This window comes from Eleutherodactylus coqui, chromosome 8 (assembly GCF_035609145.1).
Source record: "Eleutherodactylus coqui strain aEleCoq1 chromosome 8, aEleCoq1.hap1, whole genome shotgun sequence".
Classification (NCBI taxonomy): Eukaryota; Metazoa; Chordata; class Amphibia; order Anura; family Eleutherodactylidae; genus Eleutherodactylus; species Eleutherodactylus coqui.
In genome coordinates, this window is record NC_089844.1 from 121,847,016 (window position 1) to 121,919,104 (window position 72,089).

Genomic DNA, 72,089 nt, shown 5'->3' on the forward strand with positions numbered 1-72,089 from the left:
CTAAGAAATAACTGAAAATAGCTCAATATATATATATTTGATAGAATAAGCCAAGTCAAGGGCTTTGACGTAATACTTGAATGAATGTCGCAATTTCTTTTAAGGGCTCTTGTCTGACTGCAAAGGCAATGACTAAAACTATGACTATTATAGGTTATCATTGTGACTAATTTGTGCATTAGAACTTTTATTCTACATCACCCACTATTTTCACAGCCACGTAGATAGATGCCGTCTGTATATTCCACTCCCCCATTACCACATCCTTCTGAGTGACATTTGGCATACAGTGTAAATGTTCAGCTGCGTAAGGCTTCAACTTCTCATCCTTCTGTCTATAGATAAAGTCACAGACTATGAACCCCCTAGAGGATTCATCATCGTAGCAGACATAATGGGCATCTAAATCAAGGTAATTCCTTATCTTGTGATGATTGTCCCACCTCCTCAGGCTCCAAATGTTAATGGTGGCATTATTAATTTTCATACAACCTATTAAGAATGAATTACTTGTGTTTTACAATATTTTCTTTATGATTTGGAGAGTTTTGTACAATTTTAAATTGCTTTTTGTGACCCATCAACATATATGTTGGAGTTCAAGTATAAAAAATATTGGTGATGGAAAATACTTCAGTATATAAAAAGGCATAGAAGCATTTTGGGACATAAAAAAAAAATTGTTGGATATTGTGTGAAATCTTTGGAAACGTGTCAGATATGCAATTGCAAATAATTTTCCTAAATGTTCTCATGTTCCTTGTACTTCGTGAGGCAATTGTATAAGTTGTCGACATTTTGGAATAGTTTTCTGAGGGTAAAATGATGCCTAGAAGACATTTTTGAAGTATTCTACCATTTATAAGGGGTAAGTGACCATATGGGCACTGATCAATTCCAAGTGTTGGTTTACAGGGGCAAGCAGTATTATATGAAACATGTATGGGAACCAATATGTAAAAGAAGAAAAAAAAACGTTTTTTTTACAGTTTTAGTATATAGATGATCTATGTTATTGACTTTGTACTTCAGAGCCATATTTATTTGGTGCCTCCACACAGCACTTTATTGGGCGAGATTTTCCCCTGTGGCTCGTTACCTCTTCGGGGTTGTATTGGGCCATAGTATGACCATGTACTACAGGATTTATTTGTACTTTTGCTATTCCACAGTACATTTGTAACAAGCAGTTGTAGAATACAGGCATCCTTTATAGCCACCTGCACTCTGTGAAATGACCTCTCTCTGCACCAATTTGCTGATTTGCAAGAGACCTTAAGAATTTCCCAACCACGACTCTGCTCTATAATGGGAATGGCACCTCTTGTAAGAAGAGGGATTCTTGTTGTAGGATTCCATTAGTGAAGTTCTAATAGTGAAGTTCTAATTAGTGAAGTGCTATAATAAAATGCTTCTAAACTGGAACTTTACTGAAAGTTGGAGGAAACAGAATGGAAAATAAGAAAAACGGAACAGAAGCGAATAAAATTAAGATTTTATTGATTTGCTTTAGAATTATAGGCTTTTGATCACATTATTGCTAGGTCTATGAGTTCAGCTTGATGAGCGCAATATGTTGGATAATATATAGAGACCTTAGCGTCTTGGATATTACACAATGAGCAGATATAAAAGGGTTGAACAGTTTTGGCTATGAACATAAAAATAAACTCTAGTGGTCCAGGACCAGTATCAACTGAAGGCCATTAGGAGTTAACAGTAGATTTTATACCACTACAAGCACAGAATTAATTCCATGGAGAAGTGGCCGTACATGCACTGAGATCTGCAGATGCCTAGGTTCTGTCCAGGAGAGCAGTGGACATCCCCTTCTGAGCACATAACAGGAGGGGTTGAAGTGGTACTAGTTGCACCTTCACCCTGGTGCCTGGGTGGGTGGGGGTTAAGGACTCTTCTGGCACCTAAAAAATCAGTAGCAGTCCAATTGGCATATTGTAGGTAAGGGAGAGGGACCAGCTACAGATTTTCCATTGGGATTCAGGAGCTCCAGGAACTGCGCTTCTAGGCCCTTGCAATAATGACCCTTTAAAATATCCTATTAACAAAAATACTGAGAATCTGTCCCAGCAATCAGCAGCACTCATGGTCCTAAATTAAAAACCTGACCAGGGAAACAGCTCCATTAATGTTCTCCTTGTGGGGGGTTTTGTCAGATTTTCCCACAATCGAAAAACATACTAACAGATTAATTGACTATTTATACAGTTGGCTCTATGATAGGGAAAGGATGTAAACGCTATTGGGTACTGAGACCACAAGACAAAATAGTGGATGAACAATAATATATCTAATCACATCAGTCCATGTCCCAATGGATCTTACATTATAGTTTATTATAGTTTACGAACACGTAGCTCGATTTTTAGGAAAGTCTATTTATCTACCAGTATTGTATAGAAGCTGCAATTATAACCCCCATATTCTTTTGACAAATCTTAACTAATATGAAGTTTGTATTCTGGTTTGATTGAGTCGGAGATCATTCACCTGTTGCATGAGTTTCATACAGGTTCCTCTTCTCTTCTGTCAATGACTAATAATGTAAAGTCTCTAGAGATATGCAAATAGTCTTGTTTATAAATGACTGTAAAGTTCAGAAATTTCTATACTTTTACTTTATCATTGAGTTTCTTGATACAAATGTACAACATGCTGTCCGAAATGACATACTATATACCAATTAGCCATAACATTAAAACTGCTTCCATAATATTGTTTAGACCCCCCTTGTGCTGCTAAAACACCTCTGACCTGTTGAGGTATGGACTCCACAAGACCCCTGAAGGTGTCCTATGGTATCTGGTTCCAAGACATAAGCTGCAGATCTAAGTTCTGTAAGTTGGGAGGTGTAGCCTCCATGGATCAGATTTATTTTTCCAGTACATCCTACAGATGATCAATGGGATTGAGATTTGGGAACTTTGGAGGAAAAGTCATCCCCTTAAACTCTTTGTAGTGTTCCTAAAAAGCATTCCCGAACAGTGTTTTCAGCATAGCAGAGTGCATGATCTTGTTGAAAGAGGGCCCTGCCATTAGTGAATTCTGGGCTATGAAGGGGCATACTTGGTCTTTCCAATATTTAAGTAGGTGGTATGGGTTAAAGTAATATCCACATGAAGGCCAGGACTCAATATTTCCCAGCAGAAAATTGCCCAGAGCATCACACTGCCTCTGCCAAATTGCTTTCTCCCATACTGCATGTTGGTGCCCAGGGGCAGATTGGGAACCCAAAGTGGCCCTGGAAAGAAATTATAAAGTGGACCCATATTGCAGACAGAGGTCAGAATGCCCTCTGCAGCTATGTTGACTATCGAAAGGGTGCATAAAATCACACGGAAAAGATGGCGCATACAGTGTGCATTCTGGCCAGCCGCTTTTACACTTGGCTGGAAAAGATAGGACTTGTCCTATCTTTTGCTGGAATATGTAGCTGGTTTCCATAGACTCCTATGAGAGCCATCAGAAAAGGGGAGGGAGTTTAGCAGCAGGTTGCATGGCTAAACTCTATCCTGCTCCCCTTACTAGCAGCTGCCATACACTGGGGAGAGAGTAGAGGGAAATTGGCCTCTATTGCCGTGATCAGTTTGGCAAACGGTGCTAAAGTCTCTCCCCCCGGCTCATGGAATTCTGGGCTGTGGTGTATATATTCAGACAAGCCGTCTGAATGGGCGAGAAAACGGGAGATTTAGCCGCGACTTGGTTGTGGCTGTCTCTCGTTCATATGATTTTCGTCCGTGATGCAGAAAGAGCCCTAATAGCCTGTGTGAAAGAACACTAACAGCCCAGATCAGAGAAAACTCTGATCCTGGTCATTTAACTCCCTATAAGCCACAGCCAGTAGTGACCACAGCATCTAGGTAGTTAGAGGGAGGAAGCTCTTTCTCTCCCGATCATACCCCGCAAATGCAATTGCAGGATACCAGTAGGTAACCATAGCAATCAACAGAGTATCAAGGATAGGTGGAGGGAATACTCAGAGGAACTATATGCCTGCCACCATATACATAGACCATTGCATGAGGTGGAGCCTGTGGACTTGGTGCCCTCCGTTATGGAGTCAGAAGTGGTTATGGATAACATGCTAGCAGAGCTATTGCTACCAGTGAAAACCATCATGGCGCTGTGCCAGGCAGTGTGGGCATCCACACAATGGCCACAGGACTGGAAAAGATCTGTCTTCATCCTTCTACCAAAGAAAGGCTCCAACTACCAAACAATTGCCCTCATTCAACATGCAAGCAAGATCCTTCTCAAAATTATACAGGAAAGACTAAAGCCCCATTTACACACACAGATGATCACTCAAAATTTGTCAGCGATCATTTTGCATTAGCGACTAATGGGCTAATCAGCCCATTAGTAACTAACTAGCTTCATTTGCATGTATTTAAAGAACAGTGTGTGGTCTGTTCTCTAAATACACAGCTATTCTTCTCCACCGGGACAGCAGCTGAAAGAATGTTATCAGCGCTGCCCACAGAGAACTCAGTGTGCGGTCCCTTTTATCAGGCAGGGCAGATTTTAAGCTGAGCTGAACTAAGCGATAAACGAAAAGTGCACGGTCAGTGCATGATGGGCACACATTTACAAGCAACTATTATCGCTCATAAGATGGCTTTTGAGTGAATTTTGAGTGATAATCGTTGTGTGTAAAAGGACCTTTAGATCAGTAGTTGAAGCGGCACTCCCTGATGCACAGGCAGGATTCCGGCGAGGACACGGCACCCGCGACCATATTGCAAACCTGCAATGGACCATGGAAAAAGTTTGAGAATACAAAAAGAATATCTACATGTGCTTCATCGACTACATCAAGGCCTTTGACTGCGTCGACCATGACAAGCTATAGCGGTCCTACAAGAGCTGGGTGTATAGGCACATCTAGTCAAGCTAATAAAATCACTTTATATCAATCAAGAAGCCACTGTGAGAACACAGTATGGGGACACAGATTGGTTTGGGATCAGCAAAGGCATCCGACAGGATTGCATCCTCTCACTCTTCTTGTTTAACCTATATGCGGAAGTGATCATGCGTAAAATGGACCTAGACGAATTGGAAATCGGGTTGAAAATAGGTGAAAGAAACATCAACAATTTCCGTAATGCAGATGACACAACTCTGCTTGCAGAAACAGAAGCCGGTCTGAAGCAGCTGATATGGGAGATTAAAACTGAAAGTGAAAAATTAGCCTCTACCTGAGTTTAAAGAAGAAGAAAATTATGACAACTGCAAAAAATGGCCAAATTCAAATCAAAATCGACAATGGGGCCATAAAATACGTGCGAGACTTCATCTTCCTTGGCTCAAAAATTGACCAGGCTGGAGAATCTATGCCAGAGATAAAACGTAGAATAGCATTGGGGCGAAGCGCGATGCTAAACATGGACAAAATCTGGAAAAGTAGGGATATCGGCATAGCAACTGAATGCAGGATAGTGAAAACCACAGTGAGGTTTTCCCCATAGCCATATATGGATGTGACATGGGCTGCGAAAAAAGCTGAAAGGAGGAGGATTGATGCGTTTGAGTTGTGGTGCTGGCGAAAGCTGCTGCCCATGCCCTGGACGGCGAGAGTAACAAACAGGGAAGTCCTGAATCGTATGAGACCCAATATATCACTGGAGGCCAAGATGGCCGGACTCAGACTCACGGATTTTGGCCGTGTAATGCGAGCAGAGTCGCTAGCAAAATCTATAATGCTTGGACTGATCAGTGGCAAAAGAAGACCTGGCCGCCAAAAACATTGTGTGCATAGATATATATAAATACTTCAAATGGGTGATAACTATCACTCACACTGATTGTTTACTATGTCCAACTTTTGAGACAATTTGGGCTGACCTTTACTCTTGTATATGTGGTTCTTAGTTAATTCCACATATATTGTGTGCTACTTAGGTCAGAGGATCGTATATAAATCATTATACTTGATCCTTGTATCTCTATCCACATATCAATAAGTAATATGAATAAAAGTGGATTTTGTTGAATTGTTGACAAACTGGGAAAAGAAAGGAATATTTGGGATTAATTCCCAGTAATGTTTGCATTGCCAACAATTTGAGTAATGTCGAATATAGCTTCTAATACTGACTAAAATCCATATATACAAGAGTAAAGGTCAGCCCAAATTGTCTCAAAAATTGGACATAGCTAGTAAACAATCAGTGTGAGACATCACCCATTTGAAGTATTTATATATATATCTATGCACACAATGTTTTTTTAATCGTTTTATAATAAAAGTTATGTTTAGATTTAGTGGTTTCCTTCGGTGACACCAATTACTTCAAAATAAGGGAACTTTTCTGCTACGGTGACTAATTCTATAGAATTGTTCAGTCTTAACCTTGTGACTACTACATGAAGGGGGCGGACATAAAACTGTCCATATACTAGTAGAGTTTTTGGCAAAGTTTTGCCTTTACCATTTATTTACTTACAGAGGTATAATTCTACTTTGATGTGGTGGCCATTTTTGCAGAAGTGAGAATAGGAAGTTCATTCATATAGTTTGCAACCTTTAAATTAGCGTCTTTATCAGTTGTTACTTTGTTACAGTGGGAAAATGGTGACGGGTCATTGTCGCACACTTATAGTCGTTGTAGTAATAATAATATAAATGTGTTTCTTAAAACAGCCTATGCAAAAATATATATATTCATATTTCCACCTTCATAGAAAATAGGTAGCAGTTAAATGGTTAACAAGCTCAATATTATAGGTTGGTATGTACAAGTAGAAGTTGAAGCTCCCACGTACGGTTCCCATAGCTTGCTAGCAAGGGGAGGAACTTCTTATTTCTGACTGCATACTTTCGGTCCAGATTGGAATGTTAATAAAGTCTATGCTATTTGGGTATATAGCAATTACGTGTTCACATAGCGACATACACCGGGGTGTAAACATATGTTAATCATCAGTGTCATTACATATTAGGCCAATCATGAGTTGTTATGATGTTGGGAGGGGTATGCATGTAATTGGTGCATCATATTCAGTATATCTGTATTGTACTTTCTTTGAATAAACCAGATGAGTATTGGGGGCTGACGGAGAGCATCCGTGAGTTCAAATACATATATTCATGCATGAAGCTTCTCATTATAACCAACCTGGAGCAAACCAGTGAAATCTTCTGGTATATGATTTATTCCTATAACATAGTGCTCAGTTAAAAGGTTTTTAAAGGTTCCTAATATATATAGGGTGCAAATTTCTAACACTGTACCTTTACTGCATATCGCAGCTTTAAGCTCCTGGGCTCTAGTGCAAAATCTGTAATAGTGCTCACAGCCTAGCATGTACCATTTCATGTGCTATTTTGGCAGAGGGATCTTTGGGCCCCTTCCAAGTGCCAGGTTGCGATTTCTACCTGTGAACCCCCTATATCAACAGCCCATACTCTGATTTTGTCATACTAATCTCCACGCTAGCAAATTTTAGCCTGGAAGAAAAACACACAACAATGGTGTCACCAATCAAGTCTGGACGTAAAAAGTGCAGCATAGAAACTGACCACGATGACGTCCGACAAACTCACATGGAGAATCGAGATGCACTAAAAAGGCACACAGCGTCTAGTGGTCACCTCCTGTAATCATCCTAGCAGTCTCTGACTACTCCTGTACCTAGACAGGCCAGTCGCCCTGAAAAGAGCAGGTCCATACTGGAATCATGGAGTCCCTGGTATTCCGTGAACATAAGGATCCACCAATAATATGTGTAGTCAGACAAGCCAAGTCAGCAGCTGGAGAGGTAATTCAGTACCTGAGAGAAACCGCAAGCCCGAGTCCAAAAACCATGTTGTTTCTGGGTCAAGGTAGCAAAGGGAAAAAAGAAAGAATAATCCAAGGCCAAGTCAAAGTTTGAAGTCCATAACAAACACCAAGCAAACATCTCCCTACAAAGGCATGAGCACCAGAGAAAAAGCCAAAAGGATTAGCAAATGAAGTGCAAGTTTAAATACCACTCCATGATAAGGTATCCTGGATGATAGACAACCCAGAAGACCCAATAAAAAGTTGGATACCTGCAGATCAGAGGCAAATCCAGTAGAATGAGCACCTGTGGTAAGTGCATGCAGAATAAAACCCCTACAAACCATGCTGCGTACGATCACTAAGCACAGTGTCGCACTGAGCTTCAAACTGGATGCCGCAGCATCCTAACAACTGGCCCATGAGTAGCGGTCCGCCTCATTCACATGGCTGTATGTGGATTTCATCCGGTAAATACACTGCATATTTGTGGACTGAAACCTGTAGTATTCATAGCGTATTCCACTTCAAATAGTGCTTTTTTGGGCAAAAAACACTGTGTAGTTTCACTCCAATTTTTTTTGCTTCAAGCATGAATACACAGCTGTCCTCCATATTTACTGCATATTTACCCAAGTCCATCAATTTCAATGGACTATTTTGTTGCGTAATAGGCACCAAAATAAGACATGCTGTGTTTTTTTCACGCTACTGAAAGGTGCATGAAACACATTGCATATCTTTTTCTCTCTCTTTATATACATGTGTCCATATATATATATATATATATATATATATATATATATATATATATATATATATACCGTGAATCTCTGAAAATAAGATCCTGTCTTATATTAATTTTTGCCTCAAAAGAGGAGCTAGGTCTTATTTTCAGGGGATGTCTTATTATACTTACCTAGCAGACTTGGTCCAGATCCCTCCTGCTGGTCTCTGGAGCTCCGACACGCTTCTTGCAGTCCTCAGCCGCCCACAGAAGATCACTTCCTGTTTATGGAATTCATAAATCCCGCCTCCAGGAAGCTATGGCTCTGATTGGTGCATCGAGCGCGGCATTGATTGGCTGAGCAGTACTCGAGAACCAATGTAATGGCTGTGATTGGTTAATCAAGCGCTGCATTGATTGGCTGAGCAGCGGTCGAAGAACCAATCACAGCCATCGTGTTGTGGAGGCGGGATTTATGAATTGTCTGAGCTGCGACATTGATTGGCCAAATCATAAATCCTGCCTCCACAGCACGATGGCTGTGATTGGTTCTTCTATCGCTTCTCAGCCAATCAATGCAGAGCTCGATGAACCAATCACAGCCATTGCTTCTTGGAGGACCAATCAGAGCACATGGCGTCAGACAGCAACCCTTTGAGTGTAATGAAGTAAGATAAGTTCTACAACCCACTAAAATTACAGGGCCACAGAGTGGGCTGGCAAGTGGGTCATTAGCACACTGTACAATCCTAAATATTTACCATGGGCCTTACCTGGGGGCTTTATGCCTCACTGCCCCCACAGACCAGCATACCCCTTATAATCACAGTGCAAAGTTATGCTATAGAATAGCCGCTTCTGAATTTAGGAGAGCCCTATTACATCTCACAACTGAGAATTCGCTACATTTGTATCTAGTATAAGAAATCATCTATGCACTAAACAACCTGGACTCCAGGTTGATATAACTGCACTGATTCACTGTAGCAAACTATGAATTAGTGTATTTAGTGTGCTGAATGTGATCTAAACTGGACACAATTGTGGCAAACTCTCTACTGTGTTAGGCCTTAGTCAGACGGGCGTTTTTTCGCGCGATTTGCGGATCACATGACGGATGCGCATCCGCAAATCGCGTGACCGGTGCGCGCAAGTCACCCGCAAATCGCCCGAAAATCTGCTCCTAGCCGCGTTTCATTAGAAACGGACCGGAGCTGTCCAGCGCATTGCATTCAATGGAGACGGCAATAGAGCCGCCTCCATTTAAAGCAATGCGCTGCGGGCGAGCCCGGGATGAATTGTCGGTAAGGGCTTAAATATATAAGCCCTTCCCTGCAATTCATCCTAAAATGTGTTAAAATAAAAAAAAAATTGTATACTCACCTTCTCCCGGCAGCCGGAGCTCCGCGTGGCCGTCCTGCAGTGGGTGTGAAGGGGGTGTGAGTCAGACCTGCCCCCTGATTGGCTCAGCGCTGAGCCAATCAGAGGCATGCCTCACTCACACCCATTCATGAATTCATGAATGGATGTGAGTCAGACCTGCCCCTGATTGGCTCAGCGCTGAGAGGCAGCAGTCACTCACCCATTCATGAATTCATGAATGGGTGTGTGAGTGTTTTCAGCCTCTGATTGGTCAGGGCTGTGACCAATCAGAGGCAGATCATTCAGCAGGCGGGGATTTTAAAGCCCTGCCGGCTGAATAGTGCCGAGAAGCAGTTCAGGAGAACTGACAGCGGCCGCGGCTGGACTCCGGCTGCAGCGGAAAGGTGAGTATACAATTTTTTTTTATTTTAACACATTTTAGGATGAATTGCAGGGAAGGGCTTATATATTTAACCCCTTCCCGACAATTCACCCCGCGCACGCCGGCAGCCCATTGCTTTCAATGGAGCGGCTGTATTGCTGCTCCATTGAATTCAATGGGCAAACATCGTTCTTCTCTGCCACAGCTGTTACAGCTGTGGCAGAGAAGAAGGATTTGTCTTCTATATGTTCTCAATGGGGTTGGCGCTGCTGCCGCCGGCCCCATTGAGCGCATATACAGAAGAGAACAGGAATCGCAGATCGCAGATAGGTGCGATCTGCGATTTTTTGTTCTATAATTTATCGGACGAGCGCATAAAAAGCGCTCATGTGTCCAATACCATTGCAAAGCAATGGTTTTATAAAATCGCCGGACGCATGCGCATGCGCAAATCGCGGCTAAAAACGCCCGTCTGACTAAGGCCTTAAGGGAAATGTGTCACCATAAAATTATCTGCAGTTTAAATCAAGCCTTCATGTTTAACATAATTTCTTAAGAATTTTAGTTTATTTATTTTTAAATAAATTATGATGTCATGATCTATATTTAAAAATCTTGAAATCTTGTAGTTTTCACTCTGACCACTGATCCTTATAATAGTCTGACACTTCCTGTTTTACAGCTAGCACTTCTCAGTAGTCATCTCATTATAATGCCAGATATCACCTATACATCTGATGGGTGGTTCATTCCTCGATAGTGGGCCTGGACTCTCTGCAGTAAGAGAACTTCAACCACTCCTCTAGACTCTTGATTGAGTATGACTCTAGCAGCCAGTCACAGCCAGAGGGAGGAGTTGACAATCGCTAACTAGCGAAAGTCCAGGACCAGTATCCAGCAATCAACCACCCATTGGACTGTGCTTGTGTCATTTACTGTACATATGGCCCACAGTGGTTTCAAAGGTTGATTTCGGGGGGCCTGAGGTTGCTGAATAGAGAGCAGGGTATGTATATCCTGTTTCTAATGTCAGCGTCCTTGCCAGAGGCGTAACTTGAAGCAGCTGGGTTCCAGTGCAAAATCTGGACTGGGCCCCCAACTACAAAGCTTCATTGATAGAAAGAAATTTTCCTCACATCCCTCATTCAGGCGCAACTACACTCCATAGCCATGAGCGTAGTTGCGCCCACAGTAGTGGGTTGTCGCCCTACAGAGTTTCTCGGACCTATATAGCACTTGGCCATGTGAATGCACCTAATGAGGGTTTTTGTGTAGTTTGATCCTGCAGCCATACTCCCTTTCATCTCTCCCTTACTTCTTGCTAACATTATATAATATATGTTTTTGGATTGTTTATAGGCATGGAGACACATAGCTCTGCATAGGTGCTGTAGACACACAACGGTATGAGATTTTTAATAAAGACTATAAGCGGATTTTATCATGCTGAATCTGCCGTAAAAAAGTCACAACTTTTGGTGCAAACCTCACTTGCAAAAAAAATCACAACTTTTTAAATTTACGCAAGCTTACCACACTTAACAAAGGAGAAACAGTGGATGTGGCTTTTTGTATAATTTACATGAGAAACTAGTGTAAAAACATTTCTGAAATTGATGCCAGCTCATGGCAGACAGCCTGACACCCGCCTAATGTATGAAGAGGCGTGTGCCGCAACATGCGTCAATGGGGATCATATTGGGACCAGTGATTGAAATGGCGGTCTTAATAAATTCCCTCCTACATGTAATGTTTCACTGTTTATATTGCAGGCACAGAAGCAATAAAGTTTGCAAAAAGTTACAAAATTATACAAACCCTTTTAAGTGGCTTTATAATTAAAGTACACATAGTATTAGATTGGTGACCACAGTTCTTTCTTTACTAGTCACAGTAATATCTTTAACCACAGAATATTCCGTCTTGTTATAATATAAAATAATTTTTTTTTTATTACAGGGGAGAACATAGGGTGTTAAGAAGATGAAGAACAAAAGCTGCCAACCAATAGCAATGCTGATTCTACTGGCACTAGGTGTCATTACACCAGTATGTAAGTACCGAAGCGGCGTCTGCTGTTTGTTCCATCACTTACCACACCCCCTATATATTACTCTTTTCCCCTCCTAGCCACATCAATACTAAACCTCTTCACAAACATCTGCTGACTCAGATACTGACAGACTGAAATAACATTTGAAAGAAATGACTCATAATATGATATTGTTACTTTATAACAAGACTCTCAACATTGTACAGTTGAAAGAAAAAGTAAGTGAACCCTTTGACATTACCTGGATTTTCATACTGATTACTAAAAAAATGTGTTCTGATTGTTATCTAAGTCTCAAATATAGACAAACACAATCTAAGACCCCATTTGCACTGACAGATGATTGCTCAAAAGTCGCTCAAACGATCTATCGTTTGAGCGATCATCTTTGCGTAGTCTATAGTAGCTAAGTAGCTACTAAAGAGCTATGCAGGCAGAGCGGGACACCGCCGCTATAGCTCGGCGAACAATACAGCTGTTTTGCATATTCAAACAGCTGCACTGTTCTCTGTGCTTACAGCCCATGTCCCCCTGTGAACTATCGGCGCTGCTGACTGCTGATAAGAGTTCATCGCTCAATTCTAGAATTGAATGATGAATGACTCGTGTATGAAAACTGTGCAATGTCCGTGCATTTAGACCCAATGGTTATCGCTCAAAAGACTGTTTTTTAGCGCGTTTTAAGCAAGAATCGTTGTGTCTAAATGGGCCTTTACTATTAACAGTTAAACTGTTCATGTCTTTTATTGAGCCTAGAGGGTAACATCTAGAGTACAAGGAGAAAAAGTAAGTGAACCATTGAATTTAATAAACAGTAGACTTCCCTTCAGCAGTAATCACCTCGACCAATCATTTCCTGTTGCTGCAAATAAGATTTGCACAATGTTGGAAAGGAATCTTGGACCATTCCTCTCTGCTAATAAGTTTCAGTTCATTAATATTTCTGGGATGCCTTGCATCCACAATCCTCTTCAGGTCATGCCACAGCATCTCAATAAGGTTAAGATCAGGACTCTTACTTGGCCACTCTAAAGCACAAATCTTTTTTTGATGATTCTTTAATTGATTTACTTGTGTGCTTTTGGTCAATGTCTTGTTACATGACACAACATCTCCTCAGCTTGAGGTCATAGACTGCTACCCTTACATTCTCCTGTAAAATGTTTTGATACCGTAGAATTCATTGTTCTCTAATTGATCACAAGGTGTCCAGGCTGTGAGACAGCAAAGCAGCCAAGTCATGATGCTCCTTCCACCATGCTTCACAGTTGGAATGAGAGTTTCATGTTGGTGTACAGTGTTCTTTTTTCTCCAAACGTATCACTGTACCTTTGTACTAAAAAGTTCCATTTTTGTTTTATCTGTCCATAGAACATTTTCCCAGAATACTTGTGGAACATTCAGGTTGTCTTAGGCAAACTTGAGATGAGCCGCAATGTTTTTCTTAGACCGGAGCTGCTTCCTTTGTGGTGTTCTTCCGTGATCACCATTCTTGCTCAGTCTTTTTCTAATAGTGGACACATAAACAGAGGCTGTTGCGGTCTGTAGAGTCCTCTTTAGGTCTTTTGCTGTTGTCCTTGGGTTTTTTGTCATCTTTTTTTGCCCGTTGGGCTCTTGGAGTAATCTTAAAGGAAACCTAAATTATGCTGCCAGTAGCCCTAACAGCACTACAAGTTAGTTTATGAGTCACATTCAGGCAGGTGACAGGATCCCTTTAACAGGTCACTCACTCCTAGAGTAGCAACAGTGCTGAATTTTCTCCATTTGTAGTTAATTTGTCTAACTGTAGATTGGTGTACAGCAGCTCTTTAACAATGCTTTTGTAACTTTCTTCAGCGTCATGCCTCTTTCTTACACTATTCACATTTGTTCCGTTGTTACTGACTACAATTGCTTCTTTCCAGTTCTGTCCAGGGGTTCCATAATTTCATTGGAAAAAATAGTGCATCATGATGCACTATTTTTTCCAGCATTTGACAGAACCTCTAGATGGATCTAGTTGACAGAAATCTAAATAGAGCCTAACACATCTCCTGAGGTCTTCTGAAAGTTGTTTACATGGAGACATGGTTCACACTAACCAATCTTTCTTGAGAAGTACAGATTTGTCAGTAACCAGGCTTTGTGACCTTTATTTAATGGACAATAAACCTGTAAAACCCACATTTCCCATCTCATCTCTTTCATTGATACACCTTTAGCAAATTGGCAAGAAGTCATCTCAAAGGTTCATTTACTTTTTCTCTCTGCACGGTTGATGATTACTAAATGTGCACAATAAAAGACATGAAAGATACAACCGTTTGCATGCTATTTGTTACATTGTGTTTGCTTATAATTGTGACTTAGATAACAATCAGATCACATTTTATTAGTAATCAATGCAGAAATTCAAGTAATTCCAAAGGGTTCATTCACTTATCTTGCAACTGTATATATAGTAAAGGTTAAAGCTATTGATATGATGTCTTAGTTAAAAGTCAGAATATAAATCATCATTATTATTTCAAATTCTAGCATTGCTGCGCTTCTGTTTATGGACTGTGTCTAGTATTGCAATTCAGTGCTGTAATTCCAGACATCGGGCAATAGACTGTCTAAGGCCTCCTGCACACGGGCGGGTCGGACGCCACATGCGGGATTCCCTCAGCGGAGTTCGACCCGGTACCATAACTTAACTCTCCGCTGTCTTCCTCCTCTGTTGCGTATGTGCCGGCCAGAGTGCCAGCGCACATTTACTGTACAGAGGACGCTGCACCGTCGCTAAGGTGATGACGTGGCTCCTGCGACCATTGCAGAGTGGCCGCAGGATGGACGGCTTCCATTGATTTCATGGAATTCCATGGAATTCTCCCTCACAAGTGGAAAATCACAGTCAATTTCCGCTCGTGGGCAGGAAATCGCGTATTCTCATAGCATGCTATAGGCTAGATTTGCTGCAGAATACGGAGACGCAATCCCGCTCCGGATTTCACAATGCAAATCTGGCTGTGTGCAGGGGGCCTAAGGCTGGTTTCATATAATGGAAGAAAAAGTGCTGCATGCATCACCTTTTCTTCCATCAAAAACCTGGATTATAGTCAATGGGTTCCGTCCAGACATGGAGCCATTCAGCCACGGTGATTCCCCTTTCCTGCTCCCCAAATAGAGCAGGAAAGCAGAACCCCGAGCGCAGATGTGAAACCACTCTAAGCATGCTTGATTTTATAGTTCCACAACAGCTGAAGGACCATGGGTTGGAGACCACTGTCTTAAGGATATGTTATGAATCTTTAAAAAGGATGGGAGCCCTTTAAAAAAATGTCAGGACTGCATATTTTCTTCTAATACCCATAGTAAACAATTAGGTCTCCCTTGGACAAGTTTTATTAAAGTACAGATGTGTCCTTTCTTACCTTTTTGTTGACATTTATGAAGATGTGTGCTGCAAAATGACCAGTTTAGAATAAAAAAAGTGATTTTGTGATACTCTGTCAGGAGATGTTTATCCTATATGTGTCTATTATGACCACCTAGTGGTTGTGATTTGAATTGCAGTCTGTCTTATGTATTCAAAAACTGAAGACCTTAAAGGGGTTGTCCCGCGCCGAAACGGGGTTTTTTTTTCCAACCCCCCCCCCCTCCCCCCCCCGTTCGGCGCGAGACAACCCCGATGCAGGGGTTAAAAAAGAACACCGCACAGCGCTTACCTGAATCCCCGCGCTCTGGTGACTTCTTACTTACCTGCTGAAGATGGCTGCCGGGATCTTCTCCCTCGGTGGACCGCAGGGCTTCTGTGCGGGCCATTGCCGATTCCAGCCTCCTGATTGGCTGGAATCGGCACGTGACGGGGCGGAGCTACCAGGAGCCGGTCTTCGGCACGAGCGGCCCCATTCAGAAAACAAGACGACCGGACTGCGCAAGCGCGTCTAATCCGGTGATTAGACGCTGAAAATTAGACGGCTCCATGGAAACGAGGACGCCAGCAACGGAACAGGTAAGTGAATAACTTCTGTATGGCTCATAAGTAATGCACAATGTACATTACAAAGTGCATTAATATGGCCATACAGAAGTGTATAGACCCACTTGCTTTCGCGGGACAACCCCTTTAACTAAATTCATTAAAAGTTAATAGTGGGCACATGTGTGCATCCTTTTCCATATGTACCTGTATAGGAGATGTTTAATAACTCTATATTATGCAGCTTGTATATGACAAGACTTCATATGGGTATCTTTCCTGATGTTTTAGCTAAGTGCTGCCAGGATCTTCTGTGTTATGTAGACTTCATAGACACGCTGACATGTGAATATCGCAAGGACAAAGACCTGAACACCACTGTTTCCCATATACTGACGGCTAATTGGTAAGAATGTAAGCCTCCATTCCGGTAACATCACATGTGATAGAAGATTTGTGTTTTCCCATAAATGACGTCATTTTCTTAGAATAAAATATGTCAGCTGCAGGCCAATAATATACAGTTCTAGTGCGATCAGCTCCAGTCATGGCTGCCATCTGTACTGGTGTAGCTCCAGCTGCAAGTCAATTTCCATTCTGTACGCTTGGTACCTGCTACTTCTCTAAAAAACCACAGAAGTTCTGAGCATTTCCCCTACAGTAGAAAAAAAATCCCCAGTGATTATCACCGCTTTTCGTTTCTCAGATTGTTAAAATGTCTATTTCTTGGTTATACCTCTTCTTTGGTAAGCTTGCTAGCAACCAATATCAACTCATGTGTATGAAAGTAGCGATGTACCTATAAGGGGTGCAGAGAAAGCGGACGTACCTAGGACCTAGTGCTTTATAGGCCCAAAGGCCCCTTTGACATATAAAAAGACCCCACTATTATAAATGGCACATGTTGGGCAGTACTAAAGATTTTGTATTAGGCACCTGGGAATTTCTAGCTATGCCTCTATATGGAAGTATTAGATGAACACTGTATGTGAGTATTATTTAGGCACTATATGGTGGAATTAATTGGACAATATGATGGTATTGGTATTATTAGACAGAATGGTATTATTACTGAATGACAGCATTGTGTTGACAATATATAGCAGTGTATTATAGGCATACTTTACGGCATTATGTGGCAGCATTACTTTATAGATGATTTCAAAACTATGAGAAAACCTGTCTAAAAAGAGACAAGGAGGAGGTGGAACTTTGCTTGTTGCATGCCATGTTTCTAGCCAGTGCCAACATAGGGAAGGATGCACTAAGTGGTTATTACCTGGGTCAGGGAAAGAACACCCATGATATGGAACAGTTTCTTATAGGAACTTCTTCCTTCAAATTCTTGCTGTCTTGCACATACCTCAGTTGCTCACCGGCCCGCTACACCACTGTAATACCCTACTACCATGGGCAATTATTATTATTTAACATTATAATGGATTATAGCCCAAGATTACAAGATTAAAAAACATGGCTGCTTTTTCTAAAAATAGTGCCCCATCTGTCCACAGGTTGTAGGTGGTATTACAATTCAGCCCAATTCACTTCAAAAGAGCATAGCTACAATACCTGACATAACCCATGGACAGGTGTGATACTGTTTTTGGAAGAAAGCAGCCATACAACCCAATCTAGCTGTGGATTTCCGGGAGATGATCCCCATGCGCAATTATTCAGCAGGATGATCTTGAAGAATATATAGCTTATTAACTAAAATATTTTTCTTTCATCAAAGGACTTCTGAAGAATCAAATGATATGTGTGTTGTAGTTGAGTGCGAGAATAAACATGGTTACGTTTGCACCATGGACATGGAAGACGCCAGTGTGGATGACATCTGCACAGTTACTATAACCACTAATATCAAGGAACGATACTATTCAAATGAGATCTGCAAACCTTTCAGGATAGGTGACTATTGTAAGTTATGCCACTGCTTCTAATTATGGTTAAAGGTCGTTGGTAAAGATTAGCAAAATGGTGTATGCTTCATTTCCAGAAATAGTGCTTCCCTTGTCCATTGTAACAAAGTCAACTGGAGATGTAGAACACTATTGGATTTGGCTTAGGGCTAAACCAAGGAACAAGCAAAGGGATTGTGCATTCTTCACCCTTAACTCTCTCAAGGAGGTACACACTTTCCCACAGGGAATACCCAAATTCCTATCACCCGAGTAGTGTCTGTTAGATATGGCTGAAGCCACCAAGTCAAGGTACCAAGGCAGCGAGCAAGAATCATTGTCAGTTGGAGTATGAGTTGAGATAGGTGTTTAGGTAAAGGTCAGGACAGGCAACAAATAGACGAGTTCAAGAACACAAGCCGGTTCAATAACAAATAGAAGACGAACAAACCCACCTTTGCGGACTCAAGAAGCAAAACGGTCTTATCGCTCAGGTACAGATTGATGTGGAAGGTTCCTTAAGAGGCCACTTCTGCAAATACACATTCTTCCATCCGTGCCCCCTCACCTGATTGCCTGTCACACTCTGAACATCTCCTATGTATACTGCATGGACCTCTATGCAGTACAGCCTCCTGTTTGATGCTTATCAGACACCATCTTGATGCTGAGATTTCTCCCTGCTCACTTTTTTTTAGTTTGCTAACACTCCCATGATCAATCAGCACAGTAAAACATGACCAGCTAGAGCCAGTGACATCTCTACCTGCTGGGAAAACAGTGCCATCACCTTCTGTATTGCATATTCACCTAAATAAACTGCAGACCATAATTATACAGTTAGGAGGATGAACTGTGATCTCCTTCATCATAACTGTGTGACAGGAGTCTCTAATCATCACCAGTAACTGTGATGGGAGTTTTTGTTCCCCCTATGAAGAGCTTGTGTGGTAGAGCCCACATAATATCATTATTCTGAATGAGAATGAGGTTTCAGCGAACATAAAGCCAAATAATTTTCAGGTGGTCAAATTAGATCACATGACTCACCTAAGAGAAGGAGGCCAGGAATTTTCAAGGAATAACTAACCAAGATAACACTAGACTACTTACATATGCTGGGGGGATAGTTACATAATGAACAAATTTTTTTGCTGGAGTGGCTCCTTAAGAAGACTGGGGTATTTGGGTATTGGCTTGAGTTGGAGATAATTAGCATGCACTGGCCTCTTAAGAGTCTTGTTGCTGGCTCATGCACACAACCCATGGCTAGAGTAGTGCAATGCTGAAACATAGCAGCAGACACAAGAAGAAAATGACCAATACCCAGAGAGATGAACTAGCAGATTGTGACCTCCTTTGATGCGTCTGCTATTGTAGCTCATTCCTATTCACTTAAGTGAAAATGAGCTGCAATACCAGACACAGTCCATGCTCAAGAGTGGCACTATTTCTGTAAAAAAAAATAGGAACCTCTTTTGTAATACCAGGTAACCCTTTTAAATTGAGTTTATTGCTGTAGACCGTGCTGAAAGGAAGAGATTTATCATGAAATCTTGGCCTTTTTTGACAGTCCAGCCAGTGCCACCGGTCAATCTCACAGTGTCTCTTTCTGAAAACTATCACATTTCCTGGGAAACGTTTTATGATAACCACATCTTTAGAAGTGGGGAACTAGCGTATGAGCTGAGCTACAAGAAGGATGGAGAATCATGGTTGGTAAGAAGACCTATCTATTCTAAGTCAAAGGGTTGATGAATACTGATAAAAGATTAATCCATGCATCTTTATGGTTTGCTAGAACCAAACGATCATCCAGGTACTTGAAGATGAAAAAAATATGGTCCTCCTGAGGTCATCTTTTCAAGCTGATGAACAATATGTAGCCAGAATTCGAGCACAGCCTAAAAGTATGTCTATATATAAAGGACACTGGAGTGAATGGAGCACATCGGTCACATGGTCAACCCCAACAGATGGTATGAAGACTTTACCTAATGTCTTGAATGAAATTGCTATCGGACATGAAAAAAAACAGTATATATTTGGTTTTAGGGTAGTAATATAAAGAACGCATTTGTCTTAGAAAGGTTCTTCAAGTTAAATATTTCTTGACATGTGACCTACACATGGCATTAGTTGGTGTATAAAGAAATCTGGGACTAAATAACAAGTTAGCCATTGGTATTTTCATAATTAGAGCTATATAGAACCTCATAAAGTATAGATAAATCCATATCTGAGGCCTGGCAAGACCAGACGGGTGTGGTTGTTTACCAAGTTGTTCGCCTGGAGCTTCAGATGCCCACCTGTGCTCACTAACTAAAGCTGGCCAATGGCCATACATTATAGATTTCAGATTTATATCATTTTGATTTTTTGTCATTTTTTTGTGTGACAAAGATCATGAGAGGCCAAGAATGAAGGTAGTCATCTATAAAAAAGTCAATCTGTCTTGTTGGATGTTTTTGGTCATTGGCCGATGGAGCTGTTGCCAGACTTGGAAAGTCATTCATGAAAAATGACAGATTTGCATCATGGATCCTACACGATTCTATGGGCCCTTACTGTACTTCCATATGTGCCTGGCTTCATGCAGAGACATATGGAGGTTTAGTCGCAGCTCCATTGAACTCTTCCAGGAAAAAATATATTTCCTATGTACAGCACTCAATGCATTCTGTACTGCAGCACACGGAGGTGTACTGGATGCCATACAAGGCTCTGTCAGAAGCATGAGCCTTTATGCTGCATAAACTAGTGAAATATGTCCTCCCTTATTTATTAAAAATGGAATCTCGCAGATTTTTTACATCTGATTCAATCTTTTTGACCAGGCGTACTCTCCTTATTCAGATAACCAGGATTCCAATTCCACAGACCCCTGCAGTTTGTTTATTAGGCCTCTTGGACGAGGAACAATGGCAGCACTATGCTCATATGTTTCTCTGTAACTCCCTAACTCACAAAGCAATAGCATTACAACTGATAAATGACAAACCTCCAACTTTATCACAATGGAGGAATATACTGTGTTTCCCCCCAAATAAGACACTATCTTATATTAATTTTTGTCCCAGAAGAAGCACTAGGTCTTATTATCGGAGAATGTCTTATTTTACTTACCTAGCAGCCGCGGTCTGAGTCCCTCCCGCTGGTCTCCAGAGATCTGTAGCTCTGTTGTGCGCTCTGCACTGCTTGGCTGCCGACAGAACATCATTTTCTGGTCACAGGATTCAAAATTCCGCCTCCAAGGAAGCGACGGCTCTGATTGGTTCAGCGAGCGCTGCTCTCAGCCAATCAATGCAACGCCTACTGAACAAACACGATATCTGTGATTGCTTCAGGAAGCGACTCTCTCAGCTAATCACAGCTGTCGCATTGGTTCAGCGAGCACTGCATTGATTGGCTGAGAGCAGAGTCGCTGAATCAATCAGAGCCATCACTTCCTGGGGGTGGGATTTATGAACCCTGCAACCAGGAAACGATCTTCTGTCAGCATCCAAGGAGTGCAGAATGTGCAGCGAGACCAGCGAGAGGGACCCGGACTGCGCTGGCTAGGTAATGTATTCATTTTTTTAATGTAGTGTAGCTAAGGCTTATTTTCAGGGTAGGGCTAATATTTTAAGCCTCTTCGAAAATAGCAAAAAATCTGAGTAGGACTTATTTTTTGGGTAGGTCTTATTTAGGGGGAAACAGTAGTTAATATTATAATCCCATATAAATGTATTGTATATAGAACAGGAGGTGTGCTCAGAAATTTCATAAGACATGAGATGGGTGGTGCTATTCACCACTCACAGTATGTATTCAGTATCCATTCTCTTTGAACTATGGCTCATCTTCATTAATGGGTTTGATTTGCTCAGGTATTAACACAGGATAGATTTTTACATATTGCCTAGATGGTTTATTACATATGAATGTCATTATCTATTATATAAGGCCTGAAGAACATGTGGCCTGGCAGAGGATTCCTTGCAGTCCACGGACTGTGATGTGACTATACTCCTGTCGCAGTTCGCAGCACAGTCGTGTCACGCTAGCGGCGCTGCTACTGCTGCCCCCAAAGTTTACCAGCTGCTAGTGGCAAAGTTTAAGGCAGTTGTAGCGATGCCACTAGTGTGACACGACTGTGCAAGCAGTGCTTTACCAAAGGACCTTCAATGAATGACAGTCATATTACCCGTCGCCGGTCATGTGTCTATCAGTAGGAGCCGCGGTGCGCAGAATCTTATAGTAAGTTTATCTTTATAGTATTAATACTAACCATACTATAAAGCTTCTTCTACTTACTATATAGATACTATAAAGTTTATACTATCTTTACTATAGTATCTAAATAGTAAGTATGAGTAGCTTACTACTTTACAGCATTCAGAGAAGCTACGGAAGCAGAGGTGCGCAGAATCTTTATATATTATAAGGCCTGGGTCACGCAGGTGTATGCATATTTGGATGCGTATTTGTGGAATGGGCATTGCATGAGATTGCAAGATTGTTGCCTGTTCTATTTTTGGAGATTCCTTGGAAGGAATCATCCATTATTTCCAATGGGGTATTTTTTTTTAATCGCATGGCACTCGCATGCCATGCAATTTTGCATGCAAGTGAGATACGATTTTTACTATTGAAGCTATTGAAGCGCTTTTCACGCACATAAAAAAAATGCGAAAATCACAAGTATATAGATGCAATGTGTTTTTTTTAAGCAAAAACGCATTATGTTCGCTTCCAGAATCGCAAGTTTAAGGCCAGATTCACAAGAGCGCATGCGTATTTACATGCACATTTGTGCTGTGTTTTCTGGGAATAGGCGTTGTGTATTTGTGTGCATAAAAGCATTTTTTTTTTCTTTTTACTGGGTTGTTTGCGCACAAATCATGCACATTTGCACACTACAAAAAACAAGCAATAATGCTCCCAGCCATTGAACTGACCAATTAGGTTCATAAATTCAAGATGTGTTCTTTGTCTACACAAATTCGCAGGTAAATGGAGCGTTCTGCATTTTTTCGCACAACGCAATTGTGCATGAAAAATACAGGCTTGTGAATGAGCCCATTAAAATCAATGGATTCTATTTTCTGCATATTGCACACACAAATGTTTCATGCACAAAGATGCCCATGTGACACAGGCCTTAGTATAAAGATTCTGCACAGCGCTGATCCAAGATACCTATATATTGTTCTTTATTGTTTGTGGTCAAATTGCACGATCATTTATCATTTGCAGTTTGCTCTAGTATTACATGCGGATGGCATTTCCTCTTCACCTATGAATATACAGCATGGGCAGTATAACCATGCTATGACAGGATACTTCATTTCCTTTCTTCTTGTTTTATGCCTTATGCTTCAATAAAATGAGTTAAAAAATGGAATCTTCTTTGATTTAATGAAATTGTTGGACGATCTCTGAAGTAGTGAGATGATAGTTTTCATCACTCATTAATTTTCAGGTGAAACAATCAAGATGCAGATCGGAATAATATCTTGGATAATTGCTATACTGGCCTTCCTGGGGATTATAATGTCATGCTTTCGATATACACCAATGTAAGTCCATTTCATTTTGCTTGCGCTTAGATAATATTTTTTACACTCCATAAAATTAATGACATATGTATCACAGAGATAAGAACTGCATCTACCATAGAACCTGTGGGGAAGAGGGCTTGATCTTGACCCCATTCCTACTTCACATAGGCTGGTGAACATCTCCATCTCTCCAAAGCTGCCTCAATGCTAGCTAACACGCAAGGGGGAACCAGGTAAACAGGCTCAAGGTTAAAGAGTACCTACACTTTCACGCTGGAGCACTCATTCAATGTTGCCCGTTCTCAGCGCCTTCCGATAGCCGAAGACGGCCCCATATAGCACTTATAGCTGTCTTCAGCTGCCGAGAAGAGCTGAAAATGACCAACAGAATACAAGTGCTCCAGTGTGAAAGTGCAGGTTCTCTTTAATGTAGACCTTCTCCACTACAAGGAATGGAAAGGAGAAAGCACCATGATGATGTGATGGAGTAAACTACCTGCCACCAAATGCCTACTTTAGATATAGCTATAGTGACCTTCTCTCTGCCGCATCCTTGGATAAATAAATATACAACCTTCCATATTGTTATTTAAACTGTATTTCTTTATTATTGGATAGTCATAGGTTGGCTTTAGATAATAGTCTTCTAGATGTCATGTTCAGATGGTTGGAAAGGGTTTAGCTGCTGAATTTCCAACTAAAGCAATTGTAGTGGCCCAGACTTGGGGCCCCATACAGCAATGGTTTAGCTAACTTGTGTGCTGTGTATATGTTTTTTTGCATTTCAGTGTATGTCTATGTGCATTAACCGTTGCTCTTGCATGTTGGCCTTAATAGGTCACTAAACAGTTAATATCTGTGCCTGTTTTGTCTGTCTCTGCATGAGTTGGCAGAATTCCCACTTCTGCCTGTCAATCACTCCAACCTGGGTTGGGATTGGTCAAAGAGAGTTCCCTAGCTCGGAATTGGTTGTTGGAGTGGGAATATAAAAGAAAGCTCGAGATTGGAAAAGGGGAACAAGAAAAAGTAAGGAGGAGGAGGAATGTAAGGAAGATAGGAATGGGCATGTGTGCGAAGAGCGGGGCAAGACAGGGCAGCGCAACGGGCCCAACAGCCCCTAAGGAAGAGTTGGGTCTATTTCAACCCTGTCAGAAGGAACCAGAAGCAGGGCAGACCTTGCGGAAACAGGACGGAGAATAGTCAATATAACTGTTAGTATATCCAGTCTCTGGCAGTGAACAGTTAGTGTGCCCTTGGTCCAGCCCATGCTAGCTCCTCCATTGCTCCACAAACAACTGCTCAGTTCAGCCTGGCAGCCTTCTCTTCCAAGAGATAGAAAGAGAATTCAGGATTTATAAAGTGTTGTTTCATGCCTGTAAGAAGACTGTTTGAAGTGTTTTACTGTCTGCTAACATTACTCAGGAACTGTTAATCTTTTAAGTTGCAAGAGTCAGTAAAAACTGTGTGCCTCCGGTTTTACAAAAGTCCCTGGACTCTTTATTTCATTGATTGCACCATACTCAGAGGCACTGGCGTCACGTTGAACTGTTACCACTGTTTTTATCAGTCACCCCTGTGTAATCCATCTGCTGCACGGACCATCATCTTAAGCAGACTAGTCACCACTGTGACTAGGCCTAAGTTAGAAAAAACACTCAAGTTACTTCTGCCAACTCCAGCTTGTTGCACCATCTTCCAACTATGTTTGTAATGAAAGTCTTTTTAAAAGGGGTTGTCCCAAGAAAACAACCCCTGTTTCTGAATGTCAGAGTGGAATCTCCTGTGCAGGACTCCCTTCTATGAGCCAGATCACAGAAACACTCTGTAAGAACAGCGTCCGTTATGGTAGACTTTGAGCTCTCCTTTCTTTCCAAGGATAGCCATTCATATGAATGGCCATCACGTAATACTACACTTTCTGCTGTCTCAACTTCCTCTGGCCAAATCAGTAGCTTCCCGGTGGTGCTGGGATCCAGTAACCACATTCTCAAAGTGGTTGTTTCTAATGGGACAACCCCTTTAATGAATAACAGATTGTCCAAGTAACCTCTATAGATGGTTTCAGCAGAAGCATTACTATAAAAGGGGTAAATGAAGCCATTCATGAGGCCCAATGGCTGGCTCCTTTGCCACAAAATAGTAGTGCTGCTATAATTGACATCATAGTCACGGGGGACCTGAGACAGATTTTGCATTGGGGTCCATGAACCTCTATATATGCCTTTGGGTTTCAAGTGGCCATAATACAGTCACATTTTAGGGTTAATATTATTGCTGCAACATGGGAAGGTTCTATGGAGGTCGAAGTTCGAGAGCAATAGTGGAAGAACGTTCCACATGGGTCAGCCGTAGTATGGACAGTAACTTGGGCATGTTATAGCTGTCAGAAGCTGTCCTCAGACTAACCTGATCATTCATAAAATAAACTTTCATGATCACTACACAAATTTCCTGTTTCTTTTTTTATCGTCAGCCTGTGGAAGAAGGTGTGGGTGCTGGTTCCTGACCCTGAGCCCTTTTTTAAGCCGCTGTACAAAGGACATGAAGGAGATTTCAAGGTAACACAAATACATATCTATTTTTACTATTAGTCGCAGTTCAGTATTACAAGCCAATTACTGTTATCTCTATGAAGGCTGTAATAAAGAGAAGACCTGTAGGAGTTGTGGAGATACGTGGGAATGCACAGCTGTCCTGAGTTGCAGTGGAAATTATTTTTTGTTCATCTTTTGCAGTAAACATCTCAACCCTGCGTGAACATAGTCAAGAAAACACATGATCTGGGGAAATTAGAGTTTTGCTTCCTCATTTGACCTGTGCTATGTTGCATTTAGCATGCTCTATGCCTGATTAAATTACCCTAATCATATGGGTGAAGCCTGTTGGTACTTGGCTTATTTTAGCCTAAAAGCATGTGACTGGTGAAATATGGGAGTTATGTAAGATTTGAAAACATGGCTATTTTATCCAGAAACAGCACCACCCCAGTATATGGGTCGTGTCTGGTAATGCAGCTGAGCTGTAATATCAGACAACACCCATGGCCAAGAGTGATGCTAATTTTGGAAGAAAGTAGCCATGTTTCTCTAGAGTCCTGAAAGATGGAGAACAAAGTCCTTCCTGTTTGCCAGGATGCAATTGGGCCCACTGGGTGAATGTTAAGTTTGTGGATGTCCTATTTGTTGGGGGTTATTTGTTAGAAAATCTCTTTCTCGCTACCTATGTTTTTTCGGGTTGGCATCACTGGTGTTTCCTTCACTGATAGGTTTGATAGGTTTGATGGAGAGATAGCAGCATAGGAAAACAGGTCTCTGCATGGTTGCACTTTTCTGTGTGCCTCCTGCTGTGATCATTGATGCCGTAGCTTTTATTTCCAAGAGCCCGTAGAGCTGCAGTCTTCCACACAGGACTACTCTGGGGAGTATTTTTTCCCGCTGCAGGATCAACAGCATTGCAGCCCTTCCTCCTCCTCGTTCACGCACTCTCTACCTCACTTCCAGTTCCCAATCAGAGACCAGCTTGCTGTGTTCCCTCCCCCTCTTAAAGTGACAGACACTAACATATCAGTCTGTTTGTCAAACTTAATAAACAGATAAAACGAACTCTTAAAGAGATTGTGTCAAAAAGGCAATCCCTGTTCATATGCCCCATTAGGGTGTGTGAACATCATAGTGTGGTGCCCCTTGCTGAATTTGTGCTGTTCTTGTATTACAGGATGGCAATTGTTCATAGCATATTGTTTTACAGAATGACCATTTTTAAAATAGACAAAAGAACCAATGAGGGAACAAAAAAAATCGCAGCCAATAAATTGAAATAATTATCCAAGTTTGGTCATTTATGTCTGAAGGTTGCGCCACACTCACCCCTCTGAAAGAAAGTTTTTATCTCTCTTTTTTTTGTTGTTTCATATGTTTACACTTGGGCTATAACATTATATAGGATGGGCTGTACCTTCGAAAAACCTAAAAAAACAAAAAGACTTTTTCATCATAGTCTTACAACCAAGCTCTTAGCTTCCATTTTTATTTCTTCGCTGGGTTTGTTATGTTTTTTCTTCTTTGTTTATTCTCTTATGATCACCTTTTTATGTACCTTTGATTTGCTACAAACTATAGCTACACAGCTGAGGAAGAGCTCAGCTTACCTTGAACCGTGTTACACTGCTGGTTAGACTATATAATATAAAATAAAATGTCACTTGGTTTATACATCCTTTCAACGGAAACCATTATTTGATTCAACATACGTGTAGCTGGATTCACAGTTCTATAAGACTACATCGACGAAGTCTTAAAGGTCCAGATTTTGCAGCTTTCGTTAAGAGTTATAGTTTCATAGTTGCATTGTATGTAAATGTTCATAATACAGCAAAAAAAAAACCAAAAACGTTTCCTGCCATTTCCTGTCAAAGTAACCAGGGTAGATCTGAAACTAGGCAGGTTGCAGATCTGCCTATCTCCTGTACAGAGGTACATCTCCTACATCCTGGTGCATATGCTATACCTGAGTACCACCTCTAACCACTAATGACTTCCCATACTGCTGATCTAATAATGACATTCTGTCTGCAGTCTAAAAATAATGACATTATTGGGCAGTACTGCACCACCTTCCTAGTTTCTTATGTACAGACTTTCAGATTCCAGGGTGGTATGGTCTGATTGCAATGGCTACATCTGCAGGCTCTGTAGCAATGCCAGTAAATGCAGAGGCAAACATACCAACTGTGCAACTGGTGCAAGAGCCTTGAAACGAATGAGGCCCCTTTATGCTAAATTACGACTAATGGGAGGAATCCGCATGTAATTTAGCATTGTCAGCACTGCTTAGGGGTGGCGTTTTTTATCTTAGCCAATCTTCCCTGGATTATTTACCCACAATCCAACATAAATAAACATTGGATGTGCGTGGGGTTAATAAAGAGTGAGCTCGGGAACTGTCTTTTATAGTTGACACCCGGCCACAATGGCTGCAATAGGAGATAACTCCAATCATGGCCGTAACCATTTACATGTCAATCCTGACAGTGATATTTAAATGGCCTGACAGACAGAGGGAGCTTCCTCTTTTTCTAGAACAGCTCGAATGCCCCAAGGGCTACTATGTATTTCTTGCCTATTAAGTCATGCCTATAATAGGGCTTAATAGAATACCTGCGGAAGTACGATATACTGCAGTACTGAAGTATTGCAGCATATTGTAAAAGCGATGAAACAACCGCTAGTTCAAGTCCTCTATGGGGATGTAAAAATAAGTTAAATGAAGTTTTTTAAATATTAGAAAAAGTAAGTATTAAAAGTTTAAAAAAATGTAATCAAAAAACCCTTTCCTGATTTTAATATAAAAAAATCAAAACACATTTGGTATCACCTCATCCGTAAAAGCTTGACCTATTAAAATAATGCGTTGTTTATCACGCACAGTGAATGCTGTCAGAAAAAAATACACAATGCCAGAATAAAAAGCGATCAAAAAGTTATATGTATTCCAAAGTAGTACCAATAAGGGCTACAGCTTTAGCTGAAAAAAAAATGAGCTTTGACACAACCCCATTGATGGAGAAATAAAAAAAAGTTATGGGGGTCAAGAAGATGTGACAGAAAGGAATTTATTTTTATAAAATAGATTTTTTTTTCTCAAGTAGTACATGTAATAATAGTCTGACACTTCCCCTTCTGTGCAGCAGCCTCATGGACCATGGGCACCATGAAAAAGACCTCAATCATTGACTTCTATAGGAAAGTGTTGTAAGCATGCTCTGTGACCTGTTCAGAGGTCATTGTGCAGGGAGAGGGGAGGAGGTAAGCTGTGACGTCACCCAGTGTGACTGGTGGACCCTGGGTTATCTATGCATAGCTGTTATCTTTCCTTGTAATCCTGTCTGTGATGATAATGAGATAACTGCTGAGTTTCTCTAGAGAACAGGAAGGGTCAGACTAATATTAGACTTTTTAGTGGTTAGTGTGAAAACTGTAATTAAGATTACAAAGTGACATGAAAGAATAAAAAACCTCATTAAGGACTCAAATATATGACCGTGATTTTGTCATGTTTTGCGGATGTGAAAATCATATCTACAAATCGTGATGAAACGAAACCATCGATTTCTTTCAAAATATATTTATTAGTTTCCAAATTTAACATCACGTACATAAAGAAGTGTGTTTACACTTGCAGGGTTGGAAAGTAGTACAGATAATTATTTTGGATACTTGGTTTGCAGATTGAACAATTCTTCAATGACCACTAGTCGCCAACAGGCGACCGGTCAGGTTATAAGATAATCAAGTATGTAACTGACAGGTTAAATGTGTCCCTCCAACGGTCTAGCTGCAGGCCAGCAAATTGATGCAAAAGAGATGTTCTACCACTGTAGGCCTCTTGGCTAGCTCCCCTGAAGGGAAAAACATGTAGACCCATACCATTTTAAACCAAAATTGTAACTATTGAACCGGGCTAAACTAACAAAAAGTAGAAGAAAGCAAATTAACGGAGAAGAAAGACAACTTAAGAAAGAGACAAGAAAGTAAAAGAAGGTGGGATATTGAGGAGGAGGAGGAATAAAGGGAGAGGGTAGGGTAGCTGGGTTCTCTCAACTTCCTCATGTTGAGGTTAAGCTCAGTCTATCGGTTCTGCCGGAGGTTTCCGTCCCCGTCTCCTATGCCACACCCTCATCAAGCCATCTGGAAAATGCCGGTGAACCCCTATAGTCTATCCAGGAGGCCCATGTATTGTATGTGCCAACTGGCGAAACCATTGATTTCAATGGTTTCGTTTTGACTAGCGTGATTCTCACGCGATATTACTACACGCGAGTAAAGATAGGGCAGGACCTATCTCCCTGCTATTTTTTTTTACCGTGCACAATAGCGTGAAATTTCAACATATTTGCGCATGCGCTCATTTCTTTAAGCCCTAAGAATGAAAAGAAAAAGTTTAGTATGACAACTTGATTTAAACAATAGATTATTTTCTAATGACATTCCCTTTAATACTCACTTTCTCTTCTTAGTCTATAGTGCTGTGTTGCCCTCATATATCAGACTGTAAGGGTGGACTTACACGGATGTATGCGCAAAAATACTCGTGGAAGTGCAGCATATTTGTGCCGTGAACTATGTGCATTTGTGTGGGTTGTTGCGCATATTACTGTACTTTTTTGCGCTTGCGGGGCCTTTTCAAATGGGCGCAGATAATAGCTGCTCCCCGATTTAAAAGGCTATTTAGCCTAATTAGTTCCAGATGTATTCTTTTCTCCGTGAAATTGTGCAAGGTAATGCGCAATCACGTGGGTATTGAGTGCGCATTTGTGCACCTCCCATAGACTTCTATGGGTTCTTTGTGGTGCAAATGCACACTAAAATACAGTACGGTGCGTCGTCTTTCGCGCGTGCAGAATACTTGTGCAAAAACAAGTAATGAGGATGGACTTATTGAAATCAATAGGTTCATGTGAGCTCTAAGCTATAATCAGTTCAACCTGAGTTCTAATGTTTTCAGTGCACTTTAGAAAAATAGCTAAACCCTAAGGCCGCCTGCAGACGGGCGGATCAGATTCTACATTTAGAATCCTGCAGCGGTGTCCGCCCTGGCAGCGGCAGTGTCCGCCCGTACCTGTTGTTTCTTTGCTTTTTCCGTACTGTGGATGGTCCGCATGGCTGGCAGCCTAAATGGATACATCGGTGGTTTCCAGCCTGTGGTTCTCATACCTTAGTAGTCTGCGGCTGAGACTTCTAGTTTCACAACACTTGGCTTTTCTCCCATCTGCAGAACGCCCCCAACAACAATGCAATTTTTTTTCTCAACAATCATTTTAATTGAGGTTTGAAAATGACATAAGAGAAACAAAGGTAGAATAAGGTATATTGTAGCTACATTGTATCAGAGCAATGAGTTTATAATAGCAAGAGTAAGGAAGAGAAGAAGAACCATGGTGGGTGGTTCCCTAGATGGCCCAATCTTTTAGACCTTGTATGAACATTTCTAAATGGTTATTAATAACGTAAATTAGAATACCGGCCAGGCCAGAGCCAAATGTCTAATAAAGATTGAGGGGAGGTGGGCAAGGTGAAGGCAGGGGGGGGGGGGGGGGGACTTGATACAAGGGAGTTTCTCACGCAGGTTTGATGTTAGGAAAGGAAGTACAGGGTTGTATCACAGGGGTTAGAGAGGCATTATTATTATAGGGAAGCTAGAGGCCTATTATCTTGTGGGGTAGAACAAAAATCTCTTGTGTCTGTCCTCCAGTATTGACGTCAATTTTTCATTTGTTAGGTACCAATTCATTTAGCGTTTGACCTCAGAGAAGTCTAGGGAGGCTTTGCGTCACAAACTGGCAATAGTCTGTTTTGTAGCTAGAAATAGAAAGGAGGAGATTAGTTTCCTGGCATCAGAAGGAATATTATCAATACATTTATTTAATAGGACCTCCCAGGGGTTTTTCCGTACATTACAAATAGTTACTGATTATATTAGAGTATTCTCAAATCCAGAGTCGCTTTACCTGGGGGCATGACCACCATATGTGGAGCATCTCGTCTGGGGTTGAAAACCCCCAGAAAGAGCTGGCGGAATAACCTGGTACTGCATCAGCTACTCGAATGGGGTTTAGGTACCAACGCAATAGGATTTTAGATGAGGTTTCGAGCATTAGTATATTAGAGGCGCTACTGTTGGTAGATTCCCAGATCTGGCTCCAGTCTTCCTCCGATAAGGCTTCACCCATATCTTTCTCCCATCTTGAAACGTAGGTTTATTGTGTTCGGTAGGGGAAATGGACCAGTCTAGAGTAAATTTGGGAGAGAAGGCCTTTTGCATGTGGGTATTTAAGACAGTATACTTCAAAAGGAGTCAAAGTTAGTGGGGAATTTGTATTCTTAAGAAGAGGATATGAAGTGTTTAACTTGCAGGTAACAAAATACTTCAGGGGGAGGTAAGTCAAAATTCTTCAGTAAAATGTAGAATGTGGTGATTAGGGATGAGTGAGTATACTCGCTAAGGCACTACTCGCTCAAGTAATGTGCCTTAGCCGAGTATCTCCATGCTCGTCCCGAAAGATTCGGGTGCCGCCGCAGCTGACAGGTGAGTTGCGGCGGGGAGCAGGGGAGAGCGGGCGGGAGAGAGAGATCTCCCCTCCGTTCCTCCCTGCTCTCCCCCGCAGCTCCCCGCCCCGCGGCGGCACCCGAATCTTTCGGGACGAGCAGGGAGATACTCGGCTAAGGCACATTACTCGAGCGAGTAGTGCCTTAGCGAGTATACTCGCTCATCCCTAGTGGTGATACTTTCTAATGAGAGTAAGTGGTATACTTTGGTGAGACCTTTAATTGTCCAGTTCTTAAAGGATTAGGGTGAGTCAGTGCCCAGGAGGAACAGGGGGCTTCTTAGGAATAGCGGAAGGGATACGTGGGGAGAGATCAGTTTTCTAGAATATTTTATAGAGTCCCAAATCCTAAGGGAATGGTTCAATATAGGATTAGTGATAGATGGCCTATGACTTGACGGGGTCCAAAAAATTGAAACAATGCAATTTAATAGGATTTTTTAATAAAAATTTTATTTATCTCAGTGGTCTGCTTTCATAGAAAATCTTCACATAACTTCTCTTTATGACAGGGGTTTGGTACAGCAAAGACAAGTATTATACAACATAGTAAGACCAGTAGAATGGGGAGAATATTGCCAAGAAATCTACAGACGGACTCTTTCCTCCCACAAGTTTAATTATTGTAACTGTCGCCTCACACATACAGTAAAGAGTTAGAGGATGTGGTTTACCCCAATGATTATATACTATATATACAGGCTGAGAACAAAATGATCATATCACAATATCGAAAGCCTCATAAAGAAATAAAGTAAAAAAACCTGAGGCTAGTCAGTACAAGAATGGGAGTGAGAAATCATATTTAATGCAAAACCACTGACAATACCACACTGGGTGCAGCAGACACAGAGAGACGGTTAGGGTACTAGGTATACTAATGGCTAATGGCTCAAGGTTATAACAAGTGGCCTGTAGAAAAAGAATTGGATCCCACAGTCATCATTTACAGCAAGTGAGTCAAATAAATAGAATAGCTGTTATTTTGTGTGGTTTAAAGGGAAAGTGCAGAATTTTCTGTCTTCTGATGCCATAGAGGACATGTTGTTAGGTAATATTGATGGCAAATTTGGAGTCTGAGACTCCCACCTACAGTAGTCAATCACTAATGTGAGATTCAACAACCACATTCAATAACAATGTGAGATCAACAGTTAGAATCTTGTACTCATAAGACCTCATGATCTATTCTTTCTTTTTTACTTCAGAGTTGGTTGGGTCCTTCCTACATCCCGTACCCGGTAATTCCTTACGAGGGAACATCTACTTGTCCAGAAATCCTTGAAATCGACTGCCATAGTCCAAACAATAACATGATGATTAAGAAGCAACTTCTTCCCAAGTCATGCTTATCTGAGAAGAACCAAATTGGCAGAATATGTGGGTGTAAGAACCCTGACACGCAATGTTGTTCTCAATGCAACACTTCTACAAACACCACCACAGATGGCTCCGTTAATGAAGAAGATAGCAGTAAAGATGATGGCTACCCTTCAGTTAATCTTGATAGTGGCAACATGTTGGATCACCTCCTGGATCATGGATCTCACGCACAAAGTGCAATACCACTTAAGTTTGGTCTTCATGAAGATTTCCTAAGATCCAGTATGAACCTATTAAACCTGTTGTCAATGCCCCCAGAAGAATGGGAACTTCAGGAATCTCCTCAAGACGATGATGAGAACGTGTTTTATAATGATGAGAATTACAACTCACTGTCTCCTGATTCGGGAGATAGTGGCAACTTTGGCTATCCCAAGATATGCTTGGATATGGACACCATTGACAGTGGTTTTGCAGACTCTGAATGTGGAAGTCCTGTGGACAGTGATTTCGGAAATGGTGACATTCCAACTAAACCGATTAATCCAGATCCTTACAATGACGATGATGAAATAAGTGAAAGAAATTATGTTCAGCAATGGGTGCCCACTGCCCACTAATCAACAGGAACCGGGTTCTTTGTACGTAGAGGGTTGTAGCATCCTATGGGAGAACAACATATCTATCTATCTATCTATCTATCTATCTATAGACGAAAGCCCTCACTGACTCACTGACTGACTGACTGACTCACTCACTCACTCACTCACTGACTCGCCAAAAGTTCTCCAACTTCCCGATGTCGTAGAAACATGAATTTTGGCGCAAGCATACATTACCTCCAAAATAGGAAAAGTAATTGGGTCCCAACTCGATTATTCAATTCTAGCGCAAAAGAATTAGCGTCGAAATTTAACGTACATAATCTAAATCTCTCACTTCCCAATGTCATAGAAACTTAAATTTGGCACGGGCATTGAATATGTCATAAATAGGAAAAGTTAATAGGTCCCAACTCGATTATTCAATTCTATGCGCAAAAGAATTAGCGTTCAAATTTTACGTACGGAATCTAATTCTCTCACTTCCCGGTGTCATAGAAACTCGAAATTTGGCACGAGCATTGATTATGTCATAAATAGGAAAAGCTAATGGGTCGCAACTCGATTATTCAATTCTATGTGCAAAAGAATTAGCATCCAAATTTTACGTACGGAATGTATTTTTCTCACTTTCCAGTGTCATAGAAACGTGAAATTTGGCACGAGCATTGATTGTGTCATAAATAGGAAAAGCTAATGGGTCCCAACTCGATAATTCAATTCTATGCGCAAAAGAATTAGCGTCCAAATTTTACGTACGGAATGTAATTTTCTCACATAGAAACTTAAAATTTGGCACGGGCATTGAATATGTCATAAATAGGAAAAGTTAATGGGTCCCAACTCGATTATTCAATTGTATGCGCAAAAAAATTAGCGTCCAAATTTTATGTACGGAATGTAATTTTCTCACTTTCCGGTGTCATAGAAACGTGAAATTTGGCACGAGCATTGATTATGTCATAAATAGGAAAAGCCAATGGGTCCTAACTCGATTATTCAATTCTGTGCGCAAAAGAATTAGCGTCCAAATTTTACGTACGGAATGTATTTTTCTCACTTTCCAGTGTCATAGAAACGTGAAATTTGGCACGAGGATTGATTATGTCATCAATAGGAAAAGCTAATAGGTCCCAACTCGATTTAATTCTAGCGCAAAAGAATTAGCGTCAAAATTTTACGTACATAATCTAAATCTCTCACTTCCCAATGTCATAGAAACATGAAATTTGCCATAAGCATTGAATATGTCATAAATAGGAAAAGCTAATGGGTCCCAACTCGATTTAATTCTAGCGCAAAAGAACTAGCGTCCAGATTTTACGTACGGAATCTAATTCTCTCACTTCTTGGTATCATAGAAACATGAAATTTGGAACGGGCATTGATTATATCATAAGTAGGAAAATTTAATGGGTCCCACCTCGATTGTTCAATTCTAAGCGCAAAAGAAATAACGTCCACATTTTACGTACGAAATCTAATTCTCTCACTTCCCGATGTCATAGAAACTTGAAATTCGGCACGGGCATTAATTATGTCATAAATAGGAAAAGTTAATGGGTCCCACCTCGATTGTTCAATTCTAAGCGCAAAAGAATTAGCGTCCACATTTTACGTACGAAATCTAATTCACTTCCCGATGTCATAGAAACTTGAAATTCGGCACGGGCATTGATTATGTCATAAATAGGAAAAGTTAATGGGTCCCAACTCGAATATTCAATTCTAAGTGCAAAAGAATTAGTGTCCAAATTTTACGTATGGAATCTAATTCTCTCACTTCCTGATGTCATTTTATATAAAGGAAACGTCGCATGGTTACCTCCCAGTGGTGTTTCCTGGGTAACGCAGAGAACTATGCAAAATGGTGAACATATGTTTTTCCGGTATCTCTAAAGTAACCACGACTTCATAAGATTTTCCGTGTGAACACCAGATAAACACCAGTACCAAATTAACTCGGGCGAAGCCGGTTATATCAGCTAGTACTGTATATTGAAATGCAAGATACTTGTTAGTAATATATCTGTGTTTTTTGGATTGTTGATTGAAGCAGTGACTGGAAACATTCATGCTTTACTTTAGGAGGCTGAGAACCCGTCCCACCCTAATCCTGCTCATTCAGCTGTTGGGGTTGTATCAGAGCTCTCAGCATATAGATTTGTGCTACCGTTGTGAAAATCATATCTACAAATCGTGATGAAACGAAACCGTTGATTTCAATGCTTTTGCTTTGACTAGCGTGATTCTCACGCGATATTACTACACACGAGTAAAGATAGGGCAGGACCTATCTCTCAGATATTTTTTTTACCGTGTGCAATCCAAAGTTTGCCTTACAAAGGTGTGAGCTGCAAAGAGTATAAGCCCCTTAGCAATATCCAATGTTCCCTTTAAGCTGCAGGGTAGCATGACTGTACAGCTTAAAGGCTATGGATAACTTTAGGGGCATTTTTAAATTAAATGAATATCATTTTGTCTCAAAATCAATTTTGCAATAGGGTTCAATTTAAAAATGTCCACTGTTTGATTTCTACAGCTTCTGCATAATACTGTATAGAGCAAGCTGCAGAAAGTATCTTCCTTCAGATCAGTCAGTGGGCTGGACTGAAGGCTTGGTTTGCAGTTCATTCTTATCAGCTAATTTATCAACACAGCAAAGTTAAACCAGGAGATGCGAGAGAAACCAAAGATATAAATTCAGCACACTGATGGATCTGAAAGGAGATGCTTTCTGCAACTTGCTATATACAGTGACATGTAGAAGCTGCATAAACCAAAAAGAGAAAAATTGTCATTCAACCCCTATTGCAAATATGACTTTCAGCCCACAATGCATGTATTTAAGCAAAAAAAAAAACTATACAAAAGGTGTCCACAGTCTTGAAAGTCTCGACACCTACCGAGGTTCTGTGTGAGTAGGAATTACCTTATGAATGTATCTCTTCAGCTCTTTAGCATTAATTGAATGTAGCTTTCAATTAATGATTTGACTGAAAGCGCAATATGTGATCTACTTGATCATAGCGATACTTGCATAGCTATTCAATCACAGCCATTTCGTCCTCTTTATCAGGGCAGCGAGGGAAAAGAAAACTGAATTATCAGTAATCAGTACCATTTTTAACTCCTTTTTCCGCTCTAGGAAACAGACCTGAATCATTTCTCTGTCGTAGATCATAGGGTTTTTACCACAAACCTCATCACTACCCTTAACCACCAGGAATATTGGCATTGACTCATTCAATACCCAAGACACTCAGGAACATTAGCATAAACACTATTGAACCATTTATCTGGATGCTGTATAAAAATATTTATGTGGCACAGTGTATCTGGTTACAATATGGCTAATCGGTGCTACATGGCAGCATGTATTTAATGCTATATTAGATTACTTGGCTTAAAAGAGACAGTACCTATTTTACTACCACTGGCTAGATACAAAGGCTTGGAGCAGACATGGTGAATACTAGTGAAGCTCGGTAACAAACCCAGCAGCTGTATGAGCAGAAGTATACTTCTTTATGTAAGACTATAGAATCTTTTTGATGTCATGTTTGAGTTTTTGTATCTTGTTTTTTTTGTGGAGGGACCTTATGAATAGATAAGGGTTTCACGTAAGCCAATCGTCTTCATTCTTTCAAACCTTTCGAGTTTTGTCTATATATGTGTGTATTTCAAGTCTGAACCCTATTTGTCTCCTCTCCGACAAAGCAAAGGAAGGACGAATTAAATGTGTTTTATATTGATGAGGAATCCATATCAATAGATTGACAACAATATATCACATGGCTTAATGGTTATATACAGTACCTGAATGAAGCAACATAAAGCCCTGACTGTTGTAGGGGATATAGAGTAGGATCAGGAGATAACCCCTCTTCATACACAGAGTGCCATGGTGCTGACTTTGTTATACAGCTCATGCCCACCTGCTAATGGCTGAAATTGGAGAGAATTCCGATTCCGTTGATTTAATCCATTGGCTCTTGTGGTCAGTGGCAGCCATGGCATTTAAGGGATTAGACAAAGCAAGGGGCCTCGCTATGTCATCTCTTCAGCCCCTATTATGGACTGCTGATGCATTGCTGTGCCAGCCTCGGGGCTTAACAATGGCCACTGCAATCTTAGTATACCTATTATACCATGTCAGTGGCAGGGTGTAATAGGATCATGCTGATATCACAGTACAGTGCAATATGGAAGTACTGCAGTGTACTGTAGAGCAATCACATAGGAAAGTCCTCTTTTGGAACTTAAAGGATAAAAAGCTTAACAAATGTCCAAAAATCTAATAAAAAAAAATCAATAAAAGCTAAAACAAACGCTCTTTCCATTTCTTTTGCAAAAGATTGCAAAAAAGAACCCTGTAATTGGAATCACTGTATCTGTAAATGTTCGATGTATTAAAATGTCACATTATTTATCCCACAAGGTGAACATCTGAATTGTTGCTTTTTTGTTACTTCTCTTACCTCCCCAAAAATGGTCTAAGGAGTAATCAAAAAGTTATATGTACCCAATAATAGTACCAATAAAAACTGCACCTCATTCTGCAAAAAAGAATCCATCACAAAACATCCATTATCCATTTTTCAGGTGAAAAATAGAGCTTTGGGGGCCTTACTTATTATAATATTGTACTCACTTTCAACCAGTAATCTTCCTAGAGCTTACCTCTTTCTTGTAGCTGTAGTCCCGGAAATAGTCATGTTTAGCAGACTGACCAGACTGAGGGCTTAAACAGACGGGCAAAATTCTTTTATGTTTTGTAGCGGTGAAAATCATGGCCATAAAACGGGATGAAACAAAGCTATTGATTTGAATGGTTTCATTTGACTAGCGGGATTCTCACGTGATATTACTACGAGCAAGTTTTAATTAGCTTTTTTTCTTACACTTAGCTGAGCGCTAGATCAGGGCATGAAACTTGGCCAAATATCGCCCTCGTGCATGTGTGATGTACTGGCGGATGGGAAGCGTTTTTCTGTAAAATACGCCACCCATCACTTCAGTGAGGTTGTTTTCAATGGAAAACTTCTCATTGCACTTGCGTGCACATCGTGTTTTCTGGTCCCATTGAAAACAATAGGTGATGTGTTCCTAGGAACGCCAAAAAATAGGACATGCCACATTTTTTCGCCATAACGCGATGCGAGAAAAAAAAAAAAAACGCTCATGTATAGGACTCCATTTAAAAGAATGGGGTTCATATTTGTGCGTCTCGCAAAACACACAAATCTTGCGTGATTTTCATGGCCGTGTGAAAGCGGCCTTATTGGGCCACTATAGTCAAAGGTGAGAGCCAAGAAGCAAGGCTACATGATTTTGCAGGTAAAATTGCTCTTTATGAATGAGTTTATTCAGACAAACAATTTTTGGCTGCATAAAAAACGCGACTGGAAAAATATACGCCGTGTGAAGAGATAGGTCTTGCCCTATCTTTTGCTGAAATACACAGTAAGCTCCTATAGACTTCTATGGCAGCTGGAAAAAAGCGAGGGAGAGGGAGTTACCCTGCATTCAATGCTGGGAAAAGGAGACAGCTTGCCATAATTAAACATTAACCCTTTGCAATCCAATTTTCGATTCAGGGTTTCCTAGGGGACTTTCTCTTTTTTGCCATTATACTATGATGCCATCTGCTGGCTAGAGCCAGTACTGTGGTATGGGACATACTGGAAAGGCCCCCAACAACAGAGCGGCCAGTAATCTACAGTAAGAATACCCTGCCGGACGCCTTCCGACATCGGAGCTGTACAGCCTTCAATCAGAATGTCTTCAGACGTCAGACAGTGAGAATGACATAAAATATGCATAAAGTCGTGTGAAGGAGGACTTAGGGTGGCTTCACATGGACGTATTTAGCTCATGCAACATGCAGAGAATAGAACACATTCATGTGATTGGGCTTGTTCTCATTACCAATTTTTTTTTATGAGCCTTTAGGTCGAGTGTAAAAAATTTTTACCTTCTCTATCTTTATGTGCATTTGCTCCAAAGTGCGCCATAGAAATCTATGGGAGATGTGCAAATGCGCAATACACTGCGCGATTCCATCAAACATAGAGCATTTGCACTCAGCGCAAAGTATTTGCACAGTGAACAAAGTTGATTTGCCTGTATATCGGCGCATTGTATCGTACTATTGCCCATTTCAATGAATGGGAGCACGGTTGTGTGTTATCTTCCTGTGCAAATGCGCAGGTTTTTTGCGTCAAAAAAGTACAGTAAGACATGCACATGTGTGTGCAAATAGGCAATCCCCTTTTCAAATATATGGCGCCGGCCTTAGGGTGGCTTCGAACAAGCATATGTGCAAATAAGCTTGCCTCAGTCCAACGTATTTGTGCATTGAATGAGGCTTGTTCGCGCGCGTGCCTGTGTACTTTATCGTACATATTTCGGCAGGCATGTTCACATCGACAGAAGACACCCCACACCCATTAAAAGCCTGCTGAGGTCCCAGTGTATTCTGTTCCTGCTGCCTTTGTGCAGCTTCTTGCCCATCCCATTGCGTATTGCGCACATATTAGTGTTCCTCCCATAGACTTCTATACGCAAGAAAACAGAGCAGGTCCTATTTTGTTGCGTGTGCATAAAATGCGTACAAAAAATTGTTTATGCGACTGAACCCATTGAAGTTAACAGGTTCTGTTTAGAGATGAGCGAGCGTACTCGGAAAAGCACTACTCGCTCGAGTAATTTGCTTTATCCGAGTATCGCTGTGCTCGTCCCTGAAGATTCGGGTGCCGCTGCGGCTGACAGGTGAGTCGCAGCGGGGAGCAGGGGAGAGCGGGCGGGAGAGAGGGAGAGAAAGATCTTACCTCCGTTCCTCCCCGCTCTCCCCTGCAGCTCCCCGCTCCGTGCCGGCACCCGAATCTTCAGGGACGAGCACAGCGATACTCGGATAAAGCAAATTACTCGAGCGAGTAGTGCTTTTCCGAGTACGCTCGCTCATCTCTAGTTCTATTCTCTGCATATTGTGTGCAGTAATTTCACCTGCGCAATATGCAGTGCAAATACATTTGTCTGAAGCTGCGCTTACAGTAAGAGCTAATTCCCAGGAACAGATTTCTGCCGCGTTCCCCGCGGCGGTATCCCACAGCTATTAGTTTCTATTGAACCTAATAGTTTTTCTACCTACTATGTTCAAGCTGTGGAATTCCACCACGGATTTCCGCAACGTGAAACAAATCGCAGCATGTTCTATTTGCACCGGAAAACCGCGCGGCCGGCTTCCATTGTAGTCAATGGAAGCCGTCCGTCACATGATACTTCAGCAGCACTCACCACTATACCAGATTATGTGGAGTAACCAGAAAAAATACCCACATCAATGGGACTGAATCCACTGTCCCCACCAATCTAACTGTTACGGCATTCTGACCCCCAAGCGCCAGGTGGGGTGCCCTGAACTTCCCGCACCCCACTGTCCCTGCCTACTTGCCTCGGCCCTGGCTAATCCCAGGTGGACAACTGTACGGCGGTCCCTGGGCTGGCTAGGTACCTGGCGACTGACAAGAGAAACTAACTGATGGGGGGACAGAGTGTCGACAGAGAGGCAGATGGAAAAGGCCAACAGAACAAACAAAGCTACAGGCAGGCTGAAGGAAACTGACTGGCAAACTAGGGCTAGCTGAGAGTAGCTGCAGACAGACTAGCTAGTAGCAGACAGAACCAGAACAGACTGATTAAAAGGCACACTAGAAAGAGACTGACACAGGCAGAACTGACTAGTGGCTAACAGAACCAATAACTGGCCGTGAGCTCGGGTCACTGCCAGCCTTATAAACGAAAGACTCTGCCCCGGGGCGGAGAGTGGGAGGAGCCAGCTCCCCCACTACTGCACAAGAGAGGTGGAGGAGTGCGGGCGAAGGGACAAAAGGTTTCGATAAAGACTTATGGAACCCCCTGCGAACCCTCCTTTTGGGATTTCCAGAGGACTGGCACACCTTCTGTCCCACCCTGCACGACTCAGATACAGACAGACTCTTCCCACTACGCAACTGCATACGAGACCCCACCACTTCTAGATTCTTTTGCACTTCCTTCCGTCCCCCCTGCAGCACATCGGTGGCGACATCAGCAGCAGGACAGGCAGACGGGGTAGGAAGGGAAGTCAGACCACGGGGACTGAGCGCGGTATCAACTGAGCAGAGAGGAAGGGGAGCAAGATGGCTATGGCAGGATGGTCCCCACTGGGTCAGCTCCCCAGTGGCCCAATCGAATTGGGGGTTGTGCAACGCCAGCCACAGCATCCCTAGTACCATGTCTACCGACATTTTCTCCATCACCAGGAATGATAGATCTTCGGAGTGGCGACCCCCCACCGTGAACTGTAACACTGGGGTCCTCCATCGTACCAAGCCCAAAGTAAGAGGGGTAGCATCAATGCTAGCAAAACGAATTGGCGTCTTCAGCGCCACAAATTCAGCCATCAGGGGCCCAACGAAACGCATGCTTATCAGGTTAGCGGCTGCTCCGGAATCAATAAACGCCTGACCTGGGCGGGAGAAGTTCCGGAATCTAACCTGGCAGGGTACCAGAAGTCTAGGACGTACCTGTAGTCCTAGGCGATCATCCCTGTAATCGCCTAGGACTTGGAGTCTTTCTGCCGATTCAGACTGTGGGCGCTGAGGCCTCAGGGGGCAGGTTATCACCCGATGTCCAGCTTTCCCGCAGTAGAGGCAGAGATGATGCAATAAACGAATCCGGCGTCGCTCCTTGGGGTCCAGCGAGTCCATTTCCATAGGCTCGGGAACAGAGACTGGTACGGAAGAGGAGGGAACAGGACAAACGACCTCGCTGACTCTACAGACCTGTCTATCTTGCTTCCCAGCCCTGAGCCTCCTATCTGCCTTCACCGCTAGCTCCATAGCCTCCTTTAAGGACCCGGGAACGGGATGGGAGATCAACAGTTCTTTAACCGCGTCCGAGAGGCCCTGCAGAAAACCATCTTTCAGAGCGCTATCGTTCCATGCAGTATCACCCACATAGCGTCTGAAATTGGAGCAATAATCCTCCACACAAAGCGACCCCTGATGCAACGCCAACAGCCGGGAAACCGCCAACCCCACTCGGTCCGGTTCATCGAAGATACCCCCGAGTTCCTGGATAAAGGAGTCCACCGACAGTAGGCCGGGGGAACCCTCGGGAATGGAAAAAGCCCAGGTCTGCGCAGAGCCCCGCAGCAGGGACATTATAAACCCGACCCGGAAGAGCGGGGACGCATCCGAAAAAACAACAGACATGCCTGTTGAAAAGCAAAAAACTTGTTCCTCTCCCCAGAGAACACCTCAGGAAGAGGGCACTTGGGTTCAGGACTGGTTGAGGCGTCCCGCCCCTGCGACAATGCCCACTGCTCCTGGGCCACCATGCGAGCTGACAAATCCTGGATCACCGGCACCAGGGCTTGCAGCTGGTTTGTGAGGGAGCTGTTCGCCTCCATGGAAAAAAAAAAAAAACAGTTTAAAAGGGCCAGTTATTATGTTACGGCACTCTGACCCCCAAGCGCCAGGTGGGGTGCCCTGAGCTTCCCGCACCCCACTGTCCCTGCTTACTTGCCTCGGCCCTGGCTAATCCCAGGCGGACAACTGGACGGCGGTCCCTGCGCTGGCTAGGGACCTGGCGACTGACAAGAGAAACTAACTGATGGGGGGACAGAGTGCCGACAGAGAGGCAGATGGAAAAGGCCAACAGAACAAACAAAGCTACAGGCAGGCTGAAGGAAACTGACTGGCAAACTAGGGCTAGCTGAGAGTAGCTGCAGACAGACTAGCTAGTAGCAGACAGAACCAGAACAGACTGAGTAAAAGGCACACTAGAAAGAGACTGACACAGGCAGAACTGACTAGTGGCTAACAGAACCAATAACTGGCAGTGAGCTCAGGTCACTGCCAGCCTTATAAACGAAAGACTCCGCCCCGGGGCGGAGAGTTTGAGGAGCCAGCTCCCCCACTACTGCACAAGAGAGGTGGAGGAGTGCGGGCGGCGCCCTACGGGCAGACACGCCCACGCCGCCGCACACCAGCCATTCCACGTCGCCGGTAGAGCCCCGACGTCAGGGCTCCAGGACGCCGGAGCCGATGCCGGGGTGGCGTGCGCTGACCGCGGGACCCTGCGCTGCCCTGCATGGTAACACTAACCACATGTAAAGTGAGTGATGTCCGGCACTGTAACCACAGCTCCTTCTCCATCATGGCTTCCCTGCGTCTCTCAAAGTGAATAGTGCATGCGCGGGATCACCGGGCCCCCAAGAGGTGAATATTAATTCCGCCTTGAGTAACTCCTCAAGTGCGCATGCCCGAGGGCAATAACCTTGCGAGATGCTGACTAACATATTGTATCAGCGTCAATCGATTGCGCATGCGCATCCTTGTCTGCGCCACGACTCCAAATGTAGGTAACCTGTAAAGTCTGCCAGGGACTACAATCCCCATAGGCCCATGTGCATCCGTACATCCTCACATGCACAAAGTCCCACCAAAGTAAGGAATTAAATATATGAGATATATAATAACTAGAGATGAGTGAGCACCAAAATGCCCGGGTGCTCGTTACTCGAGTCGAACTTCCCGCGATGCTCGAGGGTTCGTTTAGAGTAATGAACCCCATTGAAGTCAATAGGCGACCCGAGCATTTTTGTATGGGACCTATGCTCCGCTAAGGTTTTCATTTGTGAAAATCTGGGAAATTCAAGAAAGTGATGGGAACGACACAGAAACGGATAGGGCAGGCGAGGGGCTACATGTTGGGCTCCATCTCAAGTTCCCAGGTCCCACTATTAAGCCACAATAGTGGCAAGAGTGCCCCCCCCCCCAACAATTTTTATTTCTGAAAAACCCTCATTAGCAATGCATACCTTAGCTAAGCACCACACTACCTCCAACAAAGCACAATCACTGCCTGCATGACACTCCGCTGCCACTTCTCCTGGGTAACATGCTGCCCAACCGCACAGTATTAGTTCCATTTCAGTAGTAGTAGCAGTCTAGACAAGCCCCAGTAACATATCACTAGCAGCAGTATAGGGGGAGCACAGTATTAGTTCCATTTGAGTAGTAGTAGCAGTCTGGACAGGCCCCAGTAACATATCACTAGCAGCAGTATAGGGGGAGCACAGTATTAGTTCCATTTCAGTAGTAGTAGCAGTCTAGACAGGCCCCAGTAACAATTCCAAAAACCAGACAGACACCGTATGCAGAGTATATATGTATACTCTTTCCCTCTGGCGGGATGACGGCGATCATGTAACGGACAGAACAGAGCCAGGAAACAATTATGCGCAAGCCTGCTGTAACGCTTAGCTGGGTAATAATGAGCGACTACTACCCCCAGCAGACACGCAGTAAACTGTACACGGTCACAGGCTTGGCTGGGTAATAATGAGCGACTACTACCCCCAGCAGACACGCAGTAAACTGAAGACGGTCACAGGCAGCCCAAATATAGTATTTTTTTCCAATTTTTGGGAAAAAGCCCACTGCCTATATAGCCTGTATATGGATTTCCCTGTTGGAGGATGACTGTGGTTATTGAAAGCACAGTGCAGCCAGAAAAAATTATGCGCAAGGCTGCAGTAACACCTAGCTGGGTAATAGTGAGCGACTACTACCCCCAGCAGACACGCAATAAACTGAACACGGTCACAGGCAGCCCAAAGATTTTTTTTTCCAATTTTTTTGAAAAAGCCCACTGCCTATATAGCCAGTATATCTCTTTCCCTGTACCACTGTCCCTGCCTCACCAGTACTGCCCCTATACTCAGTAAAATGACTGCAGACTGAGGACGCTATGGTCTGCACGCCCAATATACAAAAAAAAAAAATGTGCAAAACTGCTAAAAGCAGCCTCAACAGTACTGCACATGGTCAGATGTGGCCCTAAGAAGGACCGTTGAGGTTCTTGAAGATGAAGATAACAGCCTAACACTCTCCCTATAGCAGCTACAGCAGGACGGCACTTTCCCTAATGTCTCTCAGCGTGCATCTGTGGCGAGCCGCGGCTGGCCCCAGTTTATATACTCGGGTGTCACCTGATCTCCCCAGCCACTCACTGCAGGGGGGTGGGATAGGGCTGGAACTTCACAGGAGGAAGTTGTAATGCCTTCCCTGTGTTTCTATCTGCCAGAAAACGGCGCAAACTTTTCTGGGAAGAAAATGGAAGTGACTCGAACACCGCGTGGTGCTCGTCTCGAGTAATGAGCATCTCGAGTACCCTAATCCCCGAACGAGTATCAAGCTCGGACGAGTACGCTCGCTCATCTCTAGTAATAACTAAAGAAATATATACAGAGAAAAATAATATAAGGAGAAAGCAAAGGATAAAGGGAAAAAGGGGTTTGAAAAAGGATCATAGCTCGATATCCAAAAATGTAATATCCAAATAATATATATATTGTGGGAGAGTCAGCTCAGGTAGAGTACGGGATTGCAGTGTGAACGGCAGTCAGATACCAAGACAGCAGTTATAGTCCAATACAGGCTTGGCCTACGTTTATTAAAAAGCACAAAAATAAACAAAATACAGCTTTAGGGCTTATTCAGAGGACCGTATATCGGCCGCGTATTCACGCCAGCCGATATACAGCGTCCCTCTCTGCAGGGGGAGGAGGCTGGAAGAGCTAGGAGCAGTGTTCTAAACTCCCGCCAACTCTCCACCCCTCTGCACTATTTGCAATGAGGGGAGGCGGGGTGAGGGTGGAGCTAATTCCGGGAACTTAGCACCACCCCCATCCCGCCTCCTCTCGTTGCAAATAGTGCAGATGGGCGGAGAGGAGGCAGAGAGGGGGCGGGAGCTCAGAGCACTGCTCCCGGCTCTTCCAGCCTTCTCCCCCTGCAGAGAGAGACGCCGTATATCGGCTGGGCGTGAATACCCGGCCGATATACGGTCGTCTGAATAAGCCCTTAGCTTTAGGCATAAAACAAAATCCTGCTTCTCCAGCACTAGCTAAACAGGGTCCTTCCCTAACCATATGATACGGTTAGCTGCAGCCGCACGAACACCACACATATGTACAAAGTCCAGTTTTTCCTTGGTCAGGAATGAAGAGTTTCTTGAAGCCAGTAGCCTCAAGCATACTTAGCTGCTCCCAGGCCTCCCTCTGTCTGCAGCCTTTGTGGACCAGCTAATTGTACAGCCTCTGCACCTGAGCAGCTTGCCACCATACCATAAGACCTGGAGTGGAGGGGGTGGAATGGACAGCCCCACTACCGAGCCTGCCATCCATAAAAAAAAAAAAAACAGGTCCCAAACATATTTTACCAAAACATCTCCAGCAACTACCTTTGCTGGAGATCACATTGTATTCCCTGGTTTTTCCTGTTGTCATAGTGAGACACGAACTCCCTTCATTCCTAATGAGCATAATATCTGAACCCAGGCGGAATATAGCGACCGTACAGAATTAACCCCTTCAGTGTCTCATAATATGTATATAGATAAATATGTATATAAATGTATCCCACCCAAAATATACATAAGGTTGGATTCACACGAACGTATATATCGGCTCGGTTTTCACGCCCAGCCGATATATGTCGTCTCTCTCTGGAGGGGGGGGGGAGGCTGGAAGAGCCAGGAGCAGTGCTCTGAGCTCCCGCCCCCTCTCTGCCTCCTCTCCACCCCTCTGCACTATTTGCAATGGGGAGAGGCGGGATAGGGGTGGGGCTAATTCTCAGAACTTAGCCCCGGCCCCATCCCACCTCCTTTCATTGCAAATAGTGCAGAGGGGTGGAGAGGGGGTGGAAAGGAGGCAGAGAGGGGGCGGGAGCTCAGTTCCTGCTCCTGGCTCTTCCATCCCCCCCCTGCAGATGAGGACGACGTATATCGGCTCGGTGTGAAAACCGAGCCGATATACGTTCGTGTGAATCCAGCCTAAAACAGTATTATCCTCAAAGATGTAAGAAAGAGGAAAACAAAAAAGAGCGTAAGAGAGAAGGAGAGGGTTAGAAAAAACCACCATAGCTCAATATCCCAAATAAAATATACATATCTATATCTATATCTATATAGATATATATATATATATAGATATATACTAGCTTACCCGTCGCGCGTTGCTGCGAAGACAGACAGACATACATTCATTCGTTTTTATATATCTAGATAACAACCAATCACAGCGCAGCTTTCATGTTACCTTAGCAGTATAAAATATAACAACCAATCACAGCGCAGCTTTCATGTTACCTCAGCAGTAAGAGAAACAACAACCAATCACAGTGCAACTTTTATTCTGCCTCAGCAATATAAAAAATAGCAACCAATCACAGCGCAGCTTTCATGTTACCTCTGCGGTATTATATATAACAACGAATCGCAGCACAGCTTTCATGTTACCTCAGCAGTATAAGAAATAGCAACCAATCACAGCACAGCTTTCATTTTACCTCAGCATTCTCAATATCCAGCAATTGTCTTGCGAAACGTTCGGCGGATGCATCATTTTGTGGTTGAACACGCATCCCGTTGCTCGTAATGCCTTTTGCTTTCGTGCTTGAGATGGAAATCAAACTATCTTTGTCTGGGGGGCATAACTGTCGACGATGCTCGCACGAGCGCCACATATCGTAGGATAGTTGTACTATGCCAGTAATCTTCCCAGGAGTGTACTCAACAACTTCCCAAAGTCTCATGGCAATTGGATGAATGGTGCAGTAATGCATAAAGGACAGACAGACATTCATTTATATATATCAGGAAGTGAGAGAATTACATTCCGTACGTAAAATTTGGATGCTAATTCTTTTGCGCATAGAATTGAATAATCGAGTTGGGACCCATTACCTTTTCCTATTTATGACATAATCAATGCTCATGCCAAATTTCAAGTTTCTATTACATTGGGAAGCGAGAAAATTAGATTCCGTACGTAAAATTTGGACGCTAATTCTTTGGTGCTTAGAATTGAATAATCGAGTTGGGACCCATTACCTTTTCCTATTTGTGACATAATCAATGCTCGTGCCAAATTTCATGTTTCTACAACATCGGGAAGTGAGAGAATTAGTGGCAATGATGGAAATAGAACGATCTACGCGGGGGGGGCGTAACTGTCGACGACGCACGCGCGCCATTTATCGTAGCATAAATGTACTATGCCTATAATCTTCCCAGGAGTGTACTCAACAACTTCCCAAAGTTTCATGGCGATCGGATGAATGGTGTAGTAGCGCATAAAGGATAAACAGACAGACAGACACGCACGCACGCAGACAGACACACGCATACATTCAATTTTATATATATAGATATATATATATGTATATCCCATCTAACGTGTCCCATATATATAAAAGAATTTTCCTCAACGATCACATGCTGCAAAATATTTCTTTATTAATAAGACACATGAATAGAAGTCTGATTACAGAAAAAAAAAATTTAGGGGGGGGGGGGGAAGAAAAAAAATCCCTCTAAAAAAACCCAAAACAGTTCAATAAGGGGATCGACAATAGGGAGCCATGGATCTGGAGTCCGAGCTGAAGCCACCAAGTGCCACACATTTCAATTTTCAAGAAAGTCACTAGGAAAAAAACAGACACAGATCAGTAAATAACAATAAATAAAGTCCACCTACCAATACACATGTAGATATGAATACAGACATAATAAAACAATACCGGCAGCCCTAGATGTTAATCCCAACCAACTTGTTATATCAGATAAAGGGGGCGTATTAAATTCAAACCATTCGGATGGAGACTATCCAGATCGAAAATCCATCTAGGTTAATTTCTCAGCAAGGATCTCTCCCTATCCCCACCCCGATGTGTTTGGGGACATGGTCGATCACCCGGTACTGCAACTGAGTCCGGACACCACAAAGTGCCTGGGGATAGGGAGGTCTGTCTTTCTCGTACGAATCGTACTTTTATGGCTCAGAATTCTCAACCGTATCTCCATGGTGGTCTCCCCTACATAGAGGAGACCACATAGACAGGAAATGAGGTATACCACATGTGGTTACAGTGCGGGGTGGACATCACCCGATTTACATGTGGTTTACGTCCTGGAGCGTCGGGTATATATGCAGAGAGGTCACGGGGCGTCAGCTGTTTACTGCAGCTGACACCCGCGGGCAATAGTCGCGATCGTCCATTTGGCCGATTGCGGCTATTAACTCTTTAAATGCCGCTGTCAATTCTGACAGCGGCATCGTTCGGGGGTCCCGTACGGACCCCCAAGGTGAGATCGGGGGAGCCGTGCAGGTGTCATGGCTGCCGTGGGGTTGCTTGATAGGCTGTCTGTCAGGATGCAGTATGACGTAATGCTATAGCATACGATCAAAGTATCGCATACTGTAGTGCCGCAGGGGAGCAAAGAGCAATAAAGTTTTTTTAATTGTAAAAAAAAAAAAAAAAAAAAAAAAAAGGGGAATAAAAGTTTAAATCACCCCCCTTTTGCCTATATCTATAATTAAAAAGTCTAAATACTAAAATAAAAATACATATTTGGTATCGCCGCGTCCGTAAAAGTCCGATCTATCAAAGTAGCACATTATTTACCCTGCACGGTGAACGTTGTCCGGAAAAAAAAAAAGAATGCCAAAAATGCACTTTTTCAGTCAACCTGTCTCCCAGAAAAAATGCAATAAAAAGCGATCAAAAAGTCATACGTATTCCGAATTAGTACTAACGGAAACTACAGGACATTCCTCAAAAAATGAGCCATCGCTGAACTATGTCGAAAAATAAAAAAGTTTTTGCATGCACAAGATGACCCCAGAAAATAAGTGAAAAAAATTAAATGTCTTTGAAAAAAAAATAGTACAGTAAAAAAAAAAACTATACAAGTTTGGTATCGTAGAATAAAGTTATCATGTCGCTTTTGTTGCAGTTTGTGCGCCGTAGAAACAAGATGCACTGAAAAATGGCAGAATGCCGTTTTTTATTTAATTTTACTCCACTTAGAATTTTTTAAAGTTTTTCAGTACATTACATGGTATATTAAATAGTACCAATGAAAAATACAACTCGTTCTGCAAAAAACAAGCCCTCATACAGCGACATCGATGGATAAATAAAGGAGTTATGATTTTTTTATGGGGGGGGGGGGAACGAAAATGGGGGGGGGGGGGAGGGCCACGTCATGAGGGGGTTAATTGGAGGCCGTGTTGTGTTCTGTCTATTTAAGTTGTGTATGTCTCTTATTTGCCCAGCTTGAAAAAAACCCATTGCAGGTTGAAAGGTCGCTGGCGCCTGTACCATGGGCAAAATAAAGGCTTCTTAATAGAGATGAGCGAGCACGCTCGCATACAGCAGTTACTCGAGCGAGCATCGCTCTTCTCGAGTAACTGCTTACTGGTCCGAGAAGGCTCGGGGGGGCGGCGAGAGTGAACGACGGGCGGTGGGGTGTAGCGGGGGGGGGGGGGGGGGGGAGAGTGATCTCTCTCACTCTCCCCCAAGCTCCCCCCCGCCGCTCCCCCTGAGCACGGTTGGACCAGTAAGCAGTTACTCAAGAAAAGCGATGCTCGCTCAAGTTACTGCTGTATCCGGGCATGCTCGCTCATCTCTACTTTTTAACCTTTTTCACATATGCGCTCCTATGCTGCCTTTTATTCATAATTCGCTGAACTATGAAGACGATGACTGCTTTTTCTATAGGCACCACTAGGGGGAGCTCACTGAACATATAGATTTTATAGCTTCCACTGGCTACAATAAACTGGGGTATAAACTGCAATCTGACCGTGAAGGGAAACAAGATTTTGTACTTTGGAGAAAACCAAAGCTTTGAGTCCTATAAATATATTATAAAACGATGGTGGATACTAAGTTTCATTAAATAATAGTATATTTGGCGGAGCTCCCAGTGGGGGTCATCTGCAGGGAAAAAAGCAGGTATTTTCTTTTATTTGTACCTCCATCCTGTCCTCCCAGAGACCTGCTGATAATTGTCCATAATCCTTTCCATCATCTACAGTGATCACTAATCATGCCTGAAAATCAATAACCTGGCTGACTGTAGCGCCCTCTGCCTGAGGGTACATTTACACGGGCGAGTATGATATCAGTCCGAGAAACTCAGATATCATAATCTTAAACTTGCAGTTCTGAATGCAAGCATGATGCGTTTTTCCTTTAAACGTATGTATTTGCGAGTTTCATAAGCGCTTTTAACGTGCCTAAAAAAAATTGTGAGTGCTTACGATAGTAAAAATCGCATTGCATTCACATGCAAATTGATATTTTAAAAAGATCCTATAGGAAATACTGGGGGATTCCGTGCGAGGAATTGCCCAAATGATAGGACATGCAGCAATCTTTTAGGATGGCCTCACACAAGCACATTTACAGCCGCAAAATCTGCGCCCGCAAAGCACAGCAAATAGAGCCCATCGACTTCAATGGGTTCCTTCACATGGAGTCTTTTCCCGTGCATTTAGAGCGCAGGGGAAAAAAAACACATTCTCTATTTTGGGGCGCACCTTAGGCCCCCGTCTGCAAAGAATCATGCACAAAGTAGCACGATTTTGTGGGGTTAAACGATGCCACTTGGCCTACTAGGTCAGCTGACCTGCCTACAAGTCAATTGTCCCACTTACCGAGTCAGCTAAGCCACCTACTAATTTAGCTGCTGCGCCTACTAAGTGGGTTGGCCCACCTACTCAAACATGGCACTGTTTGGACCGCGCCGTTTTGAGCGGTCTTGGCAGCGCAATAAAGTACATTAAATGCACAGATTCTGGTGTAATAGCCCACAATCTTGCTTGCTGCATATTGCATATATGCCTCGCGATAATGAGCGTATTAGCTCTTATGTCAGTGTGTGGCCGCCCTTCATCTCGTAGCATTGATGCAAGAGAAAAATCACTCATGTGCAAAAAACACATTGAAATCAATGTGTTATTTTTGTGCTCAAGGTCTGTCCATATAGCAATGCGCCCTTATATACTTGGTATTATATCTTCATCTCACACCAAGCATGAGCTGCTGTATATTCAAATAAGGGAGATAGAATAATACCTCCACAGCGCCACCTATTGGAAGGCAGCATTCCTTCAAGCCAAAGTTAGACTCTTTATATAAGCCTTGTAACAATGACTGGGAATTAAAAGCATAGCCAGACTCCATGCACAGACTTTGCTTTTAATTCCCAGTCATTGTTACAAGGCTTGTATAAAGAGTCTAACTTTAGCTTGAAGTAATGCTGCCTTCCAATAGGTGGCACTGTTGAGGTATCATTCCATCTCCCTTATTTGCACATTACCCAGAGGAGCATGAATGGCCTTTTGAGTCTCCTTACTCACTGCCTAGGTGCTATCCCTAAGGAGAAAAGATAGCTACTAGAGATGAGCGAGCATGCTCGGTAAGGTCAGTTACTCAAGTGAGCCTCACTCATCTCGAGTAATTGCCTTCTCCTCCGAGCATGCTCAGGAGGGCATCGGAGGTGAGCGGCGGAGAGAGAGAGATCTCTCTCACGCTCTCCCCCACTGCCCACCCGAGCACGCTCGGAGGAGAAGGCAGTTACTCGAGATGAGCGAGGCTCACTTGAGTAACTGACCTTACCGAGCATGCTCGCTCATCTCTAATAGCTACTATATATTCACACTGTGTTTGCACTATATGTGGCCCTCTGCACTTTGTCTGCTAAAGGCTCCTTCACACGGGCGTACTTGCATGTGTATTTGTGCATGCGAAATTTGCGTGCACAGTACGCAAGAAGAGAACCCATTGAGGCTAACCGTGAATCATGGCCTGATATTGCACTCACAAACATGCGATTTTGCCGCGGATGTAAGGCGTTTTTGTGAAGTAGTAATCCTCTGCTGCGGCTGTCAGCCGCGCCGGAGGATCGCGGAGTTCCTCCCATTGTTTTTAATAGAGGAAACCTCGCATCGCACTGCGCTCACCTAGCCCATTGTGTAATGCTGCTGCCGGACCCGTTGAAAACAATGGGAGATGTGATGTGACAGCGCACACGGAGATAGAACATGCCGCATTTGTATCCTGCATCGTGGTGTCATGTGGGAAAACATCACTCATGTGTATGACCCTATTCAACAGAATGGGGTTCATATTCATGCGAGATTTGTGCGTCTCACCACACACAAATCTGGCGCGATTTTCTCGCACGTGTGAAGTCGGCCTGATATAAATAAAGTGCATCTCCAGAGCAGCCATTCACAAGCCAAACCAGCCAGCGGTACATTTAACCTTTTTAAGTATTATTCCTGCTCCTTTGTGTCTCCGGCGACTGAATAAAGAGGGGCAGGTACAGGGGGGCACAGAGGGACACATAGAATATCACAGAGAAATTACAGAAACCATGGTGTATGATGGCCACACAGACCTCTTGTCAGGATCTGTTCACACAGTGCAGTCCAATAGAGTTTCTTTTGCCACAATTTTGAGAAAATTGTAGCAAAAGTGCCAATCTGACTACGACTTTTTATCCCATAGGCAAGCATTGACATCAACCAGACTCTATAGCAGACTTTAACTATTTTAGTATTTCAACTCCAAATCCTGTTACTGTTGTGTCTATTTTACAATGTAACTCATTGTGTTCACCTCTTTACCGCACTACAGCTCCAGTGTGACATAACGTTACGTACAATGGTTAGCAATAGCATCAAAGAAATCTTTTGCTCTTTTATCTAAAAAAAACAGTCATGTCGTGGACTATGCAACTTACATCCCGCGCTGGAAACTCACTTTTTGTACTTAATGCAAATAGCTTTTTTTTTTTTTTTACAGTTTATAATTGTACAATACAACCATAATTTCGGTGCTTGTGCTGTCCCTTTGTTCCACAGACAACACATGGTCCCTATAATAAGCTATGAGGCTATTCACATAAATGTTATTTCACATGGACCAATGGATGAGAATAGCACATACAATGTACATTATTCGTGAATATTGGATGCACAAGGACGGGTGCCTATGTGCTGGCCGATGTGAATTGTGCCCAAGTTACTCAGACACAACTCGCATATGGCCATTTGAATACCACAGTCCTTGCATATATGAAACAGCGCATACACAGTGAAATCTCCTTGAGACGAACACTCAAAATTGCTTTGAAATTTGGCCATCTAAAAGGAGTGAACTCATAGGTGGCCAGTAAGCATAATATATAGTGGAGCTGAAAATCTGTCCTAGGAAATATGGTCTGGTAACGTAACATAGTAGGTTAGGCTGAAAAAAGACAATGTCCATCCAGTTCAGCCTGTTTCCATTCCCCCTCGTTGATCCATAGGAAGGGGAAAAAAAGCCCAATGAGGCAGACACCAATTTACCCCGTTTGGTTGAAAAAAATTCCTTCCCAACTGTTACAGTACTAGTCGGATGCACAGGTACGCAAGGCGCGAGGCTCCCTGACCTTCACCCACGCCAATGTCCCTTCCTAGAGGTAGCCCCGAAGGTGGACACGTCCAGGCCGCCACCTACGCTGCTTAGTGGCAGGACGGGAAGGAACCGCCGTACCTATGCAGGTGACTATTCACTAGTACCGACAGGCTAGGCAGATGGAATAACCAACACAAAAGGAAACCACAGCAGACAGGCAGAGCTGGATCGGGACAAGGTAATTTCCACTGGAGCAGGACTGAGGTCAAATACACAGGGAACGGAACCAATAACTGGCAACTGCTATCAGCAGCTGCCAGACTATATTCAGGAGTCTCCGCCCCTAGGGTGGAGACCAATCAAACCGGCTGACCTGAGCTCTCAGCCAGCCACTACAACTCACTGAGCTAGAGCGCGCGCATGGCTGTGCGTGCCACATGCCGTGCCCGCACACCGGAGCACGGCGCCGCCGCTCGCCGACCCGAACGTGGGCGCAACGTCATCCCAGAACACCACAGCGAACCGCGCCACTGCCACCCAGGGTCCCTGACCGGCCTCATGGTAACACCAGCTCCATAATGGCAGTCAGAATAATCCCTGGATCAACGTTTAAAAGTTCCTACCTGACTCCAAGACCCCGATCAACAACCCCGCTGGTTATTTAATGTCTATATCCTGTAATAGCATTGCCCTCTAGAAAGCCATCTAGTCCCTTCTTAAACTCCTCGATGCATTTTTCCATCACCATGTCCTCAGGCAGAGAGTTCCACAGTCTCACTGCTCTTACAGTAAAGAATCCTGTTCTATGTTGGTGATGAAACCTTCTTTCTTCTAGACGTAGCAAATGCCCTCTTGTTACCGACGCAGTCCTGGGTATAAACAGATCATGGGAGAGATCCTTGTATTGTTCCCTAATATATTTATACATAGTTATTTGGTCGCCCCTTCACTGTCTTTTTTCTAGGGTGAATAATGCAAAATTTCCAGTCCTCTCATTCCGTTTAGTATCTTAGTTGCCCTTTATAGAAAATGGGCCCCTGGGCAACAAGTAATCTGTGACCCAATATCATATAATACTTCCATTCAGTACCCAAAACATATGATGCCAAAGTAATACCCCCATATGGTATCGAAGTTATACTATTCTATAGAGTCCAAATACCATAACACTGTTATACATTTCCGACAAAATAGTACAATTCACTTCCCAAAGAAAACTGCCAGTGTCCAAATATTGCCTAAATTGTGAAGGAAATGGGTTAATGGTAAAGTTCCTGATTTTGCAGGATATTAAAAAGCTCAGTGGTTAAGTCCCTGATGGTTCAGTGGTAAAGAAGAAAAAGGCTCCTATTTCAAGTGGTACTATATAGAACAATATAATAGCAGTGTACTTATATAGTGACTAGTTGTGCCAAAAAGGCATTTAGTGGAAAGGTGCATATTCTTAGATACTGGAAACAATAAGACTATGCACAAGAGGAAAGCAAAAATCCTGGCCGGTGGCACAACTTTTTTTTTTTATCAATGAGGAGTTTTGAGTATAAACTCTTTCCTCAGACAGCAGGATAGACATCAATAGAAAACAACTCAAAAGGTTAGGTATTTTGGTTACCTGGCTCGTTAAGTTCACAGATTCAGGAGTTGCCTATGGCAAAACTAATGGGCATTTTTACTAGAGTACCTACGGCAGAAATCCAAATGTCAGCTGAGACTCAGATTTCTGCACCGGATACGCCATGAATCTACCTGAAGATGAGTCGTCATCCCCAACCACCCCACATTATAATGGGGCTAATTTATGGCTTTTCTGTGTAGAAAATGAGCCCTCTCATTATTCTCACCCATGAGGGCGCACAAAAGCACATGATGATTTTTCCCACTGTGTGTGAATTTGGTTATCAAAACCCCATTTACCTGCATGGGTGAGGACTGAGTGTGGATTTGATGAAGATTTCAGCGCAAATTCCACATGCAAATCGGTGTTAAATCCTTGGTGTTTGAATTTACCCTAATAGGTCTGTCTCCGCATTAATGGTAAAATGTTTCTAAATCTGCCCAATAGGTGGCATCCTCCACTCATACTGGGAACTTGTCAGAGAAAATAACTTGTTCCCTTATAGGTCATGTTTGCGCACACAAAATCGGCACATGCTAAACACAGAAAATAGAACCCAATGATTTCAATGGGTTTGTTCTCATACACACGCTTTGTGTGCACATTTCGTGCGTATGTACATAAAAATAGGTCCTGCTCTATTTTCCTGCGTTTTGCGCAGCAAAACTGCCATAGATGTCTATAGCAGGTGCAAAATTATGCAAGAGGAAGGGTGTGCCACTACGCAAATTGCAGGAAAAGAAGGCAGCTGGACCTTAATAGGCTTCAAAAAGCCATTAAATTCCACGGAAAGGGAGTGTCATGCGCGTGTGAACTGGCTGATGCAGGCTGATGATGCAGCATTTAACAGTGTTAAGTCAAAAGTAAGCTGGTGATGCGGCATACAACTACTGCCATGGAGGAAGCCACGTTGGGATTCTGACAGGTCTCAGTAGGCCGGTGTTAAGTTGGCTAATTAGCTGATGATAAGCCTGTGCCTGGCATTGCACACAGAATCAGGGGGCAGCCCGGCCCAACTAGCCTCAGAACCAAGCAGCAGGTTGGGTCGGTCATTTTTCATGGGGATGGAAGTGCCAAAATTTGTGCCAGGCTTCCCAATTAGAGATTCTCGTCCGAGCATATGCTCGGGGGGCGGTGGGGGGGAGGGTGAGAGAGATCTCTCTCCCCCCCCGTTACCCCCCGCCGCCCCCCCAAGCCTCCTCGGACGAGAATGCAGTTACTCGAGAAGAGCGATGCTCGCTCGAGTAACTGCCTTAGTTTTTCAAAATGTATAGTATGTGTATATTTTCTTTGTGGTGTGGTGGTGGAGTGTTTTATTTGCCACTAGTAAAAGACTCCGACTGCACAACTGACTACAAGTGGCGGATATTGTCTTTACGCCTAATCTTTAGACACAAGGCCCTGACTGTAAGGCCAGTTTCACGCTAACATATTATGGCTGCATTTCTCCATCTGTAATACGGACATGTGTTCCAGCCTGAACGTTGGATTTACTGACCTGAACTCGGAACACAATAGAGATCTATGTCAGTAAATCCTGGAGTCGGGCTGAGACACAGGTCTGTATTACGGATGCAGAAATGTGGCCAAAATTAGTTCATGTGAAACTAAACTAATACTGGCTGATGTCTCAACCACTGACGATTTCACACAGAACCCTTCATGCACTGACCACTAAGGATTAACTTGTAAATGTCCATATAACCTCCTTGGACCAGATGTTCACTGTAACATTGACCAGGAGTAGAAATGAGGTGTCCTTACACAATCACATGTGCGCCAAATTTGCATGACATTAAAGGGGTTGTCTTTATTAGTCAACCTGTAAAGGCCTATTTACACCAGCCAGTTATCACTAAAAGATCACTAAAACGTTAGTCTGAGTGACAGCTTTGAGCGATCATTTTGCATAAACTATTAAGTAGCTACTCAGCTACTTAATAGCAATTAAGTGTGCAAATGAAGCCTTCACTGAATGCAGTTAATAGCCCAATGGCTTTTATCTGCGCTCAGATCCTTTGTTCTCCACGGGGAAACAATGCTATCAGCACTCCCCGTGGAAAACTGCTGATAAGAGTGAAGGATGATTTTTAGGTTGGACAGAATTTAACAATCAGCTAGCTGTGCCCGAAAAGCGCACGATGGGCACGCGTTTAGACGCGCCGATGATCACTAAAACGTTCGCCGATTAGCTATTTTTTAGCGATCATCGGCTGGTGTAAATGAGCCTTAAGACTTTCTACTCCAAAAAATAAACTGCTCAAAAAAATTAAGGAAACAGTTAAATCGTTCATCGAGATCCATTGTGTGATTTAAGAGAACGGGGCGCCAATGGCAGACCTGACAATTCTGGTGTTATCTGGCAAATGCCAATCAACATGCACAATGTTGGGCTGTGAGTAAAAAGGTCCCACCAAAGGACATCGGGCTTTCCTGGTGTCTACTCCTGACAGTTTAGTCAGAGCTTTGCAGACCAATTTCCCGCTGTCATTTTGTAGGGATCTGGCAGGGTTCCTCCTTTTCCTCCTTGCACAAAGGAGCAGATACCGATGCTGGGTTGATATCCTTTTACCCCCTTTCGAGCTCTCATTGTATAATAGCTCATGTCCTAGTATCGGCTCTATGCTCTTGAGACTGTGGTGGGAACCAGGAGGAGCAGGGCTACTTGTACATCCTGATTGGGCTGCAGGTACCTCCTCATGCTACTGTAGTGGCCCGGAGGTCCTACAGGGTAGTCACCAGTCCTGTAACACATAGCTATGTGCTCCTAGGAAGCATAGAAGGTGCAGTACATTGGAAAACCTTGTTTTCCCCTTTCTTCTCAAGATTCAGCTAAACTGCTTGGCAACAGCCAGATGCTTATTGGCTGCTTGTCATGCTATCATTGATTGGTAGACGGGGTTGGTGTAATAGTGCAGGGCGGGAAAGGTTCAGGGTGAGATAGGATGTTAGGGGGAGGTGTAGAGAAAAAGTGCAGAAAAGAGACAGGAAGAGAAGGCAGTTGGAGGGAGCAGTTCGAAGTGAGCAGTCGTCGGAAGAGGATGTGAGAGGAGGTGCGGTAGCGTGGAGTGGATCTGACGTGCTCCAGTGGAGAAAGCAAAAACTTACCCAATTTCTTAACAAGCTGCAGTAGAGGAGGATAAAGTGTGGGACCTATCAGCACGACATTGAGTTGCACGACTCCCTGTTAATAGTGAAACCAGGGAAGTGTAAAGAGGCCCCTAACAAAACAATCTTAACTAGCTGCATAACAAGCACCAGAGTAACCTTACAGATAACTAGGACTGTGTCGAATTTCTCTGAGTAACCTCTAAGAAAGAGAGAGAGCGTTGAAGTTTTCAATTGTTTTTGCATCTTAAATGAAAGTGTGGAGCAACATTATTATTCACTGCCAATTACTGCAAGACTGCCATTTGTGTTGTCTTATTTTACAAATTTGAGCTTAAGTAAAGCTGTGCACTTCCAGTTTACTAAATCAAAGCTACCAGGACTAGTGTCAGTAATTTGCCATTAACTCTTGGAGTCCTGAATGACATGCTGGCATAATATTCAGAAATAGAGATGAGCGAGCATACTCGCTAAGGGCAATTACTCGATCGAGAATTGCCCTTAGCGAGTACCTGCCCACTCGGAAGAAAAGGTTTGGCTGCCGGCAGCGGACAGGGACTGGCGGGGGAGAACGGGGAGGAACGGAGGGGAGAACTCTCTCTCCCTTTCTCCCCCCCCCCCCCCGCTCCCCCCTGCTCACTCTCGCAACTCACCTCTCACCCGTGCTGGCAGCCAAACCTTTTCTTCCGAGTGGGCAGGTGGGCAGTATGCTCGCTCATCTCTATTCAGAAACTGTAAGACCCTTTTGCCACTGTGTGGTGACCAAGTAAGGCACCTTAGCCACCATTGCCGGGAGAGATCGCAGAGCCACCCGTGACATCCATCTTGTTTTCCCTGTGGTCTACCCCATTTTGGCATGCCCTGCTCAGATGCTGCACTACCAGTAGTGACAAGGGCACCAGCAAAATGCAAAACTTGAGAAAAAATCATCAGGAAGAATAAGAAGAAAGGAATTCGTTCTAGCCACCACCTGTAAGCAGCAGGCAGAAGCAATTAAAAAATGCTTCTGCCTTCTCCTCAGGGTCCTCAGCTGTGTCTGACAGCTGAAGACCCAAAGTGCTCCTGCTTGATTACAGGAGCAGGAGCTTTGATCCAGGCCGTACTTTTCCTATTGGCCGGTATTAAAGCCCAGGACCAAGCTCCATATATATAAACCGCACTTTGTCCTTAAAAGGTTAAGATATAAGGCACCATATAACTAGTTATTGCTTTTATGCCATGTGAGCTAGAATTTGGGCATTGCTCTCATTTATTGTTATTAATATTTTTCAAGTGGATCAGTTTGCTCTCCGGACATGTCTGCTTTAGTAAATACAGGCACCACATTTTACATGAAATAACTAATCTGGAGCTCTTTTCTTTAGAACTCTGCATATTCATAGTCAGACCTTACATGGGCCGATCAACTACCTGCTCAAAAAAATGAAGAAAACACTTAAAGGGGTTGTCTCACGCCGAAACGGGTTTTTTTTTTATTCAATAGGCCCCCCGTTCGGCGCGAGACAAACTCAAGGGATGGGTTAAAAAAAAAAAAAAGTTTATTACTTACCCGAATCCCCGCGCTGCGGCGACTTCTTTCTTCCTTTACCAAGATGGCTGCCAGGATCTTCACCCACGATGCACCGCGGGTCTTCTCCCATGGTGCACCGTGGGCTCTGTGCGGTCCATTGCCGATTCCAGCCTCCTGATTGGCTGGAATCGGCACACGTGATGGGGCGGAGCTACGAGGACCAGCTCTCCGGCACGAGCGGCCCCATTCACCAGGGAGAAGACCAGACTGCGCAAGCGCGTCTAAAAACGCCAGAAGACAGCGAATTTAGACGGATCCATGGCGACGGGGACGCTAGCAACGGAGCAGGTAAGTGAATAACTTCTGTATGGCTCATAATTAATGCACGATGTATATTACAAAGTGCATTAATATGGCCATACAGAAGTGCTCAACCCCACTTGATTTCACGAGACAACCCCTTTAAGCATCACAGTATAAGCCCAACTCACTTAAACTTTAGGGATATTTATTTGGAAACTTACAAATCTCGCACGAATATGAACCCCATTCTTTGGAATGGAGTCATATACATGAGCAATGTTTTCCTGAATTGTGGTGCAGGAAAACTCTTGGCATGTCCTATCTTATTATGTTCCTCAGAATGCATCACCCATTGATTTCAATTGGAGCTTTAATAGTTTGTATGGCTCTCGCATGCTGTGCGATGTGTACACAAGTGCGATGCAAGGTTTCCCATTAAAATCAATGGAAACACTTCCAATCCTTTATCTAGCCTTAGTTTCCTATCACTCATTGGAAAGTATCAAAGTCTATAAAGGTAGTACTACATGTGCCACAAAGTCATGGTTATCACATGTGGTAACTGCTTCATCTGTACCTGCCGTGAAACCACAGCAATTCATGGTGAATCAGCTGACTGCGAATTTATACGGATTACTGAGAAGTGCCATAATAGCACCCTTACTACACACCCAAATAAAGGGAATGGTAAGGTCCAGTGGTAAATTTGTTGTTTTATGGTTATGTCAACTCCTAGACTTTCTTACATATAAACCTACTAATTAGCTAACTTTATGCAAGCATACATTTTATTTCATAAACCATAATAACCTTCCTACCTTTAAATGGTTGACTTTTCTAACCCATTTACAGTTGTAGGAATGACTATTCGCATAATAAACACTGAATTATCTCTGTATGATTAGCAATGCTGGGAGATTTCACTTCTAAAAGCTACACAATTGTGAATGCAGCTTGGGTCTATATTACTGGCTGTCACTCAGGGTCAGTACTGTTATATACAAAGTCTACTTTTCATGTAGATTATTTCCACATGTGAAATGGTATTCAAAGAATAGGAGATAGTGAGATAGCCTACTTAAAGAGATTTTATGATAACAATTGACAAAAACATCCTCCTTTTTTTTCGTCGCAATCTTTGGCCACATCTAGACGCAGTATGACTTAATAAATAGAACCTGATCACACCTGACATCTACACTGACACTAGTAAGTGGTAAGTTCTCTGCTTAGGCCAAACATTTAGTCATAATGAAGAAGTTTTATGCATTTTTTTTACATATTGCAATTTGAGTCAAACTTGCACTAGAAAGTTGGTCCCAAGATCCACATTATAGGGAATAACTTTCTGATCAGTGGGGGTCCAAGGATAGGATATAACTTTTTATCTTGGTGCAACCCCCTTAAGGCATCCATGATCGTGAAGTGCTTGATCAATCAATATGAGAAGGGTTCGCCTTATGAATACAGTGTTCTTTGATTATTTAGAACTTCCCAGAGAAATTGGCTGGTTAAAACATAACATTCATTGGTCTGTATTCAAATGATTTAACTATTCTTGCATATATCAACATGCAAATTAGAATGCCAACAGAAAAAACATTCAGAGTATAAACTACTATATATCAAAAGACAATAGAAAATCCTTTTTCTTATCCATCCAGACATAATACATGGGTATATCCATCAATTCCAGATTCCCAGTGGGGAAAAATTATAAGATATGTATAAAATAACTGTAATGAACAAATGGGTAGAGATAGGAAGGATAAAATGTTTTCATTGTATCAAGTACTCTGTCTCACCCAGGACAGTCTATGGGTTAATTTTGCCTGTTGACAGGATCTGGTATTTATGGAACGGATTGTAAGGACTCAAACCCAGGATCTCTTGCGCTCCAGTCAGCAGCTCTCTCCCCTGGGCTATCCAGGATTTGGACAGTTCCTTGCTGAAACCCAGCCTTGTTCTATATTTCCTGGCTCCTGCTAAATCCACTGTCTCCCTATTCTGGCTCCACCCTGCTACTAGTTAGGACTTCCTATAAAATCCTGACCGTGCCTCAGAACCAGTGCATGATTATTGTGCTCCACCACCTTGATCAAGCTTCTCTTCCTCCTACTCATCTGCAATTGTACTCATACCTACTGCTGCTGAACTCTGGCTTCCATTTGACTACGTTTCCGTCTCATCCCATTGTACTGCACACCAATACCTGCTGCTGCTGACCTCTGACTTCCATTTGACTACGCTTTCGAGTCATCCCATTGTACGGTATACCGAGACTTGCTGATAATGACTCCCGGCTATCTTGACTACTCTCCAGTGACCGGCACGGCTACTACACCTGCGGCTTCAATCCAGTGTTGGTAAGATTTAACATGGATTCATCCCGAGCACGCGTTCTCCCATAGACTTGTATAGAAAGTATGGTGCTGTGGGGGAAAGCTGGGGGTGGGTGACAAGTTCGCTTTAAGCCATATTACGCCGTTAATTACTGTCTCCTAAAAATGTAGGAATGTTCCTAAATGGTCTGGCCTGCAGATCTTGATCACAAATAAGGATTTTTAAAGTCTGACTTTGGCCTGACTTTTAATAGATGGTCAAAAGTACGGTCATTTGGCTTCAAATTGTAGTAATTGCAGTAAACTGGGGTAATTGCATAAAATATCCACACTCCAGTATTGCCTAATCTTTGACTTCTTTCCTATACTCATGTGCAGTAGAAGGCTCCAAAATGTCACCTTAAGGGCTTTTACCTACTAGCGTTTTGTTTTAATGCTGCGATATCGCTGTGTTTTTTTCAATGGGACTTTCTAATGTTAAAATCGCATCACAGAAAAAAAAAAAAAAAAAAAAAATCGCAAAAGCACAAAATTGCTATTTTTTTTTTGCGATGCGATTTTAAAATCAGAAAGTCCCATTGAAAAAAAATGCAGCGATATCGCAGTGTTAAAAAAAAACGCTAGTGGGTAAAAGCCCTTATATAGCGATATATATGCATTATGACTATTTTTTCCCATAAAGGAAATTAATATTACAAATTCACAAGAAATTGCTGAATAATTGTCCTCATCTTAGTCATCTATTATCTCTGACTTCAACCTTACAGATTAAGTAAATTCAGCTAATCAGACCTAATGGACACTGATAAACTTTAACTAGAAATACTGACAATATCTTGAGTATTCAGCAGGAAGCATGATTAAAAAGGCCCATTGGTCCGGGTGCCAAAAGTTCAGCTTGGGCCCCCTTCCCTACTGTTCTTCATGACTGTCAACCGTGGTCTGCCTGAAACATTCCTTGTATTGCTGGGTCTCTTAAGTGGCCCACTGATGCAGCTCTAACACCAAGGAACATTGCTACAGTTTAAAAGGCTAATGGCACAAGCTATTAAACAGATGCATCCCCCCCTCTTGTCTGCCAAAAGAGAAAAAATAAATAAAGTATAAAGGGAATATCTGAGAGAGAATTTCTGTAACATGGCGGGCTTAGATGCAGCTCTAGTGCACCTCTAGATAATGCGGTCACAATGTAATAGTCAGATACCGATTCTACACTAAGTTCCGTTACCTCCAGTGATCACAGGTGACTTCTCCTCTGCGATGTCCATATTCAGTTTTCTTCTCTATATGACCACCATGAAGACTTTTAGCCACAAGTTGTCTCTGTGCGTGCACACTCTCTCCCCATTCTGCCATTAACTTCTCTTCTCAATGTCTCCACATAGTAATAGTGCCCCCTTTGTTACCCCAACACAGTAACTCTTCTCCTTTGTACCCCCTGCCACACTGTAATAATGTTCTGTGCCCTACAAAGTTATAGTGCCCCCACAAACCAATAGCGACCCCTTCATGCACCCCTATTTTAATAGTGGTCCTTCTGTGCCCCATGTTCTTATAGTCACCCTTTCTATGCCCCCAGATTCTAATAGTGACCTACAGTATTTACCATGGATCCGCTGCAAAAACTTCAGAAGAATAGCCACGAGTTTCTGCTGCGGTTTTACAGGTGGATTCCGTCCAGAAAATTCAGTGATGGAATCTATCCTGTGAACATATACTAAGGGTATGAGGGCACAGAAACTGCCACTATTAGGGTATGAGAGCACTGCGAGGGCCACTTTTATCACAATTATTGCCACTGTGGCCCCAATATAATTCACATTTTTGAAAAGTAGTAAAACACGCTCCACCCCCACACACATGCCGCAGGACAAAACTGAGCCCCAACTTTCTGTAGTATCTCCTTATGCTGCCCCTTACCCCTTGCTCATCGCTCCCGATCATGCTGTTACTGTCTTTCCTAGTCACTCAGCAGATGCAATACTCACAGAGCTACTCACTGTCTAACATAGCTCAACTCCTTTCTCTCTCACCCTCTTGTACTGATGGGAGCGGGAGGGGAGGAGGTGGGCTAAGTTAGACAGTGAGAAGCGCTGTTAGTCCTGCACCTACTGTGGAAGTAGGAAAGACAATAACTGCACAGTCTAAGCAGTCGGGAGTAGCAAATAAGGGGTGGGCAGCCATGGCTCTTAGTGTGGTGTGGGGAGCCTTTGGACCCATTAGGCTTAGGGGCCAGATCGCAATTGCGACCCTTGTGACCCCTATAGCTATGCCACTGTTAGTCAGAAATAAATTTCTTAGTACAAGAACCATTTCTGTCGGACTAGAGAAACCTTTGCTGTATTGACTACATTGGATGGAATCTAGTATCATAACCATATGTACAGATGTAGCAAAGTTTTACTTGATTCTTAAAGCATTAAGAAAATGTTCTGGGCCACAGTTTATTTGCCTCTTGAATGACTTTTCTATTGACTTTTTGTTTTATTGTGTTAAGGTAACAACAGCTTTTCAGTGGCTTAAAATAAGAACTTGTCAAGAAAGTTATCATGGTTGCATATTTAAAGGTGTAGAAAAAATAGACTGCTTTCGTCCAAATATAGTGCCACACCTCTCCATAGGTTGTGTCTTGTATTTCAGCCAAACGGATCCCATTGGGTATAATGGGGTCCATGTGGCTTTTGTCATTCCAATCGGCACTGCCCTGACTAAAATTGTGCACCATGCTGCGCTATGTTGTCTAGGAGTTTATGCCAGATCTGCGCTGGAGGCTCCGAATAATCCCTAACTATGGGGGAAATATTTTTGATTTTTCCTATTGGTCAAATGTCACTACCTCAGTGTGACAGCTACCTTGGCACCTACTGTATCTCCTCCCCAGTTCACATTCATGGAGAAGACAGCAAACACATCATCCCTTCCAGCAGCTTCGGTCCCAGAGAACGTTTTTAACCCCATGGTGATATCTGACATGCATGGTTTAACAGCTGACATTTGGCCATTAACCATTCACATGAATACTGAAGGTGGCATTTAAATGGCCTGATAGAGGGAGGAAGCCACTTCTGTCCCTAATTGTGTACCCCACGATGAGATTGATTACAAGGTGCTGTTTAGTTGCCATGGCAATCTAAAGTCTTGTGAAGGCCCTAGCCCTGCCATGGATTTTTGGCTAATTATCCCTTAAAGGGGTTGTCCCGCGCCGAAACGGGTTTTTTTTTTTTTCAACCCCCCCCCCCCCCCCCCCCGTTTGGCGCGAGACAACCCCGATGCAGGGACTGAAAAAAAGAACAGCACAGCGCTTACCTGAATCCCCGCGCTCCGGTGACTTCTATACTTACCGGTTGAAGATGGCCGCCGGGATCCTCTACCTCCGTGGACCGCAGCTCTTCTGTGCGGTCCATTGCCGATTCCAGCCTCCTGATTGGCTGGAATCGGCACGTGACGGGGCGGAGCTACACGGAGCTACACGGAGCCCCATAGAGAACAGGAGAAGACCTGGACTGCGCAAGCGCGTCTAATTTGGCCATTAGGCCATTTTAGACGGCGAAAATTAGACGGCAACCATGGAGACGAGGACGCCAGCAGCGGAGCAGGTAAGTGAAAAACTTTTTATAACTTCTGTATGGCTCATAATTAATGCACAATGTACATTACAAAGTGCATTATTATGGCCATACAGAAGTGTATAGACCCACTTGCTGCCGCGGGGCAACCCCTTTAAGGACTAAGGTGTTTTGTACCTAAAGGACCATATACTTTTAAGGGATTTTACCCATGTGGTGGTTTTACTGCACGATTTTTATTCTTCAGCTACCAAAATTATTTTTGCTGCATTTTTTTTGTTGCTCTATAGGGCTATTTTTTTATGTTTTTTTCACTGCCTGTTTCCAGTTTTTTTGTCTTATTAGGAGTAAAACGCTAAAAAAAAGATTCTTTTAATTTCGTTTAACTTAAAATTAGTATATTTACACTAAAATAAAATATGTGAATGGGCTTCTCATTTTATTTTATAGATAGATAGATAGATAATTTGTATAGTTTTTGATTAAAGGGTGCATATGGCGACAGTTTTGGTTGGCGTCAGCGGTGGGTCATTTTCTTTGTTATATATATTTCTTAAATTTTATTATGCAATTATTCTTTACTCATTTTTGTAACTATTTTCTTTTACCATCTATGTCCCCCATGATGTCGTATAACACCTGAGGGTCATTCACATTATCTTTTTTTTTTATTATTTCACACTTTTCCTGTAGGCATTAGAGATGAGCGAGCAACTGCATACTGGTCCGAGCAGATTCGGGGAGGCAGGGGGGAGGGGGGGAGAGAGAGAGCGTTGCTATGTAAAGCGCAGCTCCCCTGTCTATGAGCGGAGAATCATAGCGATTCTCCACTCGCGGCTGGCAAATCGCAGCATGCTGTGAATTGCCGCTATTCCCTGATAGTCAGATAGGCTCACAGTGGAGATCCGTCCTCTGGCTCCTGCTCCCCGGCGGAGTACCGCTACGGTACCGCAATGCCCATGGACAGGCAGCTTTACAATTTTTGTCAAGCTGAAACACTGAGCTAAAGAGTCTCTAGTACTCTAGGATCCTCTGGGAATTCTGTAATTTTGGCAGCATGGGATACTGGGTCTGTGTCAGTAGAAGTCTGGATGAAAAACACTGCTTCGAAAGTATTTTAAGTCAGGAGGATAGATGCAGGCTGCTCTCCATGTGGTGGGTAATTAACAAGCTGCAGACAGGCTTTCTGGAATCTGTAATTCAGCTTCTCCTATTACAGGACAGAGGAAGGCTATATAGGAGGAAGAGAAACTGTGCGCTAGGGCTTCATATGGCTGTCACCTTCCTCTGTGTCAGCCTCGGCTGCCTCCTTACACTCTACTCCTCACTCCCTCCATACTCTCCCCTGACTTCTGACTTCTAACCCTGTTATAATTTCTAATTGGGCTACTTGAAATGAGTCGGAAACCCCCTCCCTCTGGGCCTTGTCGCTGTTCAGCTCCAGCTACATGATGTACGATGGTGAACTGCCTAAACAACCCTAACTCTTTAGTTTCCTATCCTGACTCCCTCTTCTTATTAAATGAACTCCAGCATAACTAACCTCTGTTAAATGAACTGGTAGTTAAAACAGTTGCTCTTAACTTGCAGGTAAAGTACTTTTATTTTGTAGTACCAGTCCAGATCACTACACTGCAAAAAATGGTCATATTCAAATCAAAATTGACAACGAGGCCATAGAATATGTGCAAGACAGGGGGCAGGGGGCGGGGAGCGGCGGGGGAGAGCAGGGAGGAACGGAGGGGACATCTCTCTCTCCCTCTCTCCCCTCCCCCCCGCTCCCACCTGCTCACCGCCGCAACTCACCTGTCACCTGCGCCGGCAGCCGAATCTTTAGAGACGAGCGGGCAGGTACTCGAATAAGGCACTACTTGCTCGAGTAGTTTGCCTTATCGAGTGCGCTCACTCATCTCTAGTGGTTTGTCTTCCTTTATTTTCAAACAAACTCACCATGTAGATCTCCAATGCCGACAGGCTTCTCACTAGGGATTCAGGAACATCTGGTTTTGTACTTATGAACTGCCTGAATGTTTTAAGACATTGCAATGCCTCAGTATATGTGGGTATTGGCGTACTTACAGTTGTTTCACCATTGTCTTCGTCATATGAATGTTGTCAGCTTTATCTTCCACTGCACAGAGTTCATCAACTTCTTGCATTATGAAGGCGAAAACATTATCATCTGCATGCACAAACTCTTGAGTCAAAAGGGATTGCGTCTGCTACCACATTTTATTCCTACATTTATCTGATCACCTTCAAGGTGGCTTCAATTGCTTCCAATAGCCCCATGCACATTTGCAATGTTTTAACGCTTGCAGCGTTAAAACAAAATAGCGGCAGGTCCATTCTTTGTGCGATCTCGCCCATTTTTTCCAAAGGGGCCGGCAGCAGCAGCGCCAGCCCCATTGAAATTTATGGGTGATGATCGCGATCCCCAGCCACTGCTGTGACAGTGGCAGGGAACTCTCCGCGTCGAGGATTTTCGGGAAGGGGAGGGGGGGGGGGGCTTGAAATATAAGCCACCACTTCCCCCCCCAATAATCAACAACTGTAGAAAAAAAATAAGAATGCATCACCTTAGTAGCGCTGTCATCTCTCGGCCCATCTTCTTTCAGGTCTCTGGCACTCTTCTTCTGCTTGTTTTTTGGTCAAAGATTGAAAATTCCCGCCCCTTGTAAGCGCTGCCTCTGATTGGCTAAGTACTGTGACCAATGAATGACAGCTGAACGCTGCCTCTGATTGGTCACAGCGCCCAGCCAATCAGAGGCAGCGCTTCAGGAGGCGGGGATTTTTGAATCCCCGGCCAGAAGAGCAGCAGAAGAGTGCTGGGGACCTGAAAGAAGATGCGCCAGACATGACAGTGCTACTAAGGTGATGTATTCTTTTCTTATTTTATTTTTTCTACAGTTATTGATTATTTTCAGGGGGGACGCTTATATCGTCCGCCCCCCCCGAAAATACTTGTCGCAGAGAGTCCCCTGCCACTGCAGTCACAGCAGTGGCAGAGGATCGTGAGCATCTCTCACTGATTTCAATGGGGCTGGCGCTGCCGCCACTGGCCCCATTGGGGTCGGGGCAGGAGGTACCTTCAGCCCTGCAGGGATGGAAGGCTGTTTCCCTGCAGAAACATCTCGCATCCAGGGCTTCCAGATGGATTGCAAGAGCGATATTGGGGTGTCAATCACTTCCCGATATCGCTCTCGCCAGTGTGCAGGAGCCCTCAATCACACTGTCAATGGCATCCTCTGCACTGGTAAGAGGATAAGAAATTCATGTGTTGCTGTGATTAAAGGGTTGCATTGGTAAAAAAAAACAGGTCTGAAACATTATATAGGAGAAAAAATTACATTGATTTAATGAACATAAAATCCAGGACCAAGACAAAACAACTGCTTAGGCAGGAAAACATAGTAATATATCTATATATATATATATATATATATATATATATATATATATATATACACACATTCTTTATTTATAGGTTTTAGGGTAAGAAAAATGGTAAGATAAAAGGTAAAGGGGAATACAAACAAGTGTAAAGAATAATCAATCGATCATTTGAACTGATTAAACAAAAATAGAGAGACAGTTCTGCTGTGCTTTTGATT

At 43.0% G+C, this 72,089-nt stretch overlaps 1 protein-coding gene across 1 annotated transcript; it reads left to right on the forward strand.

The window, feature by feature from the left end:
• Positions 1 to 342: 342 nt before the first annotated feature.
• Positions 343 to 34,744, forward strand: IL21R (interleukin 21 receptor). Its single transcript, XM_066577503.1, has 9 exons — positions 343 to 412; positions 12,215 to 12,308; positions 16,543 to 16,657; positions 17,990 to 18,174; positions 19,729 to 19,874; positions 19,957 to 20,134; positions 23,620 to 23,716; positions 26,172 to 26,256; positions 34,010 to 34,744. Exons 2-9 carry the CDS (start codon positions 12,239 to 12,241, stop codon positions 34,742 to 34,744), a joined length of 1,611 nt encoding a protein of 536 aa, XP_066433600.1. The 5' UTR covers positions 343 to 412; positions 12,215 to 12,238.
• The last annotated feature ends 37,345 nt before the right edge of the window (positions 34,745 to 72,089 follow it).

What these genes read in the sequence shown, in the direction of transcription:
- IL21R (XM_066577503.1), top strand. Translation starts at nt 12,239, where the DNA reads ATGAAGAACAAAAGCTGCCAACCAATAGCAATGCTGATTCTACTGGCA. An exon ending in AGGATGGAGAATCATGGTTG is followed by an intron (nt 19,875 to 19,956) that starts GTAAGAAGACCT and finishes ATGGTTTGCTAG; the next exon opens with AACCAAACGATCATCCAGGT. An exon ending in TGCTTTCGATATACACCAAT is followed by an intron (nt 23,717 to 26,171) that starts GTAAGTCCATTT and finishes TTTTATCGTCAG; the next exon opens with CCTGTGGAAGAAGGTGTGGG.